We start from the raw sequence: 72,089 nt of genomic DNA on the forward strand, positions 1-72,089 counted from the left end.
GGCTAATAAATAATACTTAATTTAAACTATTAAATCTTATTTTAATGATCAACATTGTTAGGTTAATAAATGATATTTAATTTGGACTATTAGATTTTATTTTAATGGTCAACGTTAAATGATAAATATACATGATATTTTAAGTGATCATTAAGTAACTTTTAGATTGACCGAAAATGATTCTTACTTGACCAAATCCATGTATGTACAACAACTATTATTATGAAAAAATAAAAACAATTAATACAAATCATTTTTTATCTAATTTAAAAATATAGAATAAACGATAAATCCAATGATTTTTTAAAGCCTACTCACTAACTTTTAAGTTTTAACCCTCCAACATAAGTTTATATTGTTGCACTCACATTATTTTATGTGATAAAAAAAGTAATGTATTGTAGTGTGCTGATTTGACATATTTAATTTTGTGGGCCTAACCCAAAAAGCAAACTAGGGTTTAGATTTATATATCTGGGAAATCAGAGAAACCAGATTAGCGGTATTAAGCGGTTTTTGTGGAGCTTCAGAGCCAAACCAAAACACCATCTACTACAAAATCATGGCCGCCGCCGCCACCAATGCTCCGCCGCGCCACCTTTCTCAGAAGGAGGCTGATATCCAATTGATGTTAGCTGCAGATGTTCACTTAGGCACTAAAAACTGTGATTTCCAAATGGAACGTTACATCTTCAAACGCCGAAGCGATGGTTATAATTCAGCAACACCACTATTCATATCATATATTCATGTATATTTTGTTATCATTGTTATTAATTTGAATTTGTTTTCAGGTATTCATGTGATTAATCTTGGAAAGACATGGGAGAAGCTTCATATGGCAGCTAGGGTTATTGTTGGAATTGAGAATCCGAATGATATTATTGTTCAATCAGCTAGACCTTATGGTCAAAGAGCTGTTCTTAAATTTGCTCAATATACTGGTGCTCATGCTATTGCTGGTAGACATACACCTGGTACTTTCACTAATCAGCTTCAGACTTCTTTCACTGAGCCTCGTCTTCTTATTTTAACTGATCCCAGAACTGATCATCAGGTTCATCCATTTCCTTTTGCTATCCAATTAACTTATTAAGATTGTCATTATCGGCGCAACGATAAGGTTGTCTGCCTTGTGTGTGAGGTCATGGTTTTTAAATCCTGCATTTTGTTTTTTACTTTGTTTGCTTGTGAAGTAAAGGCTGTGTATATTATATATATATATATATATATATATATATATATATATCCTCTTGTATGCTAAGACAATATAAGATTAGAAATGAAAGCATTAGAGAAAATGAAGTTTCTGCTATTGTAGAAATGATGGTAGAATTGTGCCTTAGGTGCAGGGACGGATAGAAGCCCATGTAAGGAGAGTAGATCAAATGGAAGTTAGTCCAATTACTAGAGAAAGAGTGAAACCAAGAAACTGAGAAATGATAAAGAACGACTTAGAGATTAATGTTTTGTCATTGAACATGATTTATGATAGAACATTATGGCGTTGTTCGATCCTTCTAGCCAACCCCACCTAGTGGGTAAAGACTCAGTTGTTGTTGAGTTGTTGTATCCACTCCGTACATTTACCATCTCCAGACATGAGTTTGGTCACCCTTTTTTTGGAATTAGTTGTTGATATATGTTGGCACAATAATAGCACAACAACCAAACCTTAGCTTGGCTACGCACAATAATAGTACATACAACAACAACCAAGCCTTAATCCCAATGGTTGGGTTAGCTACGTGGATCAAATGATGCCTTAATGCCCTATTATTGACAATGGTTGGACAGTAATAGCACAGGAATATGAAATTGTTCTCCAATTCAAATCAGGTGTGTTTCTAACAAATTCACATTTTCCCATTTGGTGGGAAATTTTGTCACTGGAAAGTGATATGCAGTATTTCCATTGGACAGTTTTATTGTAGTTATAAATTTCTAGTTGTAAGTTATTCTTATTTATGTACTGTGATGCCATTTTCTTATTGAGTTGCTTTACTTTGCAGCCTATTAAGGAAGCTGCTCTTGGAAATATTCCCACCATTGCTTTCTGTGACACTGATTCACCTATGCGCTATGTTGACATTGGTATTCCTGCCAATAACAAGGGCAAACACAGTATTGGTTGTCTCTTTTGGCTTCTCGCAAGGATGGTGTTGCAAATGCGTGGTACTATTCGTCCAGGCCTTAAATGGGATGTCATGGTAAAATGTTTCCCCTCATGTTCATTTTATGAGTTATAACAGGTGGGTTTCTCACGAGTTATCTTTTGCAGGTGGATTTGTTCTTCTATAGAGAACCTGAGGAGGCAAAGCAGCAAGATGAGGATGAAGTGATACCAGGTGCAGATTATGCTATTCAAGACTTCAATGCACCTACTATTGGCGGCATTGCTGCTGATGGCCAGTGGCCTACTGCAGTCGATTCATCATGGACTGACGCTGTTCCACAACCTATTGCTGCAGTTCCTGGTGCCGTTACTTGGGCTGCTGCTGCCCCAGAAGCTGGTAAGAGTTTTTTTTAAATTCTGGTTTAAGATTTTAGTTGCCTGTATTTTTTATCTTGCAATTAAATTGAGAGTTGATGGGACTGAAGTTATGCTGTGGAAGGGGCTTTTGTTTATGTTAAGCACGTGGACCTAAGTTTAGTCTATGTATTCATGTATAAAAAGGGTTTAAATACAATGTTACTCTACATTTTCTCACTATTGTGGTTTTGCTCCCTATAGTTCAAAGAATTTCCCAAGTCCTTGCACTTTCAATTTATAAGAAATGGCCCTTGCTAGGGACCAAAACTGAAATGAAATAGGGTCCACTTCCCATGGATTTCAAAAGTACAGGGACTTACAGCAAACTTCTAAACTAGAAGTACAATAACCAAAATAGTGAACAATTATTGGGGGATTAAAATTGTATTAAGCCAAAAATAAAACAAGTTTGGAAGGCGTCTTTGCTTAGGTGCCTGACACATACATAACCTAGGAGATTAGTCTCACGCAATATCAGGAAACTCTCTAATTTAGTTAAATGGTGTTGTTTGTGACTTTTTATTTTCTTTGAAGTTAAGTTTATTTCAAACTATGTGTATTCACCATTATTTGTTTTGCAGGAGAATGGGGAGATTCTGTTGCACCACCACAACAAATCCCTGCACCTGCAGTCGAAAATGTCCAACCTTCTGGCTGGGAATGATTAACTGTTTTAACAAGTTTTTTGATCCTATGATGTTGCACTCATAATTTAAAGCCTTATCTGTTTTGTTTTTATTTGTTAGTGAAGGAACTTTAGTTTTGGTTGAGTTGCAGAAATATTGTTAACACATGATATGTTGGTAAAATTTTGATATTTCCCTGATCAGTCATGATTTTGGTGACAAGTCTTTTTTAAAAATATTTCCATCTTTTTTCTTGCTATATTGCAAGAAAACTAGGGACTTATGGTTCATTACTTGTACTAAACATTCCTAAAATTTATTACATCAGAAAGTGATATAAGATAGTAACATAGTTAGACATAGAGATGACAACAGGCGCGGGCGGGTGTTGGTAATGATTTCCCATTATCAAACTCACAATATTTGTGGTAGATATCATAAAAATAATTATTATATGAACAATGATAGATATTTGATAAATGTGTGTTCATAGTCAAATAGGTTATAAAATAATAATAAAATATATTATATATAATCTTAAAATAATAGTAAATATGTATAAAAATTTAATTAAAAGCAAAATACATAAATTCGTGGGTATCCATGGGACAGATATTATAAAACTCGTTATCACCTATAAACTATTTTTATAAGTATCTGTTGTAAGTATTTTCATGGGTCTTGGAGGTTTTTGTCATCTTATTTAGACTGTGTATTAAATATGTTAATTAATTATCATTGATTATTAAATAAAAACAAGCATAATGATCTTGTGGATTATGTTTGAAAAGTGAATCTTGACAAGAAGAAATTGCTCAAGATTTAGCTAGAACTCGGCATTAGATATAAAAAAATCACTGAAATACGTTTTCAAGAAGAAAATCAAATTCTAGTACAAGATAATTTTTTAATTTTAATTTTTCAAACATATACATTAACTAAGGGTTAGATTTGAAACATGACATAAAATGTGCTGGGATTCCTTCATGGGTTATACATAACTAATATTAATTTTTATTATAAAGCTATGTATAATCGCCCTTAAAAAATCAATGTAAAATTACTCATCATTTGTGTTATATCCATTAGATGACTGAAAACTTAATCGCATTTAATAAAATTGTAAATAGTCATGCAATAAAGCTCTTCCTCAAAGGTAACTGCCCTTAAAAAATGAATTTAAAATTACTCATCTTTGACGATTAAAAAATATATGTAAATAGTCATGCAATTAAAATGATTGTTTGTTCATTTGGATGCTTATTTTGGTGTTATTAGAACTATAGAGATTATCACATCACTTAAATTTTTAAATTTAATCTTTAGTTTTTTAAAATAAAATTCAGTTTTATGTCAGATATATCTTCCCACGAATTTCCCTAAACCCAATGAGTGCAGATTTAGGGTTAGATTTTTCATTCTTGGAGTTGGAAACCCACCTAAAATATTTTTTTATTAAAAAATAGTATATTAAATATTGAAATTTCAAATAACATTTCATCTCTTGATTACTTAACTAGATGTAAACATTTGCTAAAATTATATACAATTTAGGCTTTTTAGTTAATTTTAAAAGAGTTTTAATTTTTTAAAGCTATTGAGTTTTAATGTTTAACCTTCCAAAATTTGTTTACTCATTTTTCTTATACTATACAACTGAAGTTAGGATCTTTTTCATTAACATTTCTATTAATGGAGAAGATCGTAGTTTATATTATCGTGGTGTTATTTTCAACGAGTTTGAACTTATGTTTCAACAATAGAGAAAAGCTTGAACCGGTTGATGTTAGATCTTTTGTGAAAGAAAGGCCATGTTAACAAGTCCAAAAAGATTAGGACTAAATTCAAAGTTACCTATATTCAGCAGAACTAAATATTACAAAAAATATCTCATGCATTAAACCAAAGTTTATCCCACAATTGTTCAAAATGGAAGCTTAAGTAATAAAACACTGCTAAATGACATGATGAACACCAAATTTAAGAAGCTTCAATGAAATATTTATTTTCTTATCAAATTAAAATTATGTACAAAGTAATCTAATGAAGAGATTTCATATTAGGTTTAAACGATTAAACTGTCCAACCTGATTGAGTAATTCCATACATAATTAATAATTTTTATCTATAAATATATAATTATCTATAAATGTAAAACTTTATATAATTAAGAATTATGAATAATTATATTGAAATAACACATTTTCAACTTTTTTGGACCAAATTAAAACAATATATTAGATAAGGGTTTCATTTTTTTAATTTTTAAGTGAATCGCTCGATTTACTTCCCGAGTTAATTCAGTTTAACTGGGTTTAACACGATCGGACTAAGATTTCTCTGGTTCAAAGCGGTTCAACCCTCATTCGGTTGAGACTACAAACCAAAGTCGTTTTCATGTCCGATCAGCGATCAGACCATCCAATCCGGTTCTCGCAACACTGATCTTGAGAAAAGTAATATATACAATCTTATCATCACAAACAAAAATGATATTTACAAGAATTGAATCCACCACCTCAAGAATACCACCTCAAGAATACAAGGTAAACAACCTTACTTTAATCAATGTTTACCCTCGAATTAAAGTTATATACATGGTAGAAGATTTTCTCAAAAGTTCAATGTATCTAAAAGCACCCTTAGGAGTTTAAAAAAGAACTAACTATTCACATATACAAATACCTCCCAAAATGATGCTATTCATAGAATATAGGTGAAAATATGATTAGTAAATCAATTTTGTATAGTCCTATAAATATCAACTTCTATGTCTTCAATTTATTTCCTTTTATGTACCCATATCTTAGGTGGTGTGCCATTAATACTCTATTTAAAGAAAAAACATGTCTCCTTCTACCCACTTTCCAAAGCTTTTGGAGTATTTGTTATTTTTGTTGAACTCTTCTATACTTTCCATCCTTCCCTGAAAGAAGTTGAAAACAATTTGTCATTCAAATTTGGTTGTATAATGGAAAATAGTACACTAAATGAAACCATAACCTATGAAGCACAAACTTAGTCGAACGATGTCGAAAATACAGGACACTAGAATATATTAAATGACAAGAGAACTGAATTCAAATGTCCTTGAAAATGTCTAGCTGTTTTGGGGTGTCGGCTAAATACCCGAGCCGGCGAGCCGCCAAAAAAAATATGTTCTCTATTTTGGACAACTCAATAAACCGAGTTGTTCATGCTTCCTACTTCCTAGACATAACCACTTTAACTTTCCAAGATGATAGTAAAGTATGCTATTCTGGCGAGTTTAAATAAAACTCAATGTTTTGTTAATGAACATGATTAATAATAGAGCATTATGTCGTCGGTCGATCCATATAGCCGACCCCACCTAGTGGGATAAAGACTTGGTTGTTGTTGTAGTAAAGTATGACATTCTGTAATGATTCTTGCACTGACATAACATATACTGACCTTCATGCTGGATCCAGATTCACTTGCACATGTTGATGTGTCAGTTCTTCCTTCATTCACAATATTCTCTGATGAGATGCTGGAACACCTTTAGTCATAAAAACATCAATTAATCCCCACTCTCACAAAAAAATCAACAAATTTGTATCAATAATCAAGAGTTAAGGGAACCATAAAACCAAAGGGAAAGAAAGACCAAACTTTTATATCAATAATCATAAGTGAGACAAAAGAAGCAATAATAAAGTAAAGGGGTAGTAACCAAAAGACATGGAACTACCTCCCAAGCACTTCGTCTGCATGAGAATTTGGAGAAGAAGTAAGCCAGTCGAAATCAAAGACATCGGAGAAGTCACATAAATCTCCATCTCCATCAAAACAAACTTCATCAGTTTCACAAGATTTTTCCTTGACCATTCCACTATATATCTGCCTGCATGATATTGACAAAGCATGATTGTAAAAAGATTTGGATGGTTGGCACAATAAAGCATATTATGTCAAACTAAAGACCACACTAGACAACAGTTTCGGCATCACTTATCACTATGTCAAACCAAGATTGTTTTACAGCATGCAAAATTCCAATAACACATACCTGCAATGACAAATATCACTTTCACAAGTTAACATATCTGCAGCAGACTCTGAAGGATGACTGTTATTGACTTCGGCAGATGAGTGCTTGCATATTGTAACTCCCATGTTCCTGATTGTAGTGTCACTTTCACTGAGAATAATGCCATCTGACATTGATCTTTTAATAGTTGGCCTACTAAGATAATGGAAAACCGGAGTCAATCTTTAGCGAATATCAATTAATAATTTCATACGGGTCATATAACTTCTGTTCATCCAAATACAAAAAAGGATGAATTTGAGATTACCACTTGCTATTAAAGTCCATTGCATACACATCCAAAATACTACCTCAAATTAGTTAAGATACTTAAGATCTTTAGATGTGAAGGAACACAACGACAAAGTAATTCAGCATTTCTCGAATGAGAAAATCATCAACTTTTATCCATATTATTAACCACTATTTTCAATTTGAAAATTAAGCTATGAATCTAGAGTTAACTACGAAAGTACAAATGAAATTAGCCAGAAAATATCAAAATCCACTGACAAAAGGTTTCTTAATATGTATGTGTGAGTGTGTTACTTCTTGCAACAAAAATATTCACTGTGTAACAAAAGTATTTAATATGTGTGTGTGAGTGTGTGCGCAACTGAATATATCATTATACCTAACAGTGTTATCTTCCGAATTTGGGACATGTTTCCCAGCAAGGTAATGTTGATCTGAATCCATCTGCCACAGTAATGGCTTATCCTGTTGTGGTTGAAAATGACCCAAGAACCTGACCAAATATAATATCGAATAGTACCATTTAAACTTTCATTTTTAATGCAACTATAACATAATGTTCAACTATTTTGGAAACAATATGTAAATATTAATTGGGAAAAAAATGGTTTCCTATTTTTGCTTACAAGTTAATAGCCTTCTGCTTATTGCCATCAAAGTAAGTATTGTTACAATAACGCTGTAGGTTTCTAATAAATTCCTGAGATTTTGTTGCTGGCTTCCATTGACCTCTTTTCTCCGAAAATATCTGTAAAGTAAGACCAAGTACAAAATGCTCAGACAAATTAAGTACTAAAATCAGACCAAACTTCCATGCAAGGAAACAGAAACTAAACGGGAAAGTTCAGACTTCCATTTAAGGACCAGTTACAAAAAAAGGTATCCGAGCTTCCATTTAAGAACCATGTACAATCGACATTTTACATTAAGTTTGGTGCATCATAGGGGCTACATTGCACACTTCAAGCATAAGAATTAGCAGAGGCCGAAAGGTAGAAAGATTACCTTCTTCTGTGCAGCAGAACCCGCATATTGCAAAGCTATTGTGTCACCCATGGACTCATAGATTTTCATCGTCTCCTTTGCCAAATGGCTATCAAGATCAATATATGGGGATTCAATAAATCCTAAGGCTTGGAGCTGACATGCAAGTGCAGCAAGTCCATATGCAAATTGAGCAACATTGGTTCGATCTAAGCAGTCTATGCAATTGGTCCTCAAGACCCCTGCCTGAAGCATCCGGGGTTTGACACCAGAATCTCCGCTAACATCACCAGTGAGCAAATGATTGTTAATTACGGTGCCCTCATCAACACATTTCCTGCATTATTTTGACCTTTTTATCAAATATAATTACTAGCAAGTATTTCAAGGCATAAAACAAATGCTTAACATTATATATTCATTAAGTGGAATTTTAACTTGATTATTTAATACAACAACAGCTCAGAAAACAAATATTTACTAATATAACAAATAATACCGAAGCCAAACCTAAATTTAATTCTAACTTTTTTTCTGTTTCTATAACTTGTTTCGAAAACCATGTACTTTAAATACATACCAACAGCATTACGGATTCTAGTTGTGCACAAAGGTAAAATCACACTTCAGTTATCACTGACAACAACCAGTATACAATCAGGAAAGTGACAGAACAAGATTAAAGAGAGCGTTATAATACTTACTCAGAGTTGGAATAACCTAACAATCCCTCGAGCCTCGGCGTCACTTGACAGTAGAAAATGCCAGTAAACTTCAATGCATATGCAGCAACTTTTCCCAGTTGTGTCAATACATTACTGGCTTTGCTGCTAAAGGTGATTGTTCTGAAAATGTCAAAACACAAGAAACACCAGTCGTGTTTGGACAAAATAGGGATTAGCAAATTACCTTCTTGAGTGCAGATTCAAATCCCAGTCAAGGAACTTCAGGCGATTTCCCCCTCTCCAATTTTTATTAATAGACCTAACAGCGTTTACAAATTCAGCTCGAAGAATACTTTCTCGGGGCTTCTTCTCACGCGTCTGAAACACAAGATGAAAGAAGAATGCAGAAGTTAGAACACGTAGTTTAGACAAGGCACAGAGAACAACCGTGACACGTGATTCCTTGATGCCTACCTTGATTAAGTTCAGTATAATGATAGGATTTCCATATCTCTTAGCAAGATTTTCAAAATGCAGTCTCGTGGCTTCAAAACTATGGTCCTCTTTTGATACTGGGGAGAAAAAACCAATGTCAGTGTAAACAAAAGATGAGTAAGGAACAAACAAAGGAAGTTGTTTCCATTTCATACACATAATGTCAGGTCTTATGTTCAACCGAGAGGTCTCCTGAGACCAGAAAAGTGGGATTGAACCGCGGATCTGCACCACCGAACTTATTTGCATTGGACATCCATCATGAGCATCTGCGAAGACTATCTGCTCCGTCTCAACATCATTAGCAACCCTACCCTTTTCATTTACTCCCCGCTTCAAATATCTGCACAAAATAGAGAAACCAAGGAACATCGTCATGTCTAGAAAATGGAAACAACAAGGGGAAGAAATTTCAATCGAAGAAAAAATTATGTTCTTGGTGAGATATCACATTGTTGTGTGAATCACTTTCTTGAATTTAAATCTATGTAGAAAGTAATAAAAATTAGAAGCCATATCCAATAGAACATTAGAAACTCCAAGGACATGAGTATAATGTGCTAAAAATATGAAGCATAAGCAAATGTATTTTCACTATATGACCAAAAGTACAATTCAAATTCAAAATTGCAACATTAACCCGAAGACAAAGTAAAAACCTGGTCCCAGCAAAATGCCGTGAGCGTCTAGCAATGACAGTCAAGTAGAACTCCCTTTCAGATATAGAAAGTTTGACCTGGATAAAATACCATGAAATGAACATTTTCGTGCAACACATAATAGTAGCAATATAAAAATTTAATGGCACCATCATAGGAAGGATACAAACTCGTACCATATATGAACAACTACGCATTACACGGCAATAAAATGTTAGAAATGCTACCCATACCAAAGAGTTAATCAACCTTCTATGTAGCCTTGAGGAATAGATAATCCAATTTATTAGAAAACTGAAACACTAATAAATTAAAGTGTGACCACTTTACCATTAATTGCTATTAAATAAAATGCTTGAAAGATAGGTTACACAAGTAGACAACTATAAATAGAAACATGTACAACTAAATATGGTTATTGATCAAGTACAATATAACAAGTATAAACAAGATAAAATTAATTTCAATGGATGACGGGTTCTCAAAGCTCACTCCATAGGCTAACCTCACTGTTGAATTATGAAAAAAATACGAAAGAATAAACATATATACCACTCACTATTATATTAGCATTAGCTCCATTAGTTAACTTCCTTCACAGACCTCTAAAAACATATCTATTGACCAATAAAGAAGGCATCAAACTAACCTGTTCAAAAAAGCCGTGTACTAATGCAACCGTCCATGAAGTATTCTGGAGAGTATTCCTGATCCCACGAGTTAGGAACTCGTTCCAAACAAACATTGTCTCATATAGTGACTTTCCAGTAGTAATACTATCAGACAAGTTCTTTTGAAGACTAAGCATGACATGGTATGAGTAGCTGAAGAAGAAGTCCTTTGTGAGATCAACACTGCATAGAAGCTTCTTGTATCTAAGTGATAAGAGAACAAAGAACAAACAGCGATTAATGAGATGGTTTATCATGTGAAGGAATAAAAGGAACACAAATGGTCAATAATAATTAATTAAGTCATAGCTCTAAGAAAAACTGAAAGAAAGGGAATGAGGAAAGACAGTGATCTCTCCCCATGGAACCCTCGTAGTACCTTGTCTTACTCAAAAAGTTACATTTACATCAGAATAGCAATGAACATTATTAACCCTGTAAGTTTGCATGAAATGAACCGACAATAAAAGATATAAATCGAAAACAAGAAATGAAGGAGGTACCCTTTATACATTGGTACATGACTCAAATCTGGAAGAAGCAATATTGATTCTATCACTAATCGGACAATTAAGTACACTAGAAATATTAGAAAGCCGACATGAGTAAGTATGTATATATTCACCAAAGAGAAACAATCAACATATATACTATAAGAGAAGCCCTAAAGTGTAGAATTTAAAGCAAAGTATAATATTAACCTCAAATGGAAAAGGATATTTACACTATATAACAATGAACTAAAATAAACAAGCATAACTTATAACACAGTTCACATTTAAGTACAATAACAAGGTAGAACTTTCAGTGCTACTATGATATGTCCCGTCTCGTTATATGTACCATATACATATTACAATTACGGACGGAATTGACTAAAGACCTGTTCTCATCACTAGAATATGCCACTTTGGATTGCACAGTAGCATGTGGAACCGGAATCATTTCGCTCTTCGTCACAGCATAGATAGCATGCCCACAGATTGTGCCAATCTTCCTTCGTTTTGTAATAAGCATCATGTAGTATGGCTCAAGAAATTTCACAAATCCTAAATCAAAAGAAAATTCTAAGATGTTTTGGATTTATTCAGATTAAAATAGGAGAAACAGATAATGTTAATGATGATAGAAATTTTGCTCTTATACAGCAGATAGAACATACCAATGATTCCATAACAAGTTGTTACACATTTAAGTCCCCCTGTTGACTTGTTTCCTTCGCGGATCCGGTTCAAGAGCTCAATACACTCAATTTCTGAGAATATCGTAGGATCTTCTGTGATACTTAATTCAGACGGTTCTAATCTGTCAATCTTCAATACCTTCCAATGTGATCTGCTTTTGTCTCTTCCAATAATATAATATCTCTGCATAATAAATTCATATAAGAAGACCGAATAATGCTTTGTAGCAGTATTATGTACACGGAAAAATGTAACAGGATAATATTCATAAAAGAGAAGTACTTATAAGCAATTAATGCCAATTATAAAGAATGAGAAGAACAATTCTTTATGAATAGAAATATAGAATTAACCATCAACGCAACATTTCAGATTAAATGGTCTTCATAGGGTGTGTAATGAGTCGTAGAAGACAGGATGGAAATTGAGATTCAAAGGTTTTCCAGAATAACGAGTGTGGCAAAAAGTAACTTGGTAACATCATAGTTATTTTACAATTAAGAAATATATTGAAGCACACACACATCATACAATTAAGAAATATATTTTAGTATAGTCTAGAAATTCACAAATGCACCAACAATTGGAATGTATCAAGCATAAAACAGGACATCAAACCCTTAAATCATAAAAAAAAATTGTCAAATGTAAAGTTTGATTTAGCCTAATTTTTGAGGATGGGTCTTAAGAACTCCATCATCTTACATGAACTCTATCATATTAAGGAGGTACACTTGCTTGTCTTGCAATCAATAAATCAACTGCTAATGATTTAGCCAAAAGGTGGCTTCACATGAGTTTAGGCCACAATGACTGTGACCCTAAACTTTGAACTTGACAGAACACAAATAAATGAAAGCGAGGGAGTATATAAAGGTTAGACAAAAGCAAGAAGATCACATAAAGTGAATTTAAAGGTTGTGCCTTTATCACATTTCCCCCCTCTTTTTGGTACACTTTCTTGTCAATTTAATGCCTATTTTCATCAAAACTTCCGGAAATATTCACATGGAGACCTTTCTAGTAACAACTGTTAGTAGTGTAATATAAGATTCCAAAATTAAAGGCTGTAACGTATACAATGAGATGCACGATTTCAGTAAAGAAAATAAAAGGCAAAAACCTTAGTTTACCTTTTAAAAGAAGATTTAGAAGTAAAATTGATTTTTTTTCTAGAAATCATACACAACTTTCACAGTAAGCCCCAGCAAACAATTTAATGTCAATAAAAAGTCTCCAACGAGAAAAAATTTAACACTGATGGCAAAAAACATGAAAGACAATTTGAAATGAATACAGTGACAATCAAAAACAAATTATACTATTTGATAGGCAACAGCAACAGAAGATTGAAGAATACATAACAAGCAGAAGAGTCTAAATCCCAAGTCAAAAAACAACTTACAAATTGCAAAATTTCCACATACCCAATTGCAAGCATCATGAGTTAACACAGATTCATCATATAAGAACATGAATTTGCAAACCAAGCAATCAAAATCTTACACTCAACCCAACAATCCAAAAAAACCCAACTATACAAAAAATACAAGTAAAAAACGACAGAAAAAACAAAAGCAGTTTTGCCACAAACCCAATTGTAAGCATCATGAATTAATACAGATTCATCATATAAGAACATGAATTTTGAAACCAAACAATCAAAATTTTGTACTAAACCCAACAAACTAAAAAAAACAATGATACAAAAAATGCACAAGACAAAGAAGAAAATGAGATACAAATGCATATACATATGTACATACATACATATGTATATATATATATATATATATATATTGATTAATGGTTAAAGGAGAAGATTATGCATACCGAATGAGTCTCATAGAGCTTGAATTTTTGCAAAGAGCAGCTTGAAAACTTGGAGTCAACTCCTTCATTCACAACCTGATTCTCCATTGCTACTTCTCCTTCCATCAAAGTTCAAATTCCAAGTTGGTTTTTCTTACAATTAGAACAAATTTCAAAACTGAACAATACACAACACAAAAAAGCTCTCTCTTTTAATACAAAGTTCAAGTTTTTACATTAATAGTACCCATTAAAACAAAATATGGCTCCATACATAAAGACCCAAAAGAGAGAAAATTATAATCAATGAAAGCGAATTACAAAGTTGTGAATAAAAAATGGTGGCAGCTGAAAAAGAAGTAAATGTGAGAAAAAGAAGAATGAAGAACAAAAAAATCGAGAAAGGTTATTCCTTCAGCTTCAGAAAATACACACAAAAATGTAATAAATGAAAAAACTTTGAAAGAAGCAAAGGGTTTAAAGTTGAAAAACTTTTGGGCATTTTTTTCGGGTTTGATTTTAATATATAGCTATGAGTTTGGTTCTTTTCTCTTTCCACTGTTTTGTTTTTGTCAGCGCTCACTGTTTTGTTTTTCCACTATTTTTTAACGCGTTACTTCTTTTTCAGATTTGATTTGAAAATATAAACGTTTTAATGATGATTTTATTTGTATTTTTTAATCTAATTTCTTTACTTTTATTAATTTTTATATAAATATTGCTCTATAATCATAATATATGAAGTGGGTGTGGGTGAATCTGCTTTATATCAAAAATGGATCAATAAAATTGAAATGAATCATGATAATCATTATTTATTAAATATTTTATTATCTTAAAATTCGTGTATCTATAAGATGATAGTTATTATTTTTTTAATATTTTTATCTTTTACTTTTTTTTTATCTATTTGCACCACAAGGTGATGCACCTTATTTATAAAAATAAGATAAAAAAGGCAAGTATTTTTTGGTGTTAATTTTTTCTTTTCCTAAATTGATATCGATTAATATATATAATGTTATATACTAAATCTTTTTCTTTTCACACTTTTTTATTTACTAAATCTTCTATTATCTTAAAATTTAATTGTTGTTGATATGACAACATCAAATTCCTAAGGTTTTTATCTTAGAATAATTTTTGTTGTGACATTTTCTTTTTCTAAATGGGCAATAGTTATATATTATTATAGGTTGATGCTGATAAATAAATGTGATATTATAGCTATTACTTAATTGAATCATCTATCATCTTAAAATTTCTCAATCTGTAATATGTTAATCATCAACTTGATGAGATTTCCATCTCTTATATTTTTTTGTTTTTATACTAATATATGAACTTTCAACATCTTGTTTATAAAAAAGTATACCATTTTTTTAAAGTTTTGTTTGAGAGTTGGAGACCAGAGAACAATGGAGAGTAAAGAAAGACTTCGAAGCATAAAATATATTTTAAGATGACTTTCAAATTTCTATTTTCATTTTCCTCCTCTAAAAACTAAATAGCAGTGTTCTACTTTTTTTTCTTCTACACGGATGATATGAATTATAGTGTTATTAATGATTATTGATGCCAATAAAAAAAGAGTGTGATAGTTAGTATTCATTAAATCCTTGTTTTTAATGAAGAGAAAAAAAAATTTACTACACCATCCATCTTTCATATTTAACTATTATTGATTCTTCAAAAAAATTGATCATATTAAATAGTGAATGATATAATTATTGTGTATAAGTCTTTTCACTTACAATGTATAGATATTGCATTTTTTTAATAAACATCAATAGAATGAATTAATGTAATTCATTTAGGGATTGAATGATTAATTTATTTTTTGCTATAAATAAAATATATTTTTAGGCAAGCAAATAATAATTTTGGATTGAATGATTAGACACTCTTGTAATATCTTTCCCAAACAAAATATATTACATACCACATTTGAAACATTATGTTATTTCATCCACTCATGTTAGATTCAACAATTTATATTTGTGTCCATTTCCACATCTTGTTATATGATTAACCAAAAATATTTAAATCAAGTGATTTATGATATGATATGATCTTCCATCTTTGCTTTAACAATATGGTTTATCCGTATCTTTCCTAACTTATACTTCATGTATTCTTTCTACTTTGACTTACATAAAAGTTGTATCTTTTAAAATTTGTCTTCACATTTTTAATTTCACATTTAATTAATTTATTCGGTCTCCATCTACGATACATCATCCATTAAAACATGCATTAAGATAATAGTTCTAAAATAAGTTATATAAGTACATCCAAAACTAATGTAAATAATTCACACCGATACTTAATATAATTTTATGAAAATAGAAAAATCTTTTGAGACTTTATATTATGTTCTCATAATAGTCTTTTATCTCATCATACATGTCTATATCAATATATAAATGAAAGGTTTGTAGGACAATATTTCCTTTATGTTCATTTAATTTTAATATTTATTTTTAGCCATTCATTTATGAAAATATTTGTAACATTTTTTTTAATTAAAACCAACTCAAGTTGATAGGAAAGTAGTTCATATGAAAACGTTATTATTATATATATATATATAATAATAATAATAATTCATAAACTTATTACTATAATCATAACCTGTCAATAGATATATTTTTTGGGGATCTATGTGAAATCTAATCCCACCATTTACTATAAAATGGTACATATTTGCTGAGATCATGTGCAATACACTAAACAAATAATTTTTGTAACAATATTATTGGTTTAAGTGGACAATTATTTTAATATGAACTATAACTCCAAGTTACTTACATGGACAAGAATAGTATTGGTTCACATTGACAGAAATATTGTTGATTCACGTTGACAGTTATTTAATAATAAATAATGAGCTATCACTGTTGCACAAAGTCTTAGGAGAAGCTCTGAGAATATTAAATGGGATAGAGAATATCCAAATGTGCTTTGGATGAGTTGAGCTACCAATCATTTGCAAATAATTTTTAATTCTTACCCATTTCCACTCTCCTTCTTACCTATCTCCATTGCTTTCCAATTATTGTTTTCCTTTTAATTTTAATGGTTCCACTTGCAATTTATTTCTATTATATTATTTGTTAAGGTAAGAATTAAATGTTCAAAATAAAATATCAATAAAAGAATAAAATTCTTGTAACATAGATGTAAATATTGTTTTAGATGAATTTACATTATTTAAGATGATAAGATTATAAATGTACTTATTAGGTAGAAAGTTGGAGTAACTTATACTTATATTGTAGAAAAGATGTTAGAATTATGTCTTAAATAGTTTAAAATGTGTGAAAGAGATCAATAGAAACTCTCATAATGAGAGTAGATCAAATGTAGGTTGTTCCAATTCGTAGAGTAAAAAGAGGTCAAGAAAAAATATAAGCAAGAAAATAAGAAATACTTAGAGATTAATATTTTATTGATAAATATGATTTATGACAGACCATTATAACAACGTTCAATATATATACATATAATTTAGTTAATTAATGAGATTAAGACATGATTGTTAGTTGTTTTAAGGCCTCTATGCAATTATTAGATAGTTGAATTCATCTTTGTGTATGTCCAGTAAGTGAAAGATAATCTTTATATTTCAGAGTTGTACGTGAATCTAAATAAAATTATAATAGATTTAATATGTATATATTTGTAATGTAAGTGTCTTTTAGAGTATCAGTAAATTATTCATTATTTATTTATTAATTAGTATTGACTCTCAAATAAAAATAATATAAATAAGTAGTAAATAACGATAGTATAAAAAACTTTACATTTATAGTATATAAATTTTAAGCTCAATTATAATATAGAAACGTTCATTTAATATAATGATTACAATCATTCATTAAATTCATTTGTTCTTTAATGCACTTTAGAAAATGTATTTTTTAGAGGAGCAAGATTTAAATTTCTTGCTATAGTCAAAATCCACTTCAATAATCTCTACCCATTAAAAGTATAAATATAAAAATGGTAATTGATAAACACTCTTCATATATATATATATAACAAAGTACTATAATTTTTTTATGGCGTGGGTGTTGAAAAAGTAGTAAAATACGACCAGGGTGCTAAAATATATTGTACAAAATTCTTCCGAATTTAATAACTGTTTTATTACTAGGCGAATTTATTTCTCATCCATTTTCTATAAAATAATAAATCCATCTTAGTAAAAATAGAAACATTTAAAAGAACCGTGCTGCAAGTTCCAAAATCATAAATTTCACTTCATGTAATTACTTCCCATTTTCAAATCAAAATTTTATGACTAATATATATCATTATAGTAAATTGTCATACACTATAGGTAAGCGGTATATTTTACTTGTAAATCAGTTAATCGTTAATAAATAAAATATATATTTATGACATATGTTATTTTTTTTATGCCAAAGGAGTATTCATATGGATGATATATCATTTTCCAAATTTTATATATAAATTATTTAAGCACTTATTTTTTTTTTAAGTAATTAAGGAGATGACAATGGCTACAATCTAGATTTATTACATATACACCTCGATTCTTAGGCAATGAGACACTTGCTTAATAACATCTGAAATTCTAACTTATTCTCTATCATTTATTAAATATACCAGCCTTGACATGGACTCTATACAACCTATGCGAATTCAATTAGCATGTTTCATTTAATATTGTAACCCACTACAAATATTTATTGGGGAGTATTCATGATTTGAACACAAACACCACAAATTATAAATTTTAGAGTAAATTATACTAATATCTTAAGTTTTAACGAAATTACATAAATTATCTCTCACTTTTTTATACTTACACAAACTCTCTTAATTTTTATACTTTCATTACACTGACCACCTATGTATGAGAGAAATAAGTGTAATCTTTTAAACAAAAGATATGATAAATAAAATTAAGTTAAACAAAACACGACATATTATGGAGATAAATTCAAATAATATAGAAATCAATGTATCTTTATTATTTTTGATTCGTTGTGATATATTACAAGAGCGATTTAAACAGTATTTCTTTAGAATTTTTGATGCATTCTGTAACAAAAAATAATAAATATACATTGATTTGTATATTATTTGGACTTGTCTCCATTATATACCATGTTTTGTTTAACTTAGCTGCATTTATCACATTTTTGTTTAAGATTACACTTATTTCTATTGCAGTGGTGGTTAGTGCAAAGAAAGTATAACAATAAGGGGGTTTGTGTAGGTGTAAAATAGTGAAGGATGATTTGTATAATTTTGTTAAAACTCAAGTAGTGTTAATGTAATTTACTCTAAATTTTTTTGAACTTCTACCACACAAATAAGTATTTCTTCTATAATATATCATTTGATCCTTACTATCAGGTATTATCTAAATACGTTTGATGATATTTTTGAATAGTCAATAATAATTAAAATTAAATAATGGATGATAAATTTTTGTGTTATATTAATATCATAATCATAACACATTTGTCAAACTAGTCAGCAATGATGAAGTCTCTTGCGGCATTGCAATGGTGAAGTCCATCCCTTTGGCATTGAGGGGCTTATTGTATAATAATACATAGCAAATAATGAGGACTACCTTCCAAATTCTCCTAAGATTGTTTCCACGCTTGTAATAAAAGTAATGATCTCTAAATTTTATATCTTGTATTGGAAATTAACTCAATGGTTGCCAGTGTCATCTATTTGATATGGAAAGTGACGTGGTTCATGATAATTTGGTGTGTTTGGCGTATCAGTAATGATGTTATTTTTAGAGGAAATAACCTAATTTTATCTAAATTATATATTTGATCCCAATTAAATATTGAGTTTGGTTTTCTAACATTGGTGCTTTTAAATCCTATTCATTTGCAGAATGATGTATGATCCTATTAATTGTATTAAACTTTTTCCTAACTTGTAATTGGGTTGATACCCTTTATATAATTTTTTAATACATTTGCTTATAAAAAATGTAATAGGAACTAATTACCGTCATAAATTCTCTCTATGTATGTAATAGGAACTAATAACCATTCTTAAAATGGGATTTCCATAAACACTTTTTCACATATCATCTTCCATCCCAAAAATATATTTTATGACAATTTGGAAAAAAATCTGTAATTTAAACATGCACCAAAAAATAATAGATTAAGCATATGGTATATATAGTTAGTAATATAAACCGTCAATATAACAAGAGTTATAAGTATTTTTTATCTTTTTCTCCATGGAGTTTCTTTTATAGATAGTGTACAGGGGTACACAACCTTAACATGCACTGCCACTACCTTGAGTAATAATTATTGAGGAACCTATTAGAATATTTCTATTGTCCGATAATAAATAGGGCTCTCAGATATATTTTATGACAAAAAAATAACATATGAATTATTCCTAAAGAGTCTCACAACAACCCCTCCACTGTGTTCTTTCCTTTATAAAGTAATTATTAAACCCATAAAATATTCTTAATGATTTTTGCTTTGGAGATGTCGACCAGTCTGGTTGTCTTCACAAGGTACATTATATACCAAATAACGAAATAATAAATTTTAAAATCAAGTAATAAATTATAAATGATCTTTTTCTAAGACTTTATAAGCTTAACAAAATTGTGAGTAACTAAATTAAAATCATTACATAAAATCACACTCTCTAAATCTGAAAATAACATAAAATCTTGGAAATAGATTTCATATATGTTAGGTTGTGCCATGGGTAAGTAAATGTTAATAATCATATATTAGGCCACAATAGCTATAAGTAAGTATATATTAATAATCATATGTTATGCTGCAATTATCCTGAGTAAATATATGTATTTATAATCATATATTAGTATTTTGCATTATTAGGCTTCAAGTGACTCATAAACAACATAAAGAAGAAACAAATCCACTTGAAAATAATAGCTTGCATGAAAATAGAATATCCTATTTTTACCGACCTTTACGTTGTGGGAAAGGAAATTATCTCAATTTATGTGTAGTCTCACTTCTTCCTTATTAGTTTTTAAGAAGTTGGCTAAGATAGTAAAATTCAAATGCCACCTCTTCTCGTGATTTGATGAAGTAATATTGTTCAAATGAAGCAGTCTCCATCACTTAATGTAGATAAAACTTTGGTCGAGGTTTCTTCTAATGATTTTCTTGCTAAACTATATGTGGTAGTTTAACGTTTTAATACCTGAAATCTTAACAAAATTTCCTTATTTTTCTATCATCAAATCCAAAATGTTTTCATTAATTAGATAGAAGAGAAGAGATTAGTGATATATTTGGTGGTTTTTCATTGATGTATAAATCTATTGAATGTGGATTTACATATTCAATTTCTTCTACATTTCACCATTTTTCTTTTACACATAAAATTTTAAACGCTTCTTTTATTTTATAGTTAGAGGTGTACTTGTTGTCCTAGACAACTTTTCTTTTATCTTTTCAAGCATTTTATAATTAGATTAGACTATATTGTATATTATAGAATGTATACTATTATCATATAATCAAAATTACTCCTGTCAAATCATTAAGAATGAATAAAGAGCCAAAACATACATGAAAGATCAATAGAATTTTCTGGAAGGAAATATAATGAAGTTCTTAATAAAATATTAATATTTCAAATGTAGATTATCCTTAGCCTTAATTCTCCATCTAATTGAATGTTTGTATGTTTGTAATTGAGGACTATAATCCCTTATAAAAAGTTCAAGCTCTTTCATAAAGAGTGACGTTTCTTTGAACTGATACTCTTTCACTAACAATCATGATTATGTACACTTTTCTTATTTTTAATTTTGTGTATTATAAAAATAGAAATATGACATTTGATATGTATAAATAATCTCCATAACAATTATGTACATAATCATTTACCTTATTTGAATTATATATATTTAATTTGACTAATTATAATAATAACCCTAAAGCATCTGAACATTACAGACCAAAAATTTCTAACATACTTATTTACCTAAATTGTATAGGTACGATTCTATACTATCAGATTTAGAAGAAAATCAGGGGTGTAATTATATTCCAAATAGCTAAGATATATACGTTAAGAAAATTATTTGAAACTAATTAATTTTTTTATGGAAAATTTCTTACTTTATCCAGGACACTTATGTGCTTGAATACCTTTACTTATAAAATAATATATATAATTAGTAAATAGGATTTGTAGTAACTAATTTTTCTTTAAGTGTATTCTATCAAATATTTTTAATCTTTTGAGAATTTAATTAGTTAAATCTAAAAACTCAAATCTTAAATACATGTATATGCTAATTTTTTTAAGGATCTTATACGAGAAATTAAAGTTTGTAAAATTTTAAAATGATAAAGTTATAATATTATAATACTTTTTAAAATAACCATCATTATAATATGTATGATTTAATTAAAGATATATGAAATGATCACTTTGGATGTGATATATTGAAGAGATACTAAGATTGCTGGGAATAAAAGTTAGGAAGCTGGCAAGATGACTTAGATTATGTGGATATCTAGTCTTAACCAACTGCGTGGTGTACGTAGGATCATTTCCTTTGACAGCATAGGTTAATTATAAAATATTCTCATCATATTACTTTGAAAAGTTTTCCACTTATTTGTTTTTATTATTTTTTAATGATGTGTAGTTTATAATTTGAATAAAGCAACGCAATGCTCTATATATTTGTTTACGACTATATTAATTTACTAATTATTGATAATACTTCATCCTTAAGGATTGTCTCATCATATATTTATTGAGATGGGAAGTCAAATTGATGAGGTATTTTTGCTATTAATTTTTATTTAAAATAAATTTTTCAACAAAAATAAATCATTGTTTTAAATAATTTTATTTGGGAATTTAATAGTTTGATTACGTTTCATATTGCATCTTACTTTCTGCCTTGAGCTGAGAAACTATTGTGGTCATTAATATTGTCTCTTCTATTTATCTAAGTAGGAAGAATGCATCCTCTTGTGCTACCAATTCCTCTTTCCATCAACTAAAGTAAATTCTTTAATTTAAATTAACTCATTAATCATATTTCAACATAAAACTACATAGTCTTGATTACTTATTACACCAAGAAATATATAAAAGTAAGATAAATTCTTATGAGACACATTAATAAAAAATAATTTTTTTTAGTAGTTAATTTTTAATCAAATAAAGAGTATAATAAAATTCATGCACTTAGTGATGCTAAGTTTTTGATATGGACCGTATACTAATACATTCCACCAACCATAATCAATTCTTAGGTTGAGAATATTGGTTTAAATACCATATTTTCCAAATTGGGTATAAAAAATAGCTTTCTATGTTTTAAACCACAAAATATATAATCACTAGGGGTGAGTATGGATCGGGTAAGACTTGTCTCTTACCAGACATTAAATGTTGATCTAGCCATTTTTATGAACTCGGACTCGACCCTAGACACGAAGCTAACTCGACTCTAAACGTCACTAGGTTAGCCTATGAACCCGAATATAGACCCAATTACATATAATGCATAACTTTTTTAGATAAAGTCTTATTAATATTATTTAGTATTTTGGATATGTAATTTGACATATGAAATAATATGTGTATGTTTTTGTTAATCATATATATATATATATATACATATATAATATGAAAAAAATTAGAGAATCAATGATATTTTCGACCAAAGAGATGTCATTATTTTGTGCCTAATTGAATAGAGACACATACAAACATGATGAGCGAGTAACATGGGACGAGTCCAGGCTGAGTCATGCTTATCTCTTACCCCGTCCTAAATATTGACTGAGTCTAAATTTTATACCTGAACTTGGCCCTAAACTCGATGAGACACAACCCTATTTGGCCCCGATCATAATCGGATCAAGCCGAGTGAGCGAATAGGGTCCCGCTCACCCCTGATTAATAATAACGACTTCAAATTATTTGGGAGAAGTTAGAATTGCATTCAATCTCTTACTAAGTTCATAGCCAATGACTAATCGAATATCATGTGCGATATTAATCAAGTAACATACCCTCTCAATTTGTGTTTTATAAGATTATGTTGAGGTTTTTATTTTAGTCTTATTTATAAGACAATTTTCAAAATTATGTGAATAATAAATGAATTCATACCAAAATGTCTTCATTTAATCAAACAATTTTGGTGAAAATAAAAGACTTAGTTTTATTAATGAATGTCAGTGAGTAAATTATATACAAGAGGGAACATGAGGTATGAACAAAACAATAAAGCTGATTTATAGGAAGAACTTATTCCACAATCTACTTCCAAGCCAAATAATTCTATGTAGTGATCTTTATTGAAATAATCGGAAAAAGTGGAATTACAGTAGGAGGTATTGTAGGCAGTGGTGGAAGCATTGCAATATTATTATTAATATTACTAAATTTTGGTCAACATGCATTTTACCTACGCTAGACAATTTTTTAACAATGTTTTTATAAGAACATTTTGAGTGGTTTAACATGAATTAAGGAAAATAGTTAATATTATTAAATTTATCAACAATTAGATACAGCTTTAATAGTATTATTAACGAGTTTCATTGATTTTATTTATTTTTTTATCTTTTTGAGATCCAGTAGGGCTTTATTAGAGTAATATCTTATTGATTAGTAACTAAATTAATTGATGTATATAGAACATTGAAAATTATCCTATATCCTATATAAAATATTCAAAACTAAAACATCAAAATGAGACTATAGGGAATAATAATATAGAAACTATCTATGATGAAAAAGGGAGCATAGTGAGGAGGGATTGATATCATGGTTATGAAAATCATTCTTTCATTAATCTATCATCATAACACAATTATGACAATCAGCATTACATTTATTTTTGCTTTTGAGTACAAATTAACAATTGTATTTATCTGAACATGATTGAATTATTCTTCAAATAGTGTTTTCAGATTGTGTGGACCTGTAATACTTTGATTTCCACTCCACAAAAGCTGGGAAAAAAGCTGATAAACTCTTTCAGTAGGATGAACAGAATCAAAGAACACATATTCACTAGGATTCTCACACAATTCATAATCTTTCACTGCTCTTTTACCTCCACAACTGTAATATTCCCTATTAGGGCCACTACCACAGCATGCAACATCACTTTCTTTAAACCCTTCACAAAAAATCAAGTAAAAAAATGAGAATTAGAATTGAGTTTAATTGCTAAAGGGGTTTTACAAAAAAATCCAATGATATTTTAACTATTCAACATTTATTTTTATGAGAAAAAGATGTATGCGTTCAGAGTCTAAAAGTTTTATACACTATCAGTCTATTATCCATCATTTATTTTCAATCATTATTGACTATTCAAAAAAAGAAATATCAATGAATGATAAATTATATACTGACCGTGTATAAATCTTTACATGTGCATAAATATTATCTATTTTTATTTCTCTTCTATCATTCAAATAAACGTAGGCATGTTAAAATATAAGTGGATGTTAATATAAAAGATTTTACATAACAATACATAGTACTTAAATTCATTAGAATTTCCCTTCACTAAAATTATGCATAGTATATTAGTATACTTACCATATTTTGAAGGGTGGTTTAGTACTTGAAAAGATATGTCAAAGTAAACAAAATATGAATATTTAAATCCTTTGAGTTTTTTCTCTAACTTCTGTGTTTCCACAGAAAGCACACTATTATGTAGTTTGGATAGTGATGATGATGCTTCTTCCAAACAAGAATCTTCAGTTCCATTTGCAAGTGACTTGAAATATAGAAGACAACCAAAAGGTGGTTGGTTAAGAAACCCAAATTTTCTCCCACCTATTTTGTATATTCCCTTATGTCGTTGCAAAGTAGAATATAAAAAAATTATTAGAAATGTATAAAATTGATTATAGAAAAGTAAAGAACTTAGATATATGAATGCATAGATAGTAACTTTTACATACTTTGATCACACTTGTGAGGTTTCCAACTACCATGTCCACATATTTCTTAGGAGTATATGAAGTAGAGACACTTGAATTTTCTGCCATAAAGACTGAATAATCATTCCCTCCAATGTTAAATAAGTAAACAGCTTTTGCCAGAAGAGTTTTTGCTTCTGCTTCTCCTAGTTTCTGCTTAAGTGTATTGCTTACAATCTTGAAATAACTTAATTGAGTGTTTAGATCTATCACCTGAAAATAACAAAATACCATATCATTTAAATTTGTCAAACAAAAAATATCTAAACTAAATATACTAACAAGACTTATAAGATTCATAGAAAAGATAACAACTTAGTGAAAAAAGTGCATCATCAAAATTTATTATACATACAATTCCTTGATGGGTTTCAACTAAAGCACCAGCACCCCCTGATGCAAAATTGATGCCATCAGTGTATTGTTTATAACCAGGAAATAGATATGGTTGGATTAAGGGTAACTTAGCATATTCACCTGCAACAAGTTCAAAGATTGTTTGTTAGTATAGAAGACTGTGGTGTGTGTTTGGACTTTGGATTAAAAATTTGAGTGTAATATCTATGCATTGTCAGTGTAAAAAACTCATACACTATCGGTACATACATCTTTTTTCTAAGAATTTTGATGAGGAAATGTATTTTGTTTTTGAAAATGAAGATAATTGAATCACATCAATTAAACTCCCTAAGAATTTAATTTCTATGATATCTTAAAATGATTCATCTAAACATACACTAAAGGTATATTTCAATTGCTTGCAATTACACTAATAAAACCAAGATTCTTACCAATGAAATCTGGAATCAAGCGTCCATTAGAAAATCTACCTGATGGGTATTTGAAGAAGGTTTCCCCATAAGGTGGGTAATTTGCTAGATTATCAGTAGTGGTATTGATGTAATTATTGTTACCTACATCAAATAATGAATCTCCAAATACAAATAATGCAGTGTGTTTTCTTGGTAGACAAGAATCACCATTGCCAAGACTTGGAATAAGTATGATATTGCTTACAAAGAAAACTAGGAAACACAAATGGAGTTTTAGACTTTTCATCTGAGTTTCTCTTCAATTGTCAATTGATGTCATTAGTTAGAAACTCGTGCTTATAAATTATAATGTGAACTTAATTTGCTAGGATTAACTTCAAATCTTGGATCACATTAGAATATGCTTTTCATCATGTCATGCTGAAATATAATAACATTCATACTCTCATATTATGTAGATAATTGCAATATTAAATATATAATTGTGGAGTTTCAAACATAGTTTCTTGTATATGGCTTGTAGTAGTTGTACTCATAACCACCAAAGTCATGATAAAATCTTTAGTGATTTATATCAGCAAGACTATTCTGCTATGTTCAAAATAAGACTGAATTAATTTATTTTTATATTTGAATAATTTGTATTTATATCTGTTTTTTCCTGATTTCTTAGAGTCTTTTCAATACTCGTTTTCCTTTTTTCTCTTATTCTTTTGTTGATTGAGTGAGATACCCTTCAAATTGTATATATCTTTATTAATTATAGGGATTGTGTGAATAAGAGTATTACTTATTCTTATAATTTATTTATCTCTTGGTTAATAGAGATTTCATTGTTGATCAAAAATATATTATAGTATTAAATATTCTACTAACCACTTTCATAAAATTCAAAAAATAAACAATATTTTTGAAGTATATATTATTGGAACAAAGATTTGGAATCTAATATCATGTTTTAAATCATGTCTTACACCAATAACAATAAAATAAAATAAAAAATAATAATAAATATTCAAGTTTTTTAATTAACATGATATATTTTTATTTGTAATGCATATGATTAGAGACATGATTTAACACAAGTGCACAACTAATCTCTTTTCATATTATTCACCCATGTCATCATGAAAATGTGAAAGTTAAGCAAAATGCCACGTGTACTTTAGTGAGTAGGTCCATGGCGTACTTTGATTGAGTAAGAATGCATAATCAATTACTTAGATGTTTGACTTCATTTCCTTGGAAATATTCCAAAGTGCCATGATATATTTTATGGAAAAAAAATATGGCTGTTATGAGATGAGGTTTTTAATTTGAGCATTAGATCGAGGAGCATGTGACAAAATGTCATTTACATTTTTTTAAGAGGATTACCTCAACAAAAAAACAAAAAAAAAATATTTTGGTAATACTGAAATTATACAAACTCAACACAATCTATAAGTCATGCTACCTTCACATAAATTATCCAAAGCATCAAGTCACATTTTCTACTTTAAAATTACCTATAATAACATTGTAAACATGATATACAAGTGGAGATCTATTGGAACAAAGACATGTTGAAAACTTATATCTTATTTTGATCTAGATTTATGACTTAAGCTTGATAACATCCACTATATTCTTTATACTTGCTTCCTTATTCTTAAAATTTGTGCATTCGTCTACATTGAAAAGAGTCCAAATTCCATACACATAATTGGAGAATAAACTTTTATAATTTATAAGATAAGATTTACAATGGTTGGAGTGAGGGCATGAGTCCTAAAGTTAAAACTCTTAATAGTCCTGGCCTTGTGTATAATAACCTCATTATCTCCAACCTTGCACTATATTTATGAATTGGGTCCATAGACTTGTTTTCCAAGCGCATTATATTAAAAAGTTTCATATTTGGATAGCTAATTTGAACAAAAAAAACCTTGTATATTTTTTTCCACATTGTTTGTTGTTATTTTCTTTTGACTTACAAAATTGAGGCCATATATGGTGTGAAGTTTCTCCTGTGAGATGTTGCAAAATGTTTACCTTATAGTGTGAACTAACAAGATACATGTAACAACAACATCTATTCCTAGTCTTCCCACTAACAATGGAAGGTTAGATCACTTATCAGAAGTCTATAATAAATCAAATCGGATTTTTCCTTAAACAAGGCAGTATTAGATTTTTAAAATTTTATTTAATTATTTAACTCATTAAACTTTAGGTCATTGATATAAAAGGTCAATTAAGCCCAACACTCTGACATATTATATTATTTTAATATAATTAATATTATCATATATGAAATTTTAATATAAAAATATAATTTTAACTGATATTATGTATACTTATTTAAATAAATTTTTGTTAGTTTATTTAATGACGAATTTGTTTGTCTATTTAAAAGTTTTTATAGTATAATAAGTCTTTAAATGGACTAAATGACTAACCTAATATACCAAACTTTTAAATAAATTATAATTTTTTAATATTTGATGATATAATTTTCAGTTCCATCATTAGGATCTTTTAATTTATCTTTAAAATATCACCACATGCACTAGGACTCTACCGAAGTATTAGATTTAGAAAATGTCTAAAAAACAAAGTAATAAAAATTGAATTTTAGTCTGTTTAATAGTGTGTATATTTCGTATTAGTATAAAGGTGAAGTGATTAATATTTTAGGTTGAAATCAGCGGATAAGAGGTCATTTTCTCATATTAATTAAAAAAAATTAATGTTTATTATTTTTTATATTTTTGCTTCAATATCATTAGTCCGGGGACCTGATTTAGAACATTATTTGGAATAGTAGATCCTTGTCTATTTTTTACTTCATGTGTTCTTACAAGGGAAAGATAAAAAAAGATAATAGAATAATTCATTATATAAGGAGATAAATTATTTTTTTAACTACTAAAATTATGACATGTGTATTATTTTCTTAGTTTTTAAAACTGTTTTTATAGAAAATGATTTAATAACATATATGTGTCATGATTCTAGTAACTAGATGATTAACTTATCTCATGGTATGAATAGATACTTTAATATATATTGTTATTGATTTTTGTTTTTGTTTTGCTCTTGCAATAATTATATTGGTCGAAGTAAGGTTTGGGCTGAGTAGTAAGGACATAATTGACCAATGTGATAAAACCTTCAATTTTTGTAATTTCAATTTTATCTCTTTTTATAATTTTATTAAATTTTTTTTTTGTTTTTTAGTTATTATTATTTTGAATGGCAACTTAATTTTAGATTTCAAAAGTATTAGTTGTTGGCAAGTATAGTATCCTATTACCAACATGGCAAGATGGTCCCTAAATATCATATTAGATTAAATATCAAATGTTTGATTACATTTATTCTAAAATGAATTAGTTCCTTACTTATATGGTGAAATGATATCATTGTTTATACAAAAGCCAACTTAAATTTAAAATGAGTAAACCATAAAGTAATATGGTGAATATAAGTGAGAATAGTAATTAACATAAAAAATCACTATCTCCCAAAGATAGAATAATATACATGTACACATCTTTAGTTTCAAAATCTTCTTCGTGAGAACAATCTCCCAAATAAAACGTTGGCCTTTTTTTGCACCAATAAGAGATCTTTCCTTAAACAACCAACGTTTGTGTGAATTTATGTATCTCTTTGGTGCAATCATCCTTTCTATGATGTCTCTATGTTTCACTAACTTTGTATAAAAAAACAAACACATAGCAACCCATTGTGTCTCCTTGTGGTCCAACGCATAATGTAAGAACGAATTATTGATGAGCATTTCAACAAACATAAAATCGAATCTAAGCCTTAGCTTGATTTTCGATAAAAGTTACATATCTTAAATACAATTTTGGTTCTTTATCCACCTACTAATTTTTAATTTGATCATTTTTTATTCCGATTTATTTAGGTTCTTTATTAGAAAAATACAATTTGATCATTCCATCATAATAATAACATCACTTCTTGTTGGAATATTCCCTGAAAAACCTTCAAACCCTAATTCAATCATATCGTGAATCTGCTGACATCATATCTTACTAGTTTTTGGAGCTCTAAAAGCTTTTCAGGTTGCAAAAATGGCTAATTCCAAGAAGCAAGGGAGAATATTTGCAAAATATTCCACATAAATTAATACATTAAGACGAATGAAATGACAAAATTTAAAATTAAAAAAAAATAAAGGACCAAACAAATACAAACAAAGATAAAAGACCAAATTAAATATTGATAAATACATAGACGAATAAAAGTATATTTAAGTCATTGTGCATATTACTATTTATATTTTAAAGTTCATTACAACACCGGTAAATAAGTAACATATTACTTATTACAATAAAATTCGATAGTAGAAAATTAAAATTCAAAGTGGATTATAATTCAGCCCCCAAGCTTTCAACATAAGTGTGCCTCACAGTAATCACAAAAAAAATATGGAAAACGAGTCAGTCAAAACTCAAAAGTACATGTTAGAAAAGTTGTTTGATAGAGTTCCCGAAGACAGAAGGAAATTTTTACATGTATTGTTTCCCATCAAATTTAATAAAGCCTTTTTTTTTTTGTTGGTATAAACGTCTGTATTCCATACCCTACGAATAAGTAATTTTTTGAGAGTGTATGACTGTTTTTCAACATTTGTTACTATTATAAATTGAACCTTTGACCTTTTAACATGTTTGATTATCCAATGAAATTTTATACTACTCGATTATTATATTTAGCCCAACAGGGTAATTTATTAACATGACACAGTCTACCCATTTTTGGCACAGTCTACCCAACCCTCAAAAGAATTTTGGAATCTCTAACACCTTTAAGTTTTCATGTACCAAGCTCTCCCCATCAAACCTAATTTTGTATACTTCAAAGTTTTGAAAGAAGAACACTCATTTTTTTTTACCTAACTTGGACTTGACCAAACCCACCATGTATATTGGTTGGAGATAATATTCCATCAAAATCAATCACATCCTTTGATGTTTATCGTCTTTACAGTGAGTGCATCCTCAAATGTTAGTTGATAATTAATCTTTTTAAGGTGTAAAATTATTAAAACTTTTTTCTATACATAATATGATAAGGATTGAATCAATGATATCAAGCTTAAAAATTCAGTTATCTAGCAAATGTTCTCAACCATCTTCATTTATTTGTTGCCCCTTGATTCTTTGATTGTACTTTATAATGGGTATTTATGAAGGGGGAAAACAACTAAAATGATTGTACTTAATGTTTCAAAGTTTATGCATAAATAAAACATATGTATTGGTCGGTATCCCATTGTCCCATGCCAATCCCACAGTCCCACGTGACACTGACAACAAAATAATAATCAATTATTACCAAAAGCTAAATCAGCCATTCCAAAACAAAAGGTTCTTTTAAGTGTATATTCGATGTATCTACTTTTTCTTTTCTTTTTAGGTAATCAATCTTTATTAGAATACTTAAACTTAATTGAACCTTAAAAGCTAACTCATAAAATAATGGCTGTTTAAGCCTTCTGAACAATGACTTGGTCATATTCCTTTGATATGAGACTTATTTTAACACATGCATACAAAGTTGCAGGAATGGACATATGCCCACTAATTCGTTAGAAAGGCTAAGCTTTGATATCATATTAGGATAACTAAACCTACCTCAATCAAAGAATTAGTTCATAGAGTGAAAGTTGTCTAAACCTTAAGCAATGACTTAATCATATTCCATCAATATAGGGTTTATCTTACCCATCTCCAGTTAGATAAATCAATAAATAGTGTTGTGCACCATTCAAGCCCAGCTTCAGTGCATAGAAGATATAACTAATGGCTTGCTAAGTTTATTTATGGTTTAGAACCACAAATATTCCTCATTGAATTCTGCTCAATCCGGTAAAGACTACTCGTCTCAGTTGATTCACGCACTCAATGATTGGCAAAACAAAATGATCAAAGATTTGCATCCAAAAAAGTGAAATGTGCAAGTGTTTGAAGGAAAAAATGAAAATAAGGGAACATAGTTTTAATTATTAATGAAAACTAGGGGGGAAATCATTTTTCTTAAATGATCCAAATATTATTCCCAAATCCTTTCAAATCAAATTATTTTCGGTGGCCCAAACAAAAATGTTATAGCTTACAAGAGGGAAAATAATATACCATAATCGAATGACCATAATCAAACAAGATCATATACAATCACCCATATGAACAACAAATTCAAAATCCCAAAAACTAAGGTCTTTTAACAAGGCAAAGCCGCAAAGGGGGCACATATAAGTATATAGTTTGGCTACAAGAGAATAAACTTCACATACATACTTAGTGTGGTCTGTTTTGTTTATAACTCAATCTCCAACACAAATGACAAGCATTAACATTATAATTTCAACGAAAAACAGAATATAATAATCCAGAAGGAGATTGGAAATAACTATCTTGTAGCTTTATTTACATACACTTAGGACAAGGGGGAAGTTGCTCAGAGAACTCCACCACCACCCATTGTAATGTCATCAATGCTCCAAAGGTTCATCAGGTTTCCACTATACTGAGTTGTGTCTCCAGCAAGCAGGGATTCCAATGAAGCATCATCCCAGCTCCCTTCAAGATATGGCATCTTGAAGAAGTTCAACTCGGATTCAATTTCCGCAAGCTCATCAGACAATGACCTTGCAGAAGCATCCCGAGAGTTAGAATGCAGGGTGTTCTGCTGCTGATTGGCATTTTGCACGAAATGAGATTCACCTTCCAGAGGAGCAGAAAGCATAGATGAGATCTCAGGAAGATCTGAATAATCAAATGAATTACTCCCCTGATCTGAACTGAAATAACGCGTCAAATCATCAGATGAAGCAAGAGAATTGATCTCATGTCCTCTTCTAAGGAATGAACCCATGTTAGCATAGTGGTTGACCAGTGGCTTCTGTTCCACCAGATCCATAGAAGTATAGATGTTGTCCTGATTGCTACCAACAACATTGAACTTCTGGCTCAGATTGCCATTAGGCTGAACAGTGTTCATCTTTTCCTTTGTAAGTTTTTCCTGTGGACTCGCCTTGGAACGTTTGGGGGAAGCATCTAGAGCTTCATCAGGGAAATTGACCTTGGCTTTCCTTCCACGGATCCTACGCGCTTCAGCATCATATGCTCTTGCAGCTTCTTCAGCAGTGCGGAAGGTTCCGAGCCAGACACGAACCCCCTTTCTCGGATCTCTGATCTCAGCTGCCCATTTTCCCCAAGGACGCTGACGAATTCCCCTATACTGATTCTTTCTCTTCCTCTTCACACACTTGTCAGCTTGCTCTTGTGCTTCAAACACCACAGGTTTTTCAGCGGTAGATCCTTAAATATAAAAGAACAATACAATTGTCATGGCAATTATTGACAATAGACAATATCATAGCAGAAAGACATGCAATGACACAGATTAACCACTTTCCCAAATCTCCAAAAACCATTTGAGACAAGCTTGGAAGAAATCAGCAAGAATCTCAATAGAACCTAAATATGCACATGTATTGTCTTTGTTGCTTAGAAGAGTATTAGTGTTGCTAAGAGACATGAACAGCTTGCATAATGAAATTAAAATCAATCTTACACCAATCATCTCAATAGTAAATAAACACACAGAACACCACCTCCAAATTAAAATCAAAATTGAAACTGCTCCTCTTTTATCAACCCAAAAAATCCAGAAAACACAAGATCTGCATAAAACAAACACCTTTCTAACAGATCCAAAAATTAAAGTCCCACAGGACGCTAATTTATCAACTCCATATCCAAAAATCACTAATTTATTAACTTCAAAATCACATATTAGACTCATTCTTATTTTAAGGCCATGGAAATTACATTTATCAACCCCATCAGGAACCAGAAAACTATATGTAGCAACCCTATAAACAAAAATAACAAGTTTTTCACTTGAAAAATAGTAACCACAAATACGATTCACTATATGACATGTATACAAATAAAACTAACTTAAGTCACAAAAAATCACAATAACAATAAAAAAAAAAGTTGAAAATTTCAATCAGTGAAGATGAGTTAGTTACCATGAGAGATTGAATTGGAAGGTTTGGTGGATCTGAAAGCAGAGGGCTTCTTTTTCGAATCCATCATGAAAACATCGTCATCATCATCGACTTCAGAATCTTCGTTGAAATCCCTAAAATCAGCTTCGAAATCATCGTCCAAATTGATTAGCACCTTCTTCTTCCTCTTATTCTTCTCTGAACCATTTTTCTTCAAATCCGGCCAGAGGTAATCAGCGGTGAGAATACGGGACCTCGCCGGAGCTCCGCCGTCGGAGATGAAGTCGGAGATAATAGCACCACCACACATCTTCTTCGATCTCTTACTTTGAAAATGAAGAAATTGTTTTTGTTTCTAATTTCTAAGTTTTATCTTTTTCCTCATCAGAATGAGGTTTATATATAATAATTTGTTTGGTGCTAGTTACTCATATGCCCTTGCTTCACCTACTTATTTATCATTCATGCACTATTCAAATCCATTTTCTAACCATTTTATTTCGATAAAAAAAATTATAACTTTTATATTATCATTTCATTATTCATAATTTATATTTAATTGTTATTGACTCTTAAAATTAATATAAATACGTGATGATTAATATAACATACAAATTGTTTATAAAACTTTAGATTACTAAAGCATAAATCTTACACTTTTATTTTGTTTGGATTTCTTACTACTTACTAGTAGTGTTATTTGTATTGTATCACTGAACAAATTGATCAACTTACTCATGTGGAGATATGATAAATATTTTTATTTAAATTATTTATTAAAAATAAAATGTGTGACTTGATAGTATACAATATCTAAGAAATATAAAAATGTAATAATTATGTATTTGATTAGTATTTTAGTAAAAATTAACTCACTTTCATTGATGCTTTTAAATTTTAAATGAAAATCGGGCTGTATAAGTGATACAGTTTAAATCAAAATTGAACAATATGACTAATTTTTATTAATATAATTGCATGATCATCATAATTATTTTACCAAACCAATTTTCCCATTGAAGTAGTAGAGTCCGATTTTCTTTACTCTGCTAGTGCTTACTAATTACTACTCCCATTTCTTTTTCTAGAGATTGTCATATCATCTAGAAACAGTTTTTATAATCACACTTAAATCATTAATTTGCAATAAAATAATTTAACTTAAATTTATTAATATAGTATTTGCGATAAATTGATGTAGTTTAATAACCTAGTCTAATCTATTAATATATTTTCGTTTAAATTAGAATACATTTATTAAATTTATTCTCGCCAGTATATATTTATAAGTTACTTTTAATTAATTCAATATATTAAGAAAACTATGTAAAATTAGTTATTATTATAAATTTATCAAGAAATGTATCAACATTCTAGAATTACCCATTTTTAAAAAATCTTCTGAATTAAAGAAAAACTTAATATAACCAAATATTATTATTAAAAGTATAAGGATTTATAGAACCAAAAAAAAAAGAGTAATATATAATAAATATAAGCTACAATTTATTAATACCATCTAGATATCATAAATTAACTCATTTAAAAATTTATAGAATCTAACTACTGTGCAGAGAAATTATTGGTTCTTTGTAGACTGTAGTAAATTATAGTTACATAAATTATACTTTCCAGCGTTACTTCAGAACTATAAATTAATTTTTATACAACAAATAAATTTTTACCTGTTGACTGAGTATCCCATATTGCTATAAAATATTTTTTATACAACAAATATCATAAAAAGGCATTTTTCTAGATTTTCTATAAAGGCTATCTTAACGAAAATGCTTTTTCAATAGAAACTCAGAAACAACCACACTTAAAGTATTTTAGTTTGTTTAAAATATACATAGTAACAAATCCTACTAACTTCATTTAAAAAAAAGTGATTATTTTCTAAAAAATAATTGTTATTTAAGATTCACTTAATTCATTTGAAAACATATTCACTTAATTTAATTAGTAATAGATTCAGATATATATACTATTATAGATTTAGCACAAGTTAAAGTATTACCATATAGATACAAGCATAGTATAAATAATGTCAACATAATCTTACATACAAATATAAAATATTTTAACACAGCGAGGTAATAATATAATAACATTAATATTATTATAATAATAATCTTACTATATTATAAGTAGAATTAATAGCTAACTTACTTAATTGTTATTGACTCCTTTTTTTATAAGAATCATCCCAAATTGTATTACATAAATCAATGAAGTCATTAAAGTTTTTAAATAAAGATGTTTTTAATTTTTCTACTATATACTTTTCAATTTTTCTTATAACTTCACTCCATCATTAGTCCTCTCTTTAAAAAAAGAGGAAAAATTATAATTCATAAATAATTAACATTGTCTTGAACTTTATGAATAACAAGTATTAAGTACTATTTTCCCCCGAAAAATAACACTTGTAAATAAATGGATAGAGTAATGTGAATATCTAATTTGTTTGACATTTTTTAAAATATTTTAAAATTAAAAAGATTGAAAATGTCATGTTAGACATTTTTGTAGTTTTATTGAGTGGAATACTTTCTTTTACCATTCTAGTACTTTTGCCATTTAAACTAACGATTATAGTTATTGTACAAAAGGACATTATGACAATTTTAAAGTTAAATGAAATATTTTTTTTACCATAACAGAGATTTTTAAATATTTTTTTGTAGCTTTATAAAAATATTTTTATCACAAAAACATATTTTTTAAGGTCTCAAAACCAATTTTATCTCATTTGACTATTCGATTCTAAATTAACAATTATAAAGCCTTTGGTTGTCACATTTTATTTAACTAATTCATCTATTAAAAATCATTCAATAGAAACACATGGTTATCAACAATTTATTTTAATTAATTCTTCATTTTATTTATGATTTAATAAAGACATTACAAAATTCTACTTTAAATTTAAAATAAAATACGAAGTATGTAAAAAGATTAGAAAATCCAAAAAAAAAAAAAGCATAAGAAAAAAAGCCAAAAATCCTTCTTGATTTGGGTGTCATCCTATCTCATACAAATGTTAGCGTCGATGTACCATGTTTTGTTTGAGCTGTTAGTTGGCATGACATTTTGTGCGCCACAACTGATTCTTTGTCATTAGTCAATGAGATTCTCAATTTCTATGATTTGGACACGTGAGACTTTGTGATTGGCAACATTCAAAGACACGAGATGGAGCGGGCACTTTGTTAAAAATAATTTAAATGAAAAGTAGAAATAATTAACCAAAAATTATATCATCAAATATATTTGCACTAGAAAGTATCGACTTTAATTTATAAAGTGTATAGTATCGACTTTACCCTTTTCAAAACTATTTTCACATAAAAAATTAGTTTATCTATTATATGAGGAGGCTCCATGAACTTGCTTCAATTTATAAAGTGTCTTCTTTAGTTTATATATAAAAGAGATGTTTGTAGTCCTAAAAATCTTGAGGTTGTTAAACGTATACCTCTTCTCATATATAACCATTCAAAAAAACATTTTTAAAATTTATTTGACATAATTGAAATTTTAATAAACATTCATATATTAACAACAATCTTATAACCTCAAGTCTAACCATAAATAGAAGGAGGTTCATCAAAATCATTCTCTCCTCTTAATAATAGGTTTGGGCTACTAACCTATCTTTGTTTCTAACTATAATGTCATTTTCATATAACTTATTCCTAAAAGACCCAACGACTCTCGCCTAGCCACATGGTCAGGGGCGGAGCATGGAAGGGACAGGTGGGGGCAACTGCCCCCCTGGATTTTTTTTTTATTTTTCTTAAAATATTTTTTTTTTTACTTTTTACTCTACTGAAATATATTTGTTGTGTGTTATTTCATGTCACTTAGTATGTTTGGCCAAAAAGATATTTCATTATTAAACTTTCAAATTATAAAATGTAGCACATAGAAATACAAATTTTTTGGAGCAGATATACTTTTTTTACCTACACCCAAATGATGTCTTTATCGAGATACTAGTGAGAGCTCATATATTTCTTTAATTTGTGGCTAGATAAATAAATATAGTGCAACTTGTGTAGTCATTCAAAAAATTATATATAATGAATCAAGTTCCCTTGCATGTTTAGATGTTGGTGACTGCTCATAATAATATGACTTCATAATTATTTTACACTTGATGAAAAAGATTATGTATGCATTGGTAATATATACATATATATTGTCCAAAATTTCTATCGTGTGACTTTCAATGAGCAATAAGATTAGGTTAATATGTCAATGACAATATTTTATTTTTGGTATCGTTAGCCATTTAAATTTGAAATTTTTTCTATTTATTTAATTAATTGTAATTAAATATTATTGCCCCCTCTAAAATTTTGTTCAAGATCCGCCGCTGCTGACATGGTTGTACCACCATTGTGAAGATCAAGCTATCAGCCGCAAGCAATGTAGCTTTGAAAGTATTATTTTCATTTCTTTTTCCTTTTTTATTTTATTAATTTTCTGAATATATCTAATAATAATTAATTAATTCAAAATTGGTGTTTAAATAAGTAATAATAAATCTGTTTTATAATAATATAATTTAATAAATAATAATTAACTAAATAATTGAACTTAATTAAAACTTAAATAATAATTGGACATATTTAAAATATATTATTTTCAACGGTTTAATTGTAGGTCACGACTCGTGCTCTATTTTTCCTCATGACTCAGTTTGATAAGCGATCATAGTTATTAGTACTCTCTAACATCTCACATAATATGACAATTGTCTGAGATCAATATTGTCTCTTTTCTCTTAACACTATTAATTATCCAAAATCCTTTAGTTACATAATTAATAAAATTAATATAAGAATTTAATATTAAAGTCATGAATCTTGTCGTATCTTACTTTCTCCTTTGAACTGAGATGTGATGGAAATTATTAGTGTTGTCCTTGCAATCTCTCAAAGTAGAAAGATGGGAATTATTAGTGTTGTCCTTGCAATCTCTTAAAGTAGAAGGATGGTTCACAACTAATATTGTCTATTTGCTATTTATTCCTTCTCAATTAATTAAATTAATTTATCTAATAAAAAATAAATATTGATATAAAATATCTTTTAATTAAAATTGCTGATCGGAAGTACACTCACAATTAGTACTTTCACTTTTATTTCTATAAGGTTTGAGAATTGGCCGCAATCATTTGTGTTGCCTTTGTCGTCTATGTCACTAGAGAGGAAGATCTATAATTTGTTTCGTTTCTTTTTGTTTCAAGTAATAAAAAATAAACTAATTTATTAATTAAATTTTTACCTCAAACAACATAGTTTCGATTTTTCTATTACACGTAGAGTAAATAGGAGTACAATAAACGGTTATCTTACATTCTAATATAAAATATATTATTTATCTTTAATTATTAAATATTTAATCAAAATGTCTAGGATATAAACTAGTCCTTATAATTAGTGATGATATTGTTTTAATTTGGGCGAACAATATGCTAATATCTTTCCCAATTTATAATTAACTTCTAATATTAGAACTTTGATTCAATTAACATATTTTTCAAATTGAGCATAAATATGTTCTAAGTACAAAAGACATAGTTCTACTCCAAACCATTTTAAAGAGTTAAAATTTTATTACCCTTCCTAAGTTATATGACCCCTGATAAATCAAGAATTAGGTTGCGACAAGTATCAAAATAATTAGGTAAAATCTTTCTTAAAGTGATAACTTTCTAAATTTAGATATTTCATTATTAGTCTATGACCAACCACTTCTCGTCTTTTTATTTAATTTTTTTAGAATACTTTTCAAATTACTTTGAGAGAAGTAAATTTTTTATAAAAGACACTTTTAAGTAAAAAAATAATTTTCAATAAAATAATCAGTTCTTTCTTTTTTTGATAAAAAATAATTAATTGTTATTAGAAATAAAATCACTCCATTTATTTAAAAGACCTTATAATTTTATATGTTCAACCTAAGTCAAATGTTAACAGATAGATATAACCATAGTACCATTATACATGAGTAAAAATATTCTTAAATGTAAATCTATAATAACAATTATAAAGGAATGTGTACTTAGAGTGTATAATTGTTTTCTACATTTAAATGTAATTAATAAATTTAAATTAGAAACTATATTTCATAAAAAAAAGAAAAATAAAAGGTGAAAAATGGATAATAATTAAAGACATATTTCAAAAATTGAGTATTTTTTGGTATTACCAAATATATCATCCTACCTTTTTTAGTAATGAACTAATATCTTTCAAGTTGAACATCAAAAGCTGCTTTAAAATAATAAAATGAAGGAAATATTTATTAGCTGAAGAAAATATAAATATTTATTAAATATGTAAGTTCCAAGTTGATGCAAAAAAATTTACCACCAAATGTCTATCCAAGTATAAAGGAGTTTGTTTTGGGGCAGAGGCGGTGGCTGGCTATTGAGTTGATATGAAACAAATGTCTATCCACAATTATGGGGCCACTTACCCCACAAAGTCAGGAACTAAAGGATGGTCCTTAGTGGGAAGAATCGTTGAAACTTGTGAAAATCTAACAAAATTGCATGGGTCATACCAATCCCATTAGTTATTTAATTATGAAAGATTGAACCAATAGCAATACTTTCTTTTTCTTTAGCATTCATGGTGAGTGATAATGTCATCAATTATTTGAGGTATATGTGGTTAAGATCCAACAAATATGTGTCATTTGAAATCAAACCCAATAAAAAAAAGAGTAATTTACACAACACCCCATGGGTTTTAGTGAAATTATACAAACCACCCCTCACTTTTCTACACCTACACAAATCTCTCATAGTTTTTAAACTTCTATTACATTGACTACCACTGTATAAGAAATAAGTATAATCTTTAAAAAAATGTGATAAATGCAATTAAGTTAAACAAAACATGATATATTGTGGAGACACGTCCAAATAATATATGGGTCAATATTTCTTTATTATTTTTGGTTCGTTACACTATATTATAATAGCGATTTAAACAATATTTCTTTAGAAATGTTGATGCATTTTGTAACAAAAAATAATAAAGATACATTGATTTATATATTATTTATACTTGTCTACACAATATACTATGTTTTGTTTAACTTAATTGCTTATCACATTTTTTGTTTAAAAGATTACACTTATTTCTTATACAGGGGTGGTCAGTGTAATCAAAGTATAAAAACTATGGGAGGTTTGTGTAGATGTAGAAAAGTGAAGGGTGGTTTGTGTAATTTCACTAAAACTCAGGGGGTGTCAGTGTAATTTACTCATAAAAAAAAAAGGAGATTTACCAAATATAATGTATCTATTAAAAAAAAAACTAACTTGTAACTATAAGTTTATAACATATAACTGTGAGCTTATAATATGATACTAAAAACTTATAAATGTATACGTCACACATTAAATTATAGTGATTAGCTAAAACTAATTGTGTAAATATTTATTTAGTAAATTATTAATTAAATAATTACTAATTGGAGTAATTAAATATATAAATAATTTTTGAAAGTGCAAAGTGTTAAGGATAGTACTAGCAATTCTTTGCATATGTTTTGACGAAGACAAGATTCTATTAAAGCTTGAAGATGGCTCAACAACCAACATGCTTTATGCTCTTATCTAGACTATGATATAATTAGAGTCATTATTCTAAGTAGTCTGGAATGTGTGCCATAGTAAGTGAGTATAAGTAGGTGAACCTAGGTGGTAGTCTCTCAAGCCATCTTAATTGTTATATCATATCCATGAGACATATCATCTAGTTAATTGTATGTTCATGCATTAATCACACATGTTATATGTGCATATTAAGCATAATATAATTGCTAGAACATGTATATATGTTTTGCATAACGTATGAGAAGTTTACCTTTTGAAACATGTACTTTAATGTGTCAGTTAATCGATTAACTCAACTGCTTTTCTGTTAAATCAATGCTTTATGTTACAACTGTTTTCTATGTCATTCTGTTACATGGTTAATCGATTAACCGGTAGCCTTAATCGATTAACAGGTCTGTTATTTGTTATAACTGATTTCTGTTTTAACCGTTTAACTGTTTGCAACGAATCTAACCGCCAGAACTACTTGCTATAAATAAGAGGCAGCGTTCAGAAAACCACAGCATTGCATTCTATTGTATAAGGCTGATTTTAGCGAGCATCTTACACTTTGTTTATTATTTTTGCAAGAGAGTTGCATGTGTGAGAAGAGAGTTTTTATGCTGAATTGAGTTCTGAATTCTTGTATACTGTTTTTACATATTTCATATGTTCATTCTTATTTTGCTCACATGTTCATGCATTACATAGATTGATAGAGAGAAAGAGATTATTTGATTAACTCACATGATTCTTGATGGCTTGAGTGATTAGTGAGTGAGTTAGTCTTTAGATCTTTTCTTGTTATAATCCAAGCATTATTGTGCTTAGTATACCTTACTGTTTAATCTGTTTTCGTGTATTTCTGGATTAATCTCTTGGTGTCATATCACCACAGAGATTGAGGTTCTTCACCAAGGCTAGGAGGTCTTGATTTGAGGACAAGAATCTTGGCTAAGGCTGTTTCATGAGAAAGGTTTTCTCAGGCGAAGGGTAGAGTCAAACCAAGGATTTAGGGGTCCTAGATTTCAAGAAAGAAGCGTCCTATGTACTTGTAATTGAATTGGTGTGTGTATTTATACTTTAAATCAATCTTGTGAAGAAAAAAATCTCCCTAGATTATAAGGGGAGGCATGAATGTAGTTTACAGTGGACCACAAACGAACCAGGATAAAAATCCACTTGTGCACTCTTTTTCTCTCTGAATCTTCTTTTAGTTTCTTGCTATTATAAATTGAATCCGTAGCTAATATTTTGGATATTTGTTTACTGCCATATGCTTATTGTTTGTGCTTAAAAATATCTGTATTATCTATGTTCAATTGTTTTTAAATAACTGTGCAATTTGCCTCTCTGGTCAATCTGTTCTGTGCATGAGTTAATCGATTAAGACTAGGTGTTAATCGATTAAGACTAGGTGTTAATCGATTAACTGAACTGTTTCCAGAAATTGGGTTTTGGTGCAAGAAGCAGTGATTGATAACCGCTAAACCTATTCAACCCTTTCTAGGTGTTCCTAGACTACTGATCCTAACAATTTTAAATCAAAATTTTCAATTTTTTATTTTACAATTTTATTTATAATTGAATATATAACATTTTATTTACTTATTTCAATATATATTTTGTTGTTTTCAATATTTTTTCTCTTGAACTACTAAGTTACATAAGTTTATTATATTCTTCTATTGTTAACACTATATATCACTATAAAGGTATAATATCAGATTAATTTCTACACTCCTATAACAATCAAATACAAAATAATTTAAACATAAAAAAAATCTAATGTGAAAATAATTTATCCATCACAAAAGTAATAGAGTTTTTTAGTTAGGGTAAATAATGTAATTTTTTTAAATTTTGAAGTGTAAAATTAGTAAGTAATTATTGAAAGCTACTTATACTTTCTAAACGCTAGTACTGTTCGATAATGTAGACTTGTAGTTTTTCAGGTAACTTGTAGCTTTTTGATTCATTCAATAAACTACTCAACTACTAAAGTCGTTCAGTAAACAAAATTTGAAGAGAGTTTATCGCATTTGAAAACCATGTTCACAATGCTACTTGAAGTAATGTTTAAAAAATGAAATTAACTTTCAATAATTTGATTTACCAATTTTACTTTTAATTTTTTAATTAATTACATAGTTATCCCAATTAAAAAAATATTTTTTATTTTTGTGATATATAAATTAATTTCATATGAGATTTTTTGTGATGCAAAAATTATTCTTGTATTTGATTATTAGATGAATTTATAATTATTTCTATATTATATCTCTTTAATGATGTATAATGTGAAAAGTAGAAAAGTACTATAAACTTATGCAATATAATTGAATATTTATAAAGAACAATATTCAAACAACTAAACATATATTAAAATGAAACAAATAAATAATAAAAAATTGCATGATCAATTATAAATAAATTATTAAAAAATAATTTAAAAATTTGATTTTAAATTATCTATCTTACTCCAATTATTAACTATTTAATTAATAAATAACTAAATAAATATAGTATGAATTTTTTTGTCATTTTTCAAAATTTAGCTACAAAGTCAATTTTATCGAATAAGTCTAGTTGAATAAGATATTTACACAGCTACGAGTTTTTAGCTACTTTATAGTTACAAGCTAGTTTTGTCCAACATAGACACTTCTTCAAGTATCTTTCAAATGCTAGAAGTTGCTTTTTGAAAAAGTCACAAGTTCCTTTCAAATTTTGTTTATCAAACGACTCTAACACCTTGTTAACTGAGTCAAGAAACTATGCATTGCCAAAAAAGACCTATATTTAGAGGTAAAATGATTTCTGTATTTTGTGTTATCTGAAAATAATTATTTAGGACTATATTTTATTAAGGATTTATTTTTTAATATTATATCGATAGTTTATTAGCTATGTGGTATATCTCTATAATAATTTTCTTTATTTCACACCTCTTTTAATTCGTAAAAAATTAAAATTGTAGCATTATTGAGGTCAAATAAAGTATCTATGATTATGGATTAAATTTTTATTAAAAATTGGACTGTATGTCATTAATGATTGTCTGAATTGAAAAATATATAAATAAAAATTTAAAATTAATATTTTATAACTTTTCTGGTATACTAAGTGTTCTAAGTAACTGGATGATTTCCAATTTATAACTATGAGAAAGAGATGATACTAACTAATATTTTCATGGCCAAATAGTCAAATCTCACTCCATGCCATAATTTAACCAGTTAAAAAATTATTAAACAATTAGGTGTTTAATAAGTAATTTTGAAAACTAATTTTTTATATTTAATAAAATTAAGTGACACAAACAAAGAACTACGCTACAATTACTATTCATCAACACTTCAAATAACAATTTAACAACACTTGGAGGCAAAGTGTACTGATCACATTAGAATGTAGGTGGAATTCTACAACAGTTTTGAAGTACAATAGAAAATGGAGAATGAGCAGCTCTTGTTCTAGAAAATACTATAGAAAATGGAGAATCAACAATGCTTGCTCAATAAAACTATGTTAAATAATTTGCCATTTATAACAACACTTAGCTCAAAAAAGTGTTGTTGTATATAACAAGTCTTGAACACTTTCTTCCACATACAATGCTTTAACATAATGAAAAATATGATATATATGGTGTATGTATGAATGTGTAAACTTCAAGTCACAAGATCACCCTCTATAGTACTTTTATTTTTTTGATAGATACATCTGTAATACTAAAAACAGCAAGTTCAATAGTTATTTTTTCTTTCTTTCTTGCTGATTGATTAATCCCATTGGCACTAATAGTTGATGTGAAATATCACAATGCTAAACTTGTTTTTAAAAGCCACCTTTACGTGTATGCATGAAAATGGGACTTTTCTAATTATCGGAATAATGGGATATTGTAATATAGCTTAGAAATATAAATAATTTGGCCTTTATTTGAATTGATGTGTACAAAGATCCAAAGTTGAGTAGTGACTGGGCCTAGATTCGTCCTTAACTATAAGTGATGAACATCTTCATCAATCTACCTCTTAAATGATGGTGAAGGTTTATTGAAGAATTCTAGGGAAACTTGAATGATGTCAAGTTTACAAGTGGCCACGAAAGTGATGGCAGCAGTGCCAATAGAATTATTGAAAAATATTTTTTACCACAAGATATATATATATATATATATAGGAATTGTTAATGTTTTTATAAGAACATCATTATTCATATATTAATTATTATTTATTGAGTTTTCAACAAAAATAATACAAATAAATTGTAGGCATATATAAATTATATAAAAACTTTATAATGAGAATATATAGATATTAAACTTATATTAATATTCACTGGTGTATTTAGTGAAGGTGCATGTTCTTAAAACAATTACACGGGTGGGTGAGAGTAATAATGAATACATATGAGAGACACGTTATTTTGATGAAATTAGGATCATAAATGATCTTTTTAGACATCGGTTTGATGTTAATGAGATGGTGAATGAACGTGAGAATGAGATGCATGAATGAGTGAGATATATGAAATACTAATGTGTGAATGATTTTTTTATGAATACATACATGAATAAGTAGATAATCGTATAAATGATATATATTTTTTATTAAACATATGAAAAATTGAATGTATGAATGATGTATTTTTTATAAATGTTTGAATAAGTATTTTTTGAATGAGTGAATGATATTCTTGAAAATGATGTGTAATGATAGCAATGAGGGATCCTATTTCAAGGAAATATTGCCTTAGTTACAATATGATAAAATGTCATGATGAACTTGACATTTATTATACTGTTAAGACCAACTCGAAATTAATTAAATGATATAACTCCAAACTTATGACAAACAATTTATCTTTAGGGCATTGAGCATATTGAAAGGTATACAATGATTTAGCCATCCTTATGGCACAATGATATTAAACTGCAATGATATCCTCATAACACTCAAGCATGTACAATTTTTGAGGGACCAAAAGTCACAATTTAAAAATGGAGACAAATAAATAATTTAGGTTATGTTTTATATGTACTAAATAGGGTACACTTACAATATTTTGGAGAGTCTAAATTCACAACTGAGGTATTAGGTCTGGTATAAAGTAGACTCAATAAAAATTCTAGACTTCTAGGTCACCAAACTGCATCCAATCTCAAAATAAAGGAAATACAAATATTATAGGTTAGAAATGAGAGAATGTTAGCCCCTCAAGCCACTAGCTCACAATATCGGTAACAATCTGGATAGTCCATCCTGGTAATACCATATATGACGTTAAGCCAACACCGACAAAACAAATATCCCTTCTATTCAAATCTTAATCGCTAATACTCGAGCTCATAACATATATGTGAAAACTCAAGTGTGCTATGAATATATGTAAGGAAGCGTACAAACCTTTTTATTGAAAAATAAATTGATTGTCAACTCTCAAAAGCCTTAAAATTGAGGGTATATAAGTGTATAGAGATATTTAATGCGAAAAATAAAATACATAACTTTTTTTATAAAAAAAGTGGGTATATCAATCCATATAATTAACGGCTTTGGATTTCACTCTCTTTGGGGTAAACTCCTCACTGGAGTTGTGAGCTGTCGTGACTCAATTTTCAGTTGGAAACCAACTCTGTGACTTAGGATAGGGGAACTCAATTTTCACCTCTCACAAATGATTTGGAGTCACCGTTATGTTTTTTGAGGTTAAAATGTAGAAAACTCTCGATTATGCCCAACTTGATTAATATAGTCGTTGAATCTTAGTTCTAAGCTCGAGAGTCGATTTCAGATCAAGGAAAGTATTAGTACCTCGTCCGCTTGTATTAAAATTGTCCATTTGCTAACAATATGAACTTTTATACTCTTAAAAAATATTTATTTCTTACTTTTGTGTCTAACAAGAGTTCTTCTTGCCCGCATGTATCCCTGTGTGCAATATAGAAATCAAGACTGCACAACTTTGGATAAAATATTGAATGATTTTATTATAATTTTTTGATTTGATTTAAGAATAATTGTTTCAATTTAATTGAATTAATAGCGAATAGATAGTATTGGTCGTTAACATTCTTCCCATTTTGAGAGAAGTTACAAATGACACGAACCAAAACCTAACTATAAAAATTTCAAAACTAATTAATGTGATATATTCATTTATTATTTTTTTTTAGAAAAAAAGGACTTATTGTATCTATATTGCATATATTAATTTTCTCCTATTATAAAAGTATTTATCAATTATTTATTATAATTTTTATTGCTCCAAAATATTTATTGTATCGCCCCGAAAAATACTTCTCAAAAACATTGCGGAAAATAGGTAATTTTTTTTTTTAATTAGTGACATAAAATTGTTTCATTTTCAAACCTTTCTTTTCTGGGACATCACTTTAAGTAACTCAAATGCGGAAAGTCAACTTATCATTATCGAATGATAACTTAACCTGATTCACAATTTCCTGGATAACACAATGCATATAATCGATTAAGTCATAATTAGTTCATACAAACTAGGCGGAAACTACCTCGCCACTGACATATACAAAGTCAAAAAGAAACACAGCCCCCCAACCAAAAACAAAATGGGACATCGACGACCCACAAGCTGACTCAAAAGATTCCATGAATGCTGGACCCCTCACTCGGGTCCTCCTCCTCCTCCGAGTCTGACACGAGGTTGATCACCTCCACCGAACTCTCTACGTTTACGAGCTCGACGACCTCGTCCTCCTCCTCCTCTTCCTCCACTTAATTATGCCATAACCCAGCGGCATAATCCGGAGGGGATGACATTCTCAAAACTGGAGTCTTCTTGCAGGGACCTCCTCCAAGAACCCGGCTCCTCTGGGCTCTACTGGATGACGGAGCATCCAAACAATCTGACCACGTCCGACGACCGTGGGATGGAACAGCGCCATCACCCGTGACTGGCGGGTATCGAAATCCGAACTCCGAAGACATCGACCTCTTTGGTGGCAAGGTGAAGGAAGCATCAATGTAGGTGTCAGGCTGAGGGATCATCATCGATGACCCGTTGCACATCATGTGCAACGATAGACCGCAGGGGCCTGTGTATTGTCTCATCGGGGACATTGTGAAGTGATAACCTCGAACGTGATTGTTGCTGCTGGACATCTGCATATTTGCATAGCGAATATACACAACGGCGCGATCAGAATTCGATTCCGAGTTACGGAACTCAAAAACCACTTTTTGAGCCGTACCGGGTGAGATTCGGCCCCGACAGCGGTCCGAAACCGACTATCTCTGAAAATCATGAAAATTTACCACCAAATTGGAAATAGAATTACAAGACTAAAACTCAACTATAGTTTCATCTAATTCTTTACCGAAAATTCCCAGAAATTCATTTTCTAAAATATAATTAATAACAATATTAATAAAATCTTATAATTCAAAATCATAAAATTCGCGGTGTTACATTTATCAGTTTATTATTTAGTACTTTTATGTGAAACTTGATTTTTGTGATGATGCTAGGAATGATCAGAGCCTAGGCACGAAAATCAAAATTGATTTTTGTGTGTGTTGCATGATATCTAGGTTTCCCCATATAAAAATTGTGTAATACCAAATTAAATACCAAAAATTTAAAATATATTCGCCTATTTATTTTTTGAATTCAAAACCAAACACCAATTAATTTGGAATAAAAAAATAAAACCGACTATTTAAAATTCAAAATAAAATTGTTGGTAATTAAATGACGGTTGGTTGAAATTTGAAGAGATAAAGTTATTCCGAGACATCTAAAAATGATTTTTTTGTGCAAAATTATTTTTTGAGTTTTCCCCCTATATTTTTAAGTATAATATAAATAAATTTTTTACATATTCCAATAGTTAAAATTCTTATATATATATATATAAATAAATATAAGCCACAATTTATATATATATTATGCATGACTTTAGCAAGTATTTGAACACAACACATTAATAAATTTATCCACCCATTTTTAATAGTTTGTTTGGCCCATCCCATAAAGCCTATGATGATAACCACATAGTGTTTATCATTTTCATAATGAAATTCAATTTTTTACAATGAAATGAAATCTTAATTAAATCAATTTTTTTGTGTATTTATATATAAAACAACTTATTTTATTATTTAATTTATTAAATATTTAATTAAAAACATTTGACATAGTTGGTTTTTTAGTGCAGAATACATTCTTTCAAACAATCACTAATTCTTTCTGTCCAAGGCAAGTCTATATCCGTCTAAATATTAATGTTTAACAATTATTAACTCTATTTATTACATTCCAAGTTAATGTTACTTTAATATCTATCTATATATATTCAAATACTTTTTATTTCTTTTTTCTTAATTATTAGTGATCGTCACCTTTTTATAACATTTTCTAATTTTATGGGAAACACGATATCCAAAGTGACTTGGGAATAACCTATGTTTTGTACAGTAAATACTCATTAAAATTTAACGTTAGCCCACAACATGACACCACAAATATTTGAATTATATTATGATATTTTTATTTCTAGTTGAGTTTTACCCTTCTAAATTAATGTCTCCTTGGTATTAACTCTTGCACTAAACAATATTTTTTCTAAATAGGAAGAAACACGTGTTTGATTGTGAGTATTATATTTTTATCTAATTTTTAAACTTTTAAAATATCACTCTCATTTGTAACGAGTTTAATAATTATTGACTGCAATATAAAAACTTTATACAGTCAATATATATATAGATATAGTTATGTACATTATATTATTTAAGAATTAATATATTATTATTAACACATAAATATTCAATGATGTATCTGCTGAATGTCTGAATAAATTTAATATAGTATTATCTGTATCCACCAAGATGTGTACATTATATATATATATATATATATATATAAATAAATAAGAGTACATAAGTTAAGTTATATTAGTTATACTCAATTTTATCTATTCATTTTCTTAAATCCAATGGACTAAATGAGTGAATGCAATAAATGATGAGAGAGAAAAATAAATATTTTAAATAATTTATTGCACTCACCCATTTTGTTCATCGGATTTAAGAGAATGAATGACTGAGATTGAGTGTAATTAATGTAACTTAACTTGGATGTACACAAAGTTAAGTTATACTAGTTAGACTTAATCTCAGTCATTCATTTTCTTACATCCAACAACCTAAATGAGTGAAACTTAAAAAATATTTAAGATTTCTATTTTTCTCTCTCATCACTTATTGCATTCACCCATTTGTTTCGTTCAATCTGAGAAATAAATGATTGAGATTAATTGTAACTTAACTTGGATATAAACAGGTCCTTCCTCGTGCATATATATATATATTTATATTTATGTATATATATTTATGTATGTATATTATGTATGTGTGTTACACAGAAATACATGTACTACACATAAATGTGAATACGGCCAGGTATTAATTGAGTGTCTTATTTAAATATTCGAAAAATTAATTTTTTACTATATTTGCATATGTAATTTTGTTTATATTTGCATATGTAATTTATTTGACTCATCTCTTGATTCAGATATTAACAATCTTCAATAAGTAAAAATTATAATTTTTTCATTAAATAAAAAAATACTACATTTTTAAATAACTTATTTAATTATTTTTACATTTAAAATGATTTAAAACAACATTTGACCAACCAAAAGTGATTGGTGAAAGTTAAAGTGGACTATATATACCGCAAAATAAATATTACTGGAGGCCAGAAATTCGAAGCTGGAGGCCTGGAGGCATTAATTTTAGAATGACAAAAATAGGCATACAATTTGACCAAAATGTTTTTTCTAGTGAAAAAATTTCTCTAAAAAATACTTTATATTATAATTTCGAATGGCAAATTATGACATTGTTGCCCATTAGTTTTTACTACATTGTATTCTCCTAAGATACAAGTCTATGCCTTATGATACCCTGTAGCATAATGTGTATATCTCAACACTCAACTTACATTGATCATTCAAATAATTGCTTGAAGAATCTACAATTTTCTCGGTAGAAATATCATATACTTTCATCTCATCCAAAACAATTTGTCTGTTTCGGCACTCTTCACTGCAGTAACCTTGATTACCTCTACACAAGCATCATATCCAAATTTATAATGAAATAAATAATAGATCCTGATGATTTTTATATCTAAAATCAAGATTCAAGAGTACCCTTATTCTTTTAATGTATGAAATTAAAGGGAAGAAGATAAAATGACCCTAAAATGATACACTAAGTTATTTTCATGATCCAGACATTAGTTGGTTACCCATATGTCTCATTTTGATATAAAATCATTGATCAACCATGAAATAATTAATTAATTATTTCTAGAAAGAAAGAATAGTTTATATACCATTACCTGTACATGTAGATATCTTTGTTTGGGCTGAACTTCTTGTTGCATAGGTTACAAGTTTTAAGGAAGCAAAAGCCAATAGGATTAGTTTGATTTACTTGTCTCATTGTAGATTTGACAAGGACACTAGGTTTCTCCTTTGTGTTGGTAATTTGAGTGAGAAGCCTTAAACCAACAACATCTATGTTGGTACTCTCAATTGAACTCACATGGCCCCCTCCATTTGAAAAGTTAAGCACCTTTCTTTTGAAATGTCTTATGAATCTTTGAAGCATCATAAGCAATAGGTGGAAATAGAGAGGGCATGAGTTTGATGTAGTGGTGTATGAGTATTTAAAGAAAAAAATTTGACCTTCATATTCCATTTTGCATAGTCTTTCTACCCCACTTTCATAGTTGTAAATTTTGTTGATAATGGCTTTTTTTTTTTTATAAAGAATGGCTTAATTATTAATTAAGATATATAAGTTGGTTAATTAACTCATAAAATAAGAGCTTACATTTTAGGAGAGAATAACTTCGATCGAGATTATTTTAGTTAACCTAATGATATAACGTTTTTGACAAGATACATGGGTTTTTATTTTATTAAATTTTGATTACTCAAATAATTCTCGGATAAATAAATACATAGTGAAAAGCTTTAATTTGGAATAAATTCTAAAAAGTGCATAAAATTAATAATAATTATTAAAATAATATTTCTAGTAAAAAAACATTTTTAAAGACTATTCTAAAATTTAAATAATCAAAAACACAATTTTTTGCACTCAAATGACTAAGAAAAACACCAAGACACGCAATTGGATGTTTTAAAGTAGATAAAACCCAATCAAAGGCATTCTATTCTCACACAAAACACCAAATCTGACTATATAAATTAATTTAAATCTACCACAACAGCAGTAACACATAAGAAAAAAGACGCATATTAGAATTATATAATGTTGGTGAGATTTAATAGTAAAGGGTAAGATTCGTATTTTAGCATATAGAATGTTTTTAAGTATATTTTAAAAGATTGTGATATTTGATAAAGTTAACCCATATTTCTTCCTTTTTTGGTTTATGTAAAATGAATAATTCACATAATCTCTCTCATACAGTGTCATTTCTACACCACTCTCATACCCTTGCTGGCCACCAAAATGACTAGTAATAATGGTTTCAAATGAATGTAATCAGAAGTTATGATCACTGGGTATGTGAATTGTAACGTTGATTAATTTGATTACATTTAGGATGTGATGCAAGAATAGTAGAACAATCATGAGACATATTACATTTAGGATGTGATACAAGAAAAGTGGAAAAATGATGAGACATCTAATCAAAACCGCTCGGTAGTGTTGCATGGGAAGGAGAAGTGTATTCCCAAGCGTTAGGAAGTAAAAGGAAAAGAAGTTGATACACTTTGGAGGCCATCAATATTGTTGTTATTGTAGCTTGCAATAATTATAAATGACACGAAATAATACTTATTGACTGAGTCATGAGTAGTTCATTCTCTTCAAGATGTTTCGTGACACTGCCCAAAATGTGCAAACTGACTATCAACCACGCCATCCCAATGATAAAACAATCCAGATATCTGTTATCAAATTCTTATTGCACTGTAAGAACCAATTTTGAATACACCCACTATAATATGGCTACCAAAGTCAATTCTCGAAATTCTCACAATATGACTACTAGTGTCAATTCTCGAAATTCCCACAATATGGTTACCTATGCCAATTCTTTTCCCACAATCTGACTACCAGTATTAGTTCTCGAAATGTCCATAATATGGCTACCCGTGCCAATTCTTTTCCCTCAATATTGACTACTAGTGTGATTTATCGAAATTCCCACAATTTGGTTGTTCATGACAATTCTTTACCCTTAATATTGACTACGAGTGTCAATTTTTGAAATTCCCATAATTTGGTTGTCAGTGCCAATTCTTAGTGCCACAGAAAGAAAGGGGGAAAAGTTTGTCGGAAATGCATCGGCGAAAAATATGAGGGATAAAGAAAAAGTTGAATGAAAATGCATTCAACTTGAGACAAGAAAATATGAAGGGAAAAGACTTCTATTTATAACATGAAATTTTTTCCAAGTTCCTCATCTTTCCTATGGGGGACTTGAGAGTTATTTTTTTCAAAAATCTTCTATGTGGGACTTGGGAGTTTTTTAGATTTTACACCCAAAAGTTCCCATTAATGGCTTCCAACAAAACAAATTTCAACAAACCAAGTTTCAACAATCCCTCATTTGAAATTAAAAAACGATTTCCGAGAATTTATGTGGTCTCCATAAGATTGTGCATAAACAAAGGTGTCATGTGACTTGAACCTTTGCACAGTGAATAAGATTCATATTTTACTAGAGTAACTCATAGTCTTGAACTCTATCTCCAACATCAAACCATACACAACCTTTTCAAAGGTGTATTCTGTAAAGCTCTCTGCATTAAAGGTCATGCACGTCTATCTCAGTATAGTGAACGCTCTAGAAATTTATGCCCCAAAATTTCATAAGAAGCGGCCCCCACTTCTACATTGACGTAGGTGAGTCTATCAAGAGTACTCCTGTAGCCTAGGTACTTCAATCCAATTAGAGTATAAATCTCATTAAGAGTTTAACTCATCCTTACATATGTTGCAGGAATCATGCTTCTCATATTTTTATAGCATGTTCATTCTCATATCACTTCACAACTTGTTATTGCCCATTGAACTTATTTATTGGGATCTTCAGTCAGTTAGGACGGATTACCATCATGAGTGATCCTCGTTCTAAGGACAATAGTCCCAAACTCTGAGAAGTATTATGAACTTTCTCTCTAGCTAGTTCTTTCGTCAAAGAACCTACTTAGTTTTCTCAGTGCGTACATGATCCACTCTAACAGCTCCTGTAGAGAGTAACTCTCTAATGGTGTTGTGCTTACGACATATCTGTTGTTTCTTACAATTATAAAAGCGGTTCTAAACTTTTGCAATAGTCATGGTACTATCACATTAGATCAACACAACTGATATTAGTTTTCCCATATAGGAATCTCTGTAAGCAAGCTTTTCAGCCAACTTGCTTCTTCACTAGTGCTATCATCTCAACTTCCATAATGGATTGAGCTAAAATAGTCTGTTTCTTGTTAGACTCTACATAATTCATATAATCATTTATGGCTTATTGCCACAAATCATCATCCAAAGAAGTCAATGAGAGTGCAAAGTGTCAAGGATAACACTAGCATTTCTTTGCCTATGTTTTGATGAAGACAATATTCTATTAAAGCTTGAAGATGACTCAACAATCAACATGCCTTATGCTCATTTGGTCATATATAGACTAGGACATAATTTGAGTCTATATTGGGATGTGTGCCGTAGTAAGTGAGTATAGGTTAGGTGAACCTAGGTGCTAGTCTCTTAAGCTATCTTAATTGTCATATCATATCCATGAGTCATATCACCTAGTTAATTGTATGTTCATGCATTAATCGTACATGTTATATGTACATATTAGGCATAACATATGAGAAGTTTACCTTGTGAAACATGTGCATTAATGTTCCAGTTAATCAATTAACTCAACTGTTTTTCTGTTAAATCAGTGTTTTCTGTTTAAACTGTTTTCTGTGTCATTCTATTGCATGGTTAATCGATTAACGAGTAGCCTTAATCGATTAACTAGTATGTTATTTGTTATAACTGAATTCTGGTTCAACTATTTAACTGTATACAACGAGTGTAACCTACTAAACACCATGCTATAAATAAGAGGCAACGTTCAGAAAACCATAACATTGCATTCTATTGTATAGGGCTGTTTAGAGAGCATTTTGCATATTTGTTTTACTGATTTTGCAAGAGAGATTGCATGCGTGAGAAGAGAGATATTATGCTGTTTTGATTTCTATCATTTGCTTACTGTTTTGCATAATTCTATGTTCATTCTTATCTTGCTCACATGCTCATGCATTAGATAGATTGTTAGAAAGATTATCTGTATACTGCTTTTGAATAACTCACATAAATCTTGTTGGCTTAATTGATTAGTAAGTGGGTTAGTCTTTGAGTCTTTTTCTTCTTTTCTTGTTATATTCCAAGCATTATTGTGCTTAGTATACCTTACTGTTTAACCTATTTTTGTGTATTTCTGGATTAGTCTCTTGGTGTGAGATCACCATGGAGATTGAGATTTTTCACCAAGGCTAGGAGGTCTTGATTTGAGGACAAGAATCTTGGTTGGGGCTGTTTCGTGAGAAAGGTTTTCTCAGGCGAAGGGTATAGTCAAACCAAAGATTTAGGGATCCTAGATTTCAAGAAAGAAGCGTCCTATGTGCTTGCAATTGAATTGGTGTGTGTATTCATACTATATCTCAATATTGTGAAGAAGAAAATCTCCCTAGACCAGAAGGGGAGGCCTGGATGTAGTTTGTAGTGGACCGCAAACGAACCAGGATAAAAACCCTTTTGTGCACTCTTCTTCTCTCTTTATCTTCTTTAAGTTTCTTGTTGTTATAAATTGAATCTGCAATTAATAACTGTCATAAATCTTGATGGCTTAACTGTCATATGCTTAATATATATGCGTAAAAATATCTGTATTATATTTGTTCAATTGTGTTTAAATAACTGTGCAATTTGCTTGTCTGATCATTCTGTTATGTGCAATAGTTAATCAATTAAAGCGTGCTATTAATTGATTAATTGAGTTGTTTCTAGTTGTTGGGTTATTGGTTCAAGAAGTGGTGATCGATAACCGCTACACCAATTCAACCCCCTTCTAGGTTTTCCTAGGCCACTGATAACTAACAGTCAAAACTTTGGAGAGTTGATGGATCATCCTCCAACATATAGACCATATACTTATGTTTATAATCTCTAATAATTCTTGCTCTCTTACTTCTACTAGGTTCTATTTCAAACTTTCATGTTTTATCATTATCTCTAATCACATGTATGTGATTAGTTGATGTCCCCCACTATTCCTCGATTTAAAATGAAATTTCTTTTTCATTGAAATCAATATCGTTTAGACTCAATGATCACTTTTACGTTAAGGTCATAAAACCTATACGCCTTGCTGTTTACAACATACCCAACAGATACAAATTCATTGGCTTTGTGAGTTTAACTATCTAGGGGTATACCATTAAAAATGATTTCATGAGCAATTCAATGTATCTCATAGGACTGAGACTCTAGTGATTTATTATTAGCCATTTGATACTTGAGGTAGCGGCTAACATCTTACTTTTTAGTCTCAGCTTCCTTAGTATCATATTTCTTTTCAAGTGCATACCAAATTAATTTGGCAGACTTGTATGTACTGTACTGATTATAGAGAACATCTGACAACTCATTCAGAACAAAATTCTTATAAAGATAATCATTTTCATTTCACAGAGCTATATTAATAGCTAGTTTATCATTTTTCTTTTTTCAGCTTTTTCCAACAACATCGGGATATCGGTCATCAAAACATGGATAAATTTTCTCATAGTGAGGAAAAATTCAATCTTATGTGGCCACTGTTTGAAATCTGTCTCATCAAACCGAAATGGTTGCTTCAGGTCAAATCTGTTTGGTGCAGTAATATTATCTACAAATGCCATTGCAATAGAAACATTTTAAAATTGTTATTACCGTAGCTTGCAATAATTATAAATGACACGAAATAATACTTACTAGCTGAGTCATGACCGGATCACTATTTTTAAGACGTTTTGTGACACTACCCGATGTGTGCAAGCAAACTATCAACCACGTCGTCTCTAGGATAAAACAACCCAGATCTCTGTTATCAAATGCTTACTACACTGTAAGAACCAATCTCGAATATACATACCACAATATGACTACAAGTGTAAATTCTTGAAATTCCCACAATACGGCTACCAATGCCAATTCTATCCCATAATTTTACTACCAATGTTAGTTCTCGAAATGCCCACAATATTGCTACTCGTGTCAATTTTTTTCCTCAATACCGACTACCAGTACCTGTTCTCGAAATTCCTACAATTTGGTTGTTCGTGCCAATTCTTTTCTCTCAATACTGACTACCAGTGTCAGTTCTCGAAATTCCCAAAATTTGCCTGTCTGTGCCAATTCTTAGTACCACAGAAAGCAAGGGGGTAAATTTGTCGGAAATTCGTCGGCGGAAAATGAGGGAGAAAGAAAAAGTTGAATCAAAATGCATTCAACTTGGGGCAAAAAAATATGAAGAGAAACAATTTCTATTTATAACATGGAAATTTTTCCAAGTTCCTCATCTTTCCTATGTGGGACCTAGGAGTTTTTTAGATTTTACACCCAAAAGTTCTTACTAATGACTTCTAACCAATCAAGTTACAACTTGAGTAGCTATGGAATCGATGACAAATAGTTTTGATGTTTCATGACATTGGTAACTGACTGGAAAAGCTTCTTAAACTTTTACTGGCAACAGAAAAGGTTGGTACGTTTGCATGAAAATCAATCCAAAATTTAGTTTAAATGACCCTCAATAATGCAGCAGATAATGGCAGCTAAAACCTATGTTTCTTTAGTGGAAATTAATTGGGTCTAGGGTGGAAAAGTGCTAAGCTAAGAACACCAGACCTAACATATTCAATAAGCATGTCACACATACGCTGGTCTAGTGATGTAGGTTTTACCGAATTACTAGATAGACCAAAATGTTAAATATTCGATCCCTCAAAGTGATAACTGTTAGAAGGATCAATCACACATCCTGAACAAATTAGTTCCTTATCCATAAAGCAATGAGATACTCATAATTACACAAAAAATAGACATGTCTTATTTCACTATGGAGTTTTTTAAGCCTAACTCTAACATATTTATTTATGACAAGTTTTTATTACCACATCAGAGATATTTTAAATAGGAGTGTTCAAATTTGGTAAATCCAAAAATAAAATAAAAAACGACCCAAAATAGACTGATATTGTAAAAAATTGAATGTATTGGATTTATTTTTAAAAATTGATCTATCTTGTTTGATTTTTGGTTCCAACTCTAGGTTCCAGACCGAACTGAAGTAATATGACCAAATTTAACATTATAACACATATTGATTATATTTTATACATTTTTTAGAACTTGAACCAATTCCGCAACCAAATAAAGAGGATTCCAATGTCAAGTCTGATTAAATGCATTTGTTATCAATGTGAAAGTTTTATTGTTATTAATCATTAGTGAATACTTTCTAATTATTAAAATTAAGTTGCAAGGTACACATATTGTTGTGGTTGCTGTTACATTTACTACTATTTTGTTGTTGTTTTGTTGTTGGTTGACATATTTTGTTAATGTTTCTTTATGCTCATATTGTCTATTTTATTCTTTCTACATTACACTTCATACTTAAAGTATACCACCCTTAATATTTAGACATTTTATGAGTTTTGAATATATGTACAATGTTAATCTTTTATAAAAAAATCAATTCAATTAAACTGAAATCACATATAATATATGGACCGGATTGGATTGGACATTTTAATGTAAACAAACCAGACTGGATCACAAGTTAATTACGTATTTGGATCGGGTGATATTTTGCTTAAAAACCGATCCCACCATAAACACCCTTAGTTTTAAGACTTACTTTGCCTATTACTTGGTCCAAAATTTACTATGCAGTTAGACCTTTAAATAGTTCAATAAACATACATCCAAATAACCAGACTAGACATCTTAATGTCAATAAACCAGAGCCAGTCAAAAATCATATTGGTTTTTAGGCACAAAAAAACCATCTAATCCAAATAAATAATTAACTTGTGCTCTAGTCCGATCTGGTCTAATTTATTTATATTAAGACATCTTATTCAATGTGATCCAAATATTATTTACAATTGTATCAATTTGAACTGTTTTTTATAAAAAATCGGAACTCTATACATACATTTCAAAACTCATAAATATGACTATAATTTTAAATCTAATACATTTTAAGATGACAAGTTTACATGCAATTATGTTAATATTGCCAGAACTTTGTAACAATGGTGTTTACATACACTATAAAAACATAATGTCATAAGTCCATAATTTTTTTCCTACCACAATATTAAATAAACAAACAAATATTGTATAAATTAAAAAAAAAATTAGTATACCAAATACCACAACATAATTAGGTTCACGACAGAATTCATGAATAACGACATTTATATTCATAGCAAAATGTTTTCATTCAAAAGAAAGAAATTGGATATACGGGCAGTTGACATTGATTTCTTCCTTCCTTCATGGGGATGATATTGTATATCACAAGAAAACAAATCTACCGACTTAATTATATTTATTAAAAAATAGTATTTTTATGGTGTAAACATTTTATCTATGCATGAGAATATATTACTTAGAGAGCATATATTTTTTAGTTATATAAATGAACATTACTGAATCTCTCATATGAATAATTGATTGTTGAGTTTGCATTCTAGCTTGTTTTAGAATGTTATTGAACTAAAGCATTCAATACTTAAATACACAATGTTGCTTGTGCATAATCCTAATAAGCTAAATTAATATGGTCTGATTGGTATGATTCCTAGAGTTGGATCTAAGAATTGAACCAGACGAGCAATTTTTAAAAAAATCAATCAAACATAATTCAATCATATCCGATTTTTGCAGTTTCAATATATTTTGGACTGATTTTTAGTCTTATTTTTGGATTGGTTTAGATTTGAACACCTCTAATATTGTTTTCTTCATAAAAGGTAAGTAGTGACGATGAATCTCGTTGTAAAATTTGTGTTCCAAATTATATAATATTGTTGGAGGTTGATAAATCAATAGTAAAATTAGGAAAACAATATACCTAGAAAATTAGTCTACAAATTTACTACACCGTAAGAATGTGACATGTCCCTTGTAAATCAATTAAGCATCATTTTATGATATGTGTCATATATTTTATTTTATGGTATAGAAGAATTGGTAAGTTGATTTTATGTCATATATTATATATCATTTCAAACAAAATTGAACATGAAATAAAATTAAAAAAATCGAGTAGAGGTAGTAAAAACGTTTTGGGCCCTTTTCATGTTGGGCCTGAAGAATCGTAGAGTGTGCACAACCTATTAAACCAGCCCATGTTCGTATAGCAGTGATGGAACAAAGATTAGTCATATAAACAAATACCTTGTAATCTTAAAAGAATTAAAATACCTTGTATTTTATTTTCCTTTCATTTATTTGGTTAAAAATAAAATAAAAACTCAATTTCTCTTTGTTAATTGAATTCCAGTATTTTCTCTAGTTTTGATTACACTCCTTTTTCCCTCTTTTAAAGGAAAAATTATATAATGTTTTTACTATTGTATCTAATAGTGTATAGATTTACCTTTATTTTTCACCTACTTTAATTTCCTGTACATTTTTTCTAAAACACATGGATGGTGTCAAACTTTTCGTCTAAGACAACATTTTCCTTTTAAAAACACACCTTTTTAAGGGAAAAACGAAATAAAATCACCTTAGCCAAATCGGCATTAATTATTTTCCCTATTTTTCCTGAACCCACCTAAAGATAGTAAAAACTTTAGTTAGTTAAAAAACGACCCAAAATAGACTGATATTGTAAAAAATTGAATGTATTGGATTTATTTTTAAAAATTGATCTATCTTGTTTGATTTTTGGTTCCAACTCTAGGTTCCAGACCGAACTGAAGTAATATGACCAAATTTAACATTATAACACATATTGATTATATTTTATACATTTTTTAGAACTTGAACCAATTCCGCAACCAAATAAAGAGGATTCCAATGTCAAGTCTGATTAAATGCATTTGTTATCAATGTGAAAGTTTTATTGTTATTAATCATTAGTGAATACTTTCTAATTATTAAAATTAAGTTGCAAGGTACACATATTGTTGTGGTTGCTGTTACATTTACTACTATTTTGTTGTTGTTTTGTTGTTGGTTGACATATTTTGTTAATGTTTCTTTATGCTCATATTGTCTATTTTATTCTTTCTACATTACACTTCATACTTAAAGTATACCACCCTTAATATTTAGACATTTTATGAGTTTTGAATATATGTACAATGTTAATCTTTTATAAAAAAATCAATTCAATTAAACTGAAATCACATATAATATATGGACCGGATTGGATTGGACATTTTAATGTAAACAAACCAGACTGGATCACAAGTTAATTACGTATTTGGATCGGGTGATATTTTGCTTAAAAACCGATCCCACCATAAACACCCTTAGTTTTAAGACTTACTTTGCCTATTACTTGGTCCAAAATTTACTATGCAGTTAGACCTTTAAATAGTTCAATAAACATACATCCAAATAACCAGACTAGACATCTTAATGTCAATAAACCAGAGCCAGTCAAAAATCATATTGGTTTTTAGGCACAAAAAAACCATCTAATCCAAATAAATAATTAACTTGTGCTCTAGTCCGATCTGGTCTAATTTATTTATATTAAGACATCTTATTCAATGTGATCCAAATATTATTTACAATTGTATCAATTTGAACTGTTTTTTATAAAAAATCGGAACTCTATACATACATTTCAAAACTCATAAATATGACTATAATTTTAAATCTAATACATTTTAAGATGACAAGTTTACATGCAATTATGTTAATATTGCCAGAACTTTGTAACAATGGTGTTTACATACACTATAAAAACATAATGTCATAAGTCCATAATTTTTTTCCTACCACAATATTAAATAAACAAACAAATATTGTATAAATTAAAAAAAAAATTAGTATACCAAATACCACAACATAATTAGGTTCACGACAGAATTCATGAATAACGACATTTATATTCATAGCAAAATGTTTTCATTCAAAAGAAAGAAATTGGATATACGGGCAGTTGACATTGATTTCTTCCTTCCTTCATGGGGATGATATTGTATATCACAAGAAAACAAATCTACCGACTTAATTATATTTATTAAAAAATAGTATTTTTATGGTGTAAACATTTTATCTATGCATGAGAATATATTACTTAGAGAGCATATATTTTTTAGTTATATAAATGAACATTACTGAATCTCTCATATGAATAATTGATTGTTGAGTTTGCATTCTAGCTTGTTTTAGAATGTTATTGAACTAAAGCATTCAATACTTAAATACACAATGTTGCTTGTGCATAATCCTAATAAGCTAAATTAATATGGTCTGATTGGTATGATTCCTAGAGTTGGATCTAAGAATTGAACCAGACGAGCAATTTTTAAAAAAATCAATCAAACATAATTCAATCATATCCGATTTTTGCAGTTTCAATATATTTTGGACTGATTTTTAGTCTTATTTTTGGATTGGTTTAGATTTGAACACCTCTAATATTGTTTTCTTCATAAAAGGTAAGTAGTGACGATGAATCTCGTTGTAAAATTTGTGTTCCAAATTATATAATATTGTTGGAGGTTGATAAATCAATAGTAAAATTAGGAAAACAATATACCTAGAAAATTAGTCTACAAATTTACTACACCGTAAGAATGTGACATGTCCCTTGTAAATCAATTAAGCATCATTTTATGATATGTGTCATATATTTTATTTTATGGTATAGAAGAATTGGTAAGTTGATTTTATGTCATATATTATATATCATTTCAAACAAAATTGAACATGAAATAAAATTAAAAAAATCGAGTAGAGGTAGTAAAAACGTTTTGGGCCCTTTTCATGTTGGGCCTGAAGAATCGTAGAGTGTGCACAACCTATTAAACCAGCCCATGTTCGTATAGCAGTGATGGAACAAAGATTAGTCATATAAACAAATACCTTGTAATCTTAAAAGAATTAAAATACCTTGTATTTTATTTTCCTTTCATTTATTTGGTTAAAAATAAAATAAAAACTCAATTTCTCTTTGTTAATTGAATTCCAGTATTTTCTCTAGTTTTGATTACACTCCTTTTTCCCTCTTTTAAAGGAAAAATTATATAATGTTTTTACTATTGTATCTAATAGTGTATAGATTTACCTTTATTTTTCACCTACTTTAATTTCCTGTACATTTTTTCTAAAACACATGGATGGTGTCAAACTTTTCGTCTAAGACAACATTTTCCTTTTAAAAACACACCTTTTTAAGGGAAAAACGAAATAAAATCACCTTAGCCAAATCGGCATTAATTATTTTCCCTATTTTTCCTGAACCCACCTAAAGATAGTAAAAACTTTAGTTAGTTCTAAGAGAAAACTATAAATTAGGAAGTATGGGGATTGAATACATAAAGTAATCATAAGCAACACCAACATTGAAAACAAGATACCATTATAAAATTACGGGTACAATTATAGGATCTCTTAGCTAAAGTGCTAAACAGAACACATAAGACTGGCACAAACAAACATTTGTGATTGATTGATTTGTTGTCTTTGGACAATGATCACAATTCCTTGAATGACCAACTTGTATGAGAGTCCCATTGCTTCAAAATTACTTAAATTTGGCAATTGATGAGGCTGTAAGGTGTAAGCTACAACAAGCCCCATAATCAAAGAAAGATCTATATTTGGTTCCACTGCCATAGTCAAAACATCATCTCCTAAATCAACTCCACAACTTGATTTCTTTCTGCTTAACTATATTTGCAATGAATAAAGATGTTATTATTATAGGAGAAAAGCTTATCAAACTAAAGTTTCACTAACATGATAACAAAAGAAAGAAAAAAACTTTTGTTACTTGAACATTCAGAATATGACATCCTCATAGCATATATGTATACATCATGTTTTAACTTGGCATATACTTATATTGAATATAATGACACTTTTGTCAAATATTTTATATATTTATATATAAATAAATTAATAAAAAATACTACATATATAATTAGTTATATAATAGAGAGGGTATCCACTTCCTCCAACAGTAAGTCTAAAAAATCTATCCCACAACTTAGCCATTCATTCTAGAGAAACCTAATACTATAGAGCTACTCACTAATTCAAATCATTAGATTTACTAGAATGAATAACTAAGATGTGGACTATGTTTTTTTAACTTACTCTTAAAGTAGGTAGATTCATATACATATAAGTAAGAGGGTTGGAGAGGATATTCATGCTTGACATCAGCTTACCTGCGCTCATAGAAGTTGAGCTCAGCCCAAAAGGTATTAAGCGTGAAAACCGTGTCAAGCGCGCGATATAATTTTACTCGGACTACTATGATTTGAATGCTTGTTTTTCCTTTCAAAATATACAATATTAACTACAGACATTAATAAATTGTATACATAAATAAAATACTCAATTGGAATGATAAAATGTTAACAAATAATATGCAAAATATTTTACTTGTGCAACTCATGGTCTTGAGTGGATTATGGCAAGGGTTTTGAGTAGATTTTATGATTGTAGGATTATGATCAGTTTTGTAAAGTGTGGAGAGCAAGAGGAAGTGGATTATGATTGTAGGATTATTATTGGTGTTAAAATGTTGATTTTTAACTTACTCTATCCAAGCTTGTTCATTAACTCTCTTGATGCTTTCTAATTCAACGGTAGTTGTTTTTTCTAATGATTAATTTGATTAATGCAGCTTATTTGATTCATTGATTTGGATGATAATCCAACTTATTTGATTTCTTTTTTACCTAAACTAAAAATAATATTGAGGAAATCATTATTTTAAAAACTAATATCTCAATAATTTTTTTAAAATTATCTTTCAAAAATCACTTTTAAAATAACATTTTTAAAAATCATTTTTATAAAAAATTAATTTAATTTTTTTAAAAGTGATTTTTTGAACTTTTAAAAACAATTTTTTTTACAATACTCTATAAATATGAGGCGTTTAAGGTTCTACGTGCAAAGTTTTTTACAAATACTTATAGAATATAATATTTATGCATTGTCAATATAAAGATTTATACACAATCACTATAATGTTCAAGAGTCAATTCATGTGAGCACACTTGTTGGGAGGGGCAATCACGCACTCCGAAAGAAATTAGTTTGTTACCCAAAAGATGAGGGGATACCTTTTGTAGTAAAAAAACCGTCTTTCAGCCTTTATTGAGATTAATTTTTTAAAGAGTCAATAATAATTAAATATAAATGTTGTATGATAGAATAACAATGTTCAAATTTTATACATTATGGTGTATACATTTTTTCTCATACTTATATATGATATATACTAATAAATTTTTAATATTAACTACATCCGCATGTCATATAATTAATCTCAATTTAATAAAATATTAAAAGTGAGAGTGAAACATGAATGAATTTACTTGATATATTAAATAAAATTGAAATGTAAATAACATCATTTTTATAATGTTTCCTTTTTGGATAGAATGATTATTCATCTAAATGGATATATCTATGAATATAATAGATGAATTAAAATGTACCCATTACTAAAGTTATCCATTACAATACATCCTTTTAAATTCATTAGCTCAAATAAATAAATTTAATTTTTTAGATTCGAATATATTAGGGATAATTTTGCTACTTCTAACTAGGGTAGAGAGATGATGGATGGGAATATTTTTTCTACGTAGTACTCTTCTTTATTTATATAATGGGATGAGCTTATTGTCCTATTAATTCATTGTCTCCCGCTTATGGTAGTCAAATCCTCAAAATTGTTGGTCGTACCGGACCCTTCTAGATAGAATGTATATATACTGTCCCATTTTTTGTACTATTTTATGTATCATCAACTCTTAAATTGTTTAAGTTAAAACTGTAATTATTAAATATTTTTCTCGTCAATCATGTATGGAGTGACAAAAACTAATGAAACAACATATGCTCCCGTCTAGATAATAGGTAAGTTCGTAGTCCATTTTGTGTTTTAATCTTTTTATGTTAGCTCTTTGGAACGCTTGTAGAGTTGTAGTCGGTTCCATATGCCTTGGATAGGAGAATAGAGTAAAATCATTTATAGTACATTCAGAGCTGCAGAGCTGGCCGTGATGTATGTGACAAGTAAGCTGCACCAGACCTATAGTTAATGAGAAACATAATTTTTCATATGCATAAATAGTTTTCAATTTCACATATTTATTCTTATACAAAATTTTATTACAGAACATGTTCAGACTTGCATGACAGGGTCTGAATGCCTCAATCTTTTGTCACTATTATTTTATCTTTTCTGCTGAATTAATTTGTGCACGTTAGAATACATATATCACTATTATTGTTATAATCAGAAAGCGACAAGCATGCTGGCTGAGATGTGTCTTTTAAACAAGTACTTTATTAATGCATGTTTGGAAGGTGAGTTTTCTAATTCTTTCTATGTATTAGTTAATTAACTGCATAATGAAAGATGTTACTAATTGATAAATGAATCTTAATTGAGAATCGCATAAGATTATGCTCGGTTAGGGAGAACACAGTCAATTATTATTATCATTTTGTTAGAATAACTCATATTTAAAAGTAAATGATTATTAAATGTGAATAATAGATAATGTAGTAATAATATAACATGCATTAATCTTTTGGTGGAGAGAAAAAACGATTGTCTAAGATTACATGGAACAGTTTCATTACCATAATTTTCTACTTCTTTCTATTATTTTTTCATTCTATCTCTATATAATTTTATTCATTTCCGGTAGTTGTACACCAATTTTTTTAATAACGTATTCTACAACATATATCTATATCTCACTTTTTTTTTATCTTCTATATTCATACATTTCCCTAAGATAGGTGGGGGGATCCAAGTTTTAATATCCATAAAAATATTTCTATCCCTAAATTATTCTTCAAGCTTCTTATTTGTTCTCGAATGTACAACACTTTTATTTTTTATGTTAAAACTAATATATTTTCTGTTCACATTTCGAAATGCAAACTTATCTAATTCTTGAAATAATTTTGATGATTTGACTTCCATTTCTCTTACACTATATGTTTTATTAAATTTTATATTTGCTACAGGGTCCTTTTCCATTAGAACATTTTGTAAAGTATTGTTTTAGGATCAAAACACTTATTCTCCTTGGGATCAATTCATTATAAATAATCACACTCTTTGTTATCCTCTGACATCATTTTGTAATGTTCTTTTTTTAACAATAATTTTGTAACCTTTTATTTTCTTATTGTCTCTCAATTGGCAGGTATTAGACTTCAATGCTGATCAGGTGTCTGAGGACTCTCCTAGCTGCTTTTAAAACAATGTTATTATGTCTTTCTGTTGCTTCATTCCCCAAATAAAAAGAATATGTTTTACGTTTGCTTTCTTTCACAAACACATGTGAAACCTTTAAGTGTACTATGGTTGATTCTAAACATGTTGCTTTTGATTGGATTCTTATTCAATAATTTTAAGACTTCATATTATCTTGGTTTATGAAACATGTCATGTCATTAGTTAAGATTTGGTAATGTGCAAATATTTATTAATTGGCGTCTCATATTCCATTGAACTACTACCATCAATGTTCTTTCTGGCTTGGATAGGGATTGCTATTTTTTAACTTGTGAAATATGATTGAAAATAATTAAGTGAATGCGAGTTCAAAGAGTAGAATGAAAAAAGAGAGGGAAAGTAATGAGAATTGAAAAGATATTGGGGATGTAGAATTTGTTTTATACTTATAATAACACTTACAGTTTTAATGTCTATCATTACAAGTATCTGTTTTGTAGTGATCAATGCCAATAATGAATCAATCAAAATGTACAGGTTTTCCATACCATTCCATATGGATAATCCTTAACTAATATATGAGGCAATAAAATTCCAGACATTTTCTTTTCTAAGCTTTCTTTGAAGTTAGTACTTGACCAAAAACCATGTATGTAGTTGAATCTGCTTATACTTACATGCAAAGAAATATCAGAATGAAAGCTATTACAATTTTCTACTTCGTACTTTTGAAATTACAAAAAACAAGAAATACTCAAACCTCCAATAGTGTAGTGAGAATGTCAGTACTATTTTAAAATCTTCCAAACTATGGCATTTTTAGCCATCAGGGGTAAGGAAACTCTCAGTGTAATAGGTAGGGTTAATAGTCATAATACATCATTTTATAATATAAATAATAACTTATAACTTATATAATTACAATTGAAAATTAAGCCAAACAAAAATTACTAATACATTCAATTTTCATATGTGATATTAATTGTTTCGAACCTTCAATTCATTATTAAAAGATATCATGTAGCATGTCTATCGGAGGTGTCTGCCTCTCACCTAGCGCCCCAGGTTCATAGGAAATGTATATCTTAATTTGTTTCTATAAAATAAACTCATCTTCATGCTACTGAGAATTGATTTGCCCATGCCCTAACCAATCAACGAATCCTAAGATCTCATCGATGGTTAACGCAATTGAGTCACAGACCCCTCAACAATTATCGGTCAATATGGTTAGATCATAGATCCTTTCAACAATCATTAGTCAATATAATTCATATTTAAAATAAGAATATATATACCACTAAAGATTAACATAACAATATATATACAAAGATAAAGTCTTTGTTAATTAACGTTAGCAAATATATATATATATATGATTTATCACTATGAAATATTAATAAAATTTAAAGAAAATATAATTGTAATTATGTTACGCCCTCTTTATAATTCAAATACAATTCAACCAATAAGATTTTTTCAGTTCAAATGTCAGAAGAAACATAACTATACATATAGAAGTAAGTTTCTCAAAAAATTAATTCTTAATTACAAATTTATGGAGTTTTAAGGTTATAATGTTATATATGATTGATGGAGACTCTACCTTTTTTCTTGTTTTGAACTCCTCTCTTTTTCTCTCTTCCTCTTCTTCCATCTTCTCTAACTACAAGGATCTTTTTAGTTTAAGGCTAGATTCAAAGTTGAAAGGCGGCTAAACTGTAAATTAGGAGTATAAAAATTTCCTACGGTATCACAAGCAAGTATAAAAGTAAGGGGTTGTCGTATCTATAATGACTTGTTAACTTAGTCTTTCGAAATCAAATTACTATTCTAAGCTTGGTTTTTAAAAGGGGTTTTCAAATTGGTTGGTTTTGTTATGAGATTTAATGATAAAAGGTGTTAAAAGTTAGATGTGAAATTGACTCACTTTCATTTCAATAGCATGGGCAAACAATCAAGCGATAAAACAAGTACGTCTCTACATAATATTAGACCTCAATTAATTAAGAGCTAATACTTTGAACTACTTAGAAACTCATGAAATAAAGCCAAAACCTTACACACGAGATCAAAATTATGATTCACACACACTTCTATTTCTAGAAATCTATGTATGTGAACTGAGTTTAGTGCATAATTAAGTAGTGTTAGCCACCAATGCATTGGTCTATGCTAACACTTTACCATAATAATTTTATGTTTAGCAACTACAATGATAAAATTATATTTTATGAACCATCAAGCATATCTCTATATCTAGTAACACATAATATCAAGTTTGAGAATTTTTCAATACAAACATAATATATTTCTAGCAATCATTTGAACATAGAAACTCATTGTGATAATTAAATACACAAACTACATCTAGTTTTATGCAAAAAGGATGAACTACATGCTTTGGTCTATCGAACCAAAATTTCTTCACTAAACTTTTTCTAAAGACAAACTAAGCATTTGCCAAACACAATTAACATTTTGCACAACATGAGTAATTCATAAAATTAAGTTATTTTATTCATAATTCAATCTCCAAATACATCAATAAATTGAAAAGAACCGATCATAGCTAGAAAGCAGTCTTATTAAGTATTTTCATATATAACTCGATATAAGAGAAATTCAGAACCTGTAGTTGATAGAGAAATGTTGGGTTCTCTATGAACATACAAGAATTTCACTATTCATACTTCCTAACATTTACATCATCATTCCAACTTCATAAACTAAAAACTAAGAAGATTAGAAATGTCTGGTTCTCCTTAGGTATTGAAAATAGCTTCTAGTATATCTTTTTCAATGTCTTGGATCTCCCTTTATATTTTCTGACTTTTGACTTATGTACTGAGCGCAGAAACGATGCGTTTAGTGCACCTCTTTTCCTATCAGACACTTTGTCCGGCTTCTTTCACGCTTGGCGTGGTTTTCACGCTTAATACCTTTTGCGCTGCACTTAGCTTCTATGCTGAACACAGGTGAGCTGCTTTATGGTTTCTGCATGCTTGTACTATTTTGGATTGCTAGTTGGAGAAGTAAATATTTCTTGTAGTAATGTTTTTTATCATATTTTATGTTAGTGTTGCTGTAAATGTCAAGCTGAAATGAATATCTTCTTCCACCCTCTTACTTATATGTATATAAATCTACTTACTCCAAGA

At 29.1% G+C, this 72,089-nt stretch overlaps 4 protein-coding genes and 1 pseudogene across 5 annotated transcripts; 1 reads left to right on the top strand and 4 right to left on the bottom strand.

The window, feature by feature from the left end:
* Positions 1 to 549, bottom strand: part of LOC109325825 — a 1,223-nt pseudogene extending 674 nt beyond the window's left edge.
* Positions 484 to 3,373, top strand: LOC109332866 (40S ribosomal protein SA-like). The gene is made up of 5 exons (XM_019567984.1): positions 484 to 710; positions 795 to 1,057; positions 2,013 to 2,210; positions 2,282 to 2,513; positions 3,115 to 3,373. The coding sequence occupies exons 1-5, from the start codon at positions 563 to 565 to the stop codon at positions 3,195 to 3,197; spliced, it is 924 nt and encodes a 307-aa protein (XP_019423529.1). The 5' UTR covers positions 484 to 562; the 3' UTR covers positions 3,198 to 3,373.
* On the bottom strand, positions 5,774 to 14,440 carry LOC109332857 (phosphoinositide phosphatase SAC2-like). 2 transcript variants are annotated; one of them, XM_019567970.1, is made up of 16 exons: positions 13,960 to 14,440; positions 12,105 to 12,309; positions 11,826 to 11,991; positions 10,921 to 11,146; positions 10,272 to 10,348; positions 9,768 to 9,955; positions 9,592 to 9,689; positions 9,362 to 9,495; positions 9,157 to 9,279; positions 8,474 to 8,789; positions 8,095 to 8,216; positions 7,848 to 7,961; positions 7,193 to 7,366; positions 6,875 to 7,027; positions 6,595 to 6,682; positions 5,774 to 6,085 (listed from the first exon to the last, which is right to left on the bottom strand). In XM_019567970.1, the coding sequence occupies exons 1-16, from the start codon at positions 14,062 to 14,064 to the stop codon at positions 5,993 to 5,995; spliced, it is 2,382 nt and encodes a 793-aa protein (XP_019423515.1). In that variant the 5' UTR covers positions 14,065 to 14,440; the 3' UTR covers positions 5,774 to 5,992. The 2 variants fall into 2 exon arrangements, with proteins under 2 accessions (XP_019423515.1, XP_019423506.1); XM_019567961.1 differs by having other exon boundaries at positions 9,157 to 9,282; positions 13,960 to 14,439.
* On the bottom strand, positions 24,762 to 27,028 carry LOC109332879 (GDSL esterase/lipase 5-like). Its single transcript, XM_019568009.1, has 5 exons — positions 26,720 to 27,028; positions 26,284 to 26,405; positions 25,911 to 26,141; positions 25,540 to 25,798; positions 24,762 to 25,111 (listed from the first exon to the last, which is right to left on the bottom strand). Exons 1-5 carry the CDS (start codon positions 26,985 to 26,987, stop codon positions 24,876 to 24,878), a joined length of 1,116 nt encoding a protein of 371 aa, XP_019423554.1. The 5' UTR covers positions 26,988 to 27,028; the 3' UTR covers positions 24,762 to 24,875.
* On the bottom strand, positions 32,867 to 35,120 carry LOC109332872 (ethylene-responsive transcription factor RAP2-12-like). The gene is made up of 2 exons (XM_019567998.1): positions 34,761 to 35,120; positions 32,867 to 34,041 (listed from the first exon to the last, which is right to left on the bottom strand). The coding sequence occupies exons 1-2, from the start codon at positions 35,047 to 35,049 to the stop codon at positions 33,179 to 33,181; spliced, it is 1,152 nt and encodes a 383-aa protein (XP_019423543.1). The 5' UTR covers positions 35,050 to 35,120; the 3' UTR covers positions 32,867 to 33,178.

The sequence above is a fragment of the Lupinus angustifolius genome, chromosome LG02 (assembly GCF_001865875.1).
Source record: "Lupinus angustifolius cultivar Tanjil chromosome LG02, LupAngTanjil_v1.0, whole genome shotgun sequence".
NCBI classification, from domain to species: Eukaryota; Viridiplantae; Streptophyta; class Magnoliopsida; order Fabales; family Fabaceae; genus Lupinus; species Lupinus angustifolius.

Bases quoted from the DNA above. Each gene is read 5' to 3' on its own strand.
- LOC109332857 (XM_019567961.1), bottom strand. From the start codon at position 14,064: ATGGAAGGAGAAGTAGCAATGGAGAATCAGGTTGTGAATGAAGGAGTT. The intron at 12,310-13,959 runs GTATGCATAATC...TTTATTATGCAG, and splicing joins AGCTCTATGAGACTCATTCG to AGATATTATATTATTGGAAG. The intron at 7,028-7,192 runs GTATGTGTTATT...AATATCATGCAG, and splicing joins AGTGATATTTGTCATTGCAG to GCAGATATATAGTGGAATGG.
- LOC109332879 (XM_019568009.1), bottom strand. From the start codon at position 26,987: ATGAAAAGTCTAAAACTCCATTTGTGTTTCCTAGTTTTCTTTGTAAGC. The intron at 26,406-26,719 runs GTAAGAATCTTG...AACTTGTTGCAG, and splicing joins CTTGATTCCAGATTTCATTG to GTGAATATGCTAAGTTACCC. The intron at 25,112-25,539 runs GTAAGTATACTA...TTTTTTGTGAAG, and splicing joins AAACCACCCTTCAAAATATG to GGTTTAAAGAAAGTGATGTT.
- LOC109332866 (XM_019567984.1), top strand. From the start codon at position 563: ATGGCCGCCGCCGCCACCAATGCTCCGCCGCGCCACCTTTCTCAGAAG. The intron at 2,211-2,281 runs GTAAAATGTTTC...TATCTTTTGCAG, and splicing joins GCCTTAAATGGGATGTCATG to GTGGATTTGTTCTTCTATAG. The intron at 2,514-3,114 runs GTAAGAGTTTTT...TTTGTTTTGCAG, and splicing joins TGCTGCTGCCCCAGAAGCTG to GAGAATGGGGAGATTCTGTT.
- LOC109332872 (XM_019567998.1), bottom strand. From the start codon at position 35,049: ATGTGTGGTGGTGCTATTATCTCCGACTTCATCTCCGACGGCGGAGCT. The intron at 34,042-34,760 runs GTAACTAACTCA...TTTATATTTAAG, and splicing joins TTCCAATTCAATCTCTCATG to GATCTACCGCTGAAAAACCT.